The sequence below is a fragment of the Erinaceus europaeus genome, chromosome 7 (assembly GCF_950295315.1).
Source record: "Erinaceus europaeus chromosome 7, mEriEur2.1, whole genome shotgun sequence".
Classification (NCBI taxonomy): Eukaryota; Metazoa; Chordata; class Mammalia; order Eulipotyphla; family Erinaceidae; genus Erinaceus; species Erinaceus europaeus.
The window spans coordinates 17,668,313-17,739,836 of NC_080168.1; the positions used below are offsets into that span (position 1 = coordinate 17,668,313).

The 71,524-nt window shown below is 45.1% G+C and overlaps 1 protein-coding gene and 1 long non-coding RNA gene across 3 annotated transcripts; one reads left to right on the forward strand and one right to left on the reverse strand.

Annotated features, from left to right (window-relative positions):
* Window positions 1–7,042: 7,042 nt before the first annotated feature.
* On the reverse strand, window positions 7,043–14,249 carry LOC132539389 (uncharacterized). The gene is made up of 3 exons (XR_009550642.1): window positions 14,030–14,249; window positions 7,651–7,801; window positions 7,043–7,224 (listed from the first exon to the last, which is right to left on the reverse strand). It is a non-coding gene; the product is annotated as an uncharacterized LOC132539389 (long non-coding RNA).
* Window positions 14,250–18,767: 4,518 nt separating this feature from the next.
* Window positions 18,768–19,368, forward strand: TNP1 (transition protein 1). 2 transcript variants are annotated; one of them, XM_007520010.3, is made up of 2 exons: window positions 18,768–18,930; window positions 19,128–19,368. In XM_007520010.3, the coding sequence occupies exons 1-2, from the start codon at window positions 18,792–18,794 to the stop codon at window positions 19,154–19,156; spliced, it is 168 nt and encodes a 55-aa protein (XP_007520072.1). In that variant the 5' UTR covers window positions 18,768–18,791; the 3' UTR covers window positions 19,157–19,368. The 2 variants fall into 2 exon arrangements, with proteins under 2 accessions (XP_007520072.1, XP_060049921.1); XM_060193938.1 differs by having other exon boundaries at window positions 18,768–18,919.
* The last annotated feature ends 52,156 nt before the right edge of the window (window positions 19,369–71,524 follow it).

Below are 71,524 nucleotides of genomic sequence, written 5' to 3' on the forward strand. Positions count from 1 at the left end.
TCTCAGCAGCTGAGTAGCATTCCATGTTGTCTCACATTTTCAGTGCAACGTCAGGAAATGAATCCAGGGCTTTATACACTAAGTTGTCTCCATACTTCTCCCTTTACATTTCTTTATATTCTTTCTCTCCTTTGTAGATAATGCTTTATTGTGTTCTTTCTTTATTTATAGAGGAGGGAAGAGAAATGGATAAATAAAGAGAGGAAGAGAGAGTCAGAGAGGAGAGATGCCACAGCACAGCTCCAAAGTCATGGAACTCTCTCCAATGCAGCCCATGGTGATACCATGTGATGTACATAGCAAGGCATGTGCTCTACCAGGTGAGTCATCTCCTATGCTCCCATCTTATTTAAATCAAGGTGGGCATGTTCACATTGACTATATACCCAGGGCTCCAGGGCTCCAGGGCTCCAGGGCTCCAGGGCTCCAGGGCTCCAGGGCTCCAGGGCTCCAGGGCTCCAGGGCTCCAGGGCTCCAGGGCTCCAGGGTCAGGGCCCCTCTGACACCCAGACAGCCACCACACTTTCTTTTATGACTGGTCCTCAGCCTTATTTGTGAATTTAGCAGTTGACTTCATGCTTCTCCCCGCACTCTGGGGCACTTGGACTTCCTGGTTCTGGCACTGAGAGGCAGAGTGAACCCCACCTGGCACAGAACCTCCCCTTGATTTTATGTTGCTGTTGTTGTTCCTAATTTGCTGTTTTTTCCACAGCAAACTTTGCCAATTTCTGAGCCAGCCCTAGATGACAATCATCCCACCACCACCACACCCCCCCCCCCGGAATTAAAATATCCTTTTTGCTGAGTCTTCCTACCACACAGGCTGAGCCTGAGAGGAACATCTGGGAGACACATCTGGCCCACCAGTAGGTGGGATCTGCATAGGCACTAGCCCTGACTCCCACCACAATACTTGGTGTAATGTTTAGAGGGAGGGATGTCCCCAAGCCACCCAAGACCATAGTCCCCTTGGCGTATCAGCAGATGTGCCTGATCCCTCATCCACTTCTTTGCCATGTGAGGATACCCTGCCTTGCCAGTTTGCTCAAGTGGACATTCCACTAATAAAGCAGTGGCTCAGAAGATGCCCTGTACCCTCAATAAAAACAGACAATTGGCAGTGATTCCAAGTGCGAGTTATCTTGCAGTGGAATGGGGAGACACAAAGGGCCATTGTTGCAGCAGGCTGAAATAGTTTCAGGCCAATTCCCCCTTCTCTCCCCCCAACCCGCCCCCAGCAGTCACCCCTAAGTCAGCAGGACCTTGACATTCAGGCTTTTGCCACTGTGGCTTTTATAGGAGCCCTAGATAGCCACTGCTTATCGCTCTGGGTAAAGGCTCTGAGGGCTGGTTGGAAGGGAGAGACAGTGTGTGTGTGTGTGTGGGGGGGGGGGGGGGCTAGTTGGAGTGGGGAGAGAAAGAGAACTCCTACCAAGATCTGGCGTCTTCTGGAAAAGAGATGGTGGTTGGGGCCTCATGGGTGGGGGACAGGGGTCAGCAGCATGACTGGCTCCATGTCTGGCAGTGGCACCACAAGCAGACCTCCCTGGAGCCAGCCAGTCCAGTCAGGCTGATTAGACCAATTCACTTGTTATCTGTGGCCAGCAGATAAGGCCGGGGGCCCAGAGAGGTGACTATGAGATGTGCAAAGTGGAAAGGAGACCTAAGGAGCACTGTGATTGGTGGGCAGGGCAGGGAAGAGCAGAAAGAGTTCTGGTCAAAATGAGGAAGCTGATCTTTCTCTCTACCCTGGCCCCCACACAGCACACACACACACACAAAAAAACAGACTAGGCTGGTGACTCTCTGTCTCTAGGGGCTATCCCTGTCATCTAGAAGGCTCGTTCAATACAGAGGAGCTCTGGATGAATCCTAGGAGGGGCAGTGTCGGACCCTGAACACTGTTGGTGGCCTCCCAGTCAGCATAGCTGCCTCCCATCACCTGGGCATTGGAGTAAGCACAAGCAGCTTCAGTTTTGTTATTTGTTCTTTTTTATTATCATCATTTTATTTACATTTTTAGTGATTTACAAAATTAAAAAATAATGGGGCCCATGTTACAATGAGCAAGGACCTGGGTTTAAGCCCCTGCTCCCCACCTGCAGGGGAGAAACTTTGTGAGTGATGAAGCAGGGCTGCAGGTGTCTCTCTGTCTCTCTTCCTCTCTATGTCCCCCTTCCCTCTCGATTTATGGCTGTCTCAAATAAATAAATAAAGATAATATTAACAATAACAGGAGGTACAGTCCCACACTGTTCCCACTGCCAGAGTTCTGTGTCCCCATGCCCTCCACTGGAAACTGCAGTAGTTCATTCTCTGAAGGTGACAGATAGGGGTTGACTATTATTTCTATAACTGTCTGTCCATATATATCCCATTTTTTATGGTCTTGCCCATTTGTGTTTTTCTTTCTTTTTTTTTTTTTTACGAGGCACATGGTGTGCCTCTGTGGTCTTCCCCAGGTCAGTTGTATCATTCTACTTGTTAAGAGACAAAGATAGAGAAGGGAGATGAAGATACAGAGAGAGCAGAGACACCACAGTACAGCTCCATCATCCATGGAGTCCACGTTTGCCCCTGTGTTGTTCATAACCTCTACTCCAGAGCCCAGCATCCCTAGAAAAGGTTCATTGTGGAAAAGGCTGAGGCAGGACCCAGGAGGAATAAGTGAGGTGAGTCCCAAAGGGACCTAAACTTTAAAGTCAGCCTGGGGGTGGGGGGAGATGCATGAGTGAGGTGGGCATGAAGGAAATGAGTGAGGGCTGTTAAGTGTGAGTGAAGTAGGTGTGAAGGAGATTGTGAGAGAGGCGTGAGGGAGGTGAGTGTGAGGGAAGCGTGTGTGTGTGTGTGTGTGTGTGTGTGTGTGTGTGTGTGTGTGTGTGTGAAAGTGAAGTAGGTGTGTGTGTGTGTGTGTGTGTGTGTGTGTGTGTGTGTGTGTGTGTAAGTGGGACAGATATGAGGGAGGTATATGAGGGAACTAGGTTAAGTGAAGTGTGTGAAAGAGTAAGTATGAGGAAGGTGAGAGAAGTATGTGAGGGGTGAGTGAGGAAAGCGGGAGAAAATGTCTGAGGTAGGGTGACTTGTGAGAAAAATGGGTGTGAGAGAAGTAAGTGTGAGGTAGTGAGGAGTGAGGTGTGTGAAGGAAGTGGGTGTGAGAGAGCTGAGGGAGGGAAGTGTGAGAGAAAAGTAGATATGGGTGTGAGAAAAGTAGATATAAGGAAGGTGTGTGTGTGAGTGAAGTGTGTAAGGGAGACTGAGCGTGAGGCTAGTAGGTGTGAGGGAAGTGAGTGTGAGAGGTATGTATGTAAGTGAGGTGTACAAGTGACATGTAAGTGAGGTGTACAAGTGACATATGGGAGGAAGGTGAGTGTGAGGTGGTGGGTGTGAGGGGAGAGGCCTGGGGCCTCACCCAGGGGCCATCTGCAGTCCCTGGAGGCCCAGGGTCAGAACAGCCCTCTGAGACCAGTGATCCCTGGTCTCCGACTGGCCTGGCCTGGGCCATCACTCTCCCGGTAACCAGACCGGGTTGTGAAGGACACCACAGAGAGGCAGAGGAGCTTAAATGATATACAAAGGGATTCCAGGGGATTTGGTTACAAAATTGCACCAGCCATTTCCTGGAATCCACTGGGAGTGAGTTCTGAGAACTGGAGAGGGAGGAGGCTAAGAGGAACAGAGGGGGAAATGCAGGGGACTGGCTTGTGAGCATGAGAGGTGGGAGGAGGGACAGAGATCTCTTAGCTCCCAGAGCAAATTTGTGGCAGAGGGAGGTGGGAGGGGTTAGACATCCTTTCTCCCCAGCCTGCGTGAATAATAGGACCCAGAAGCAGCCCAGGCCTCAACAAACACAAAAGATTTCCAAGGTGCTGATCTGTCTCCAGCCTCTTGAACCCCAGGAGGCAGAGGGCAAAGGTCAGAGGTCACCAGAGTATCTGTTCCTGCTTTTCCTCCTCAGTCCAGGTTGCTCCAAACCTTCCCCTTGTATTGCTCCTCTCTGCAAGTCATCCTTTCCTCCTCTGTTCACTTTTTTTTCCCCTGCCTCACCCCTTCTGCTGCTTCAGTTCCCTTTTTGAAACTTCCCTCCCTCCAGCCCCTCTGACTCCACACCTCAGCCAGTTCATGGAAAATACACACCACATACATTTGTTTGTGCTCCCCACCTGTGGGGGGGGGTCGCCTCACAGGCAGTGCAGCAGGTCTGCAGGTGTCTATCTTTCTCTCCCCCTTTCTGTCTTCCCCTCCCCTCTCCATTTCTCTCTGTCCTATCCAACAATGACAGCAATAATAACAACAACAAACAACAAGGGCAAAAAAAGGCAAAAAATTTTTTTTTAAAAATAATTTAAAAAAAAGAAAACTTAACTTGGGGGGTAAGAGTATTTTGAAAACACCTGTCGTGGTAAGATGTGAAATTTGAGCCATCAGTCAATAACTACACAGTAAATCATTACCCCCTCAATACAATGATAAATGGGGGAGGGGGGAGCTGACCTCTTTCTCTCGTGTATGGGTTAGTTTAATCTGGGGCACAAGAAAGAAGATGGCTCCCTAAGACACCTAAACAAATAGGGCTTTGAAAGTGTAAAGTGTATGGTGCCCTAAATAGAGAGGACCCAGTGATCAGCTTGGGTGACCTCATTTTCTCCTTGTAGCTCTAAGCACTTATTAGCAGATGAGGAAACTGAATCCTGCATGAAGCAAGTGTCCAGGGAGTGACCAGACTAACCTTGGCTCAAGCCCCCAGCCACCTTATGGCAGCGCCTACATGTCAGGGTTTCATAAGCAGTAGAGTGATGCTGCAGTCTCTCTGTGCTTTAGGGAAAAGGAATGATTTGGAGGCTTGAGGTAAAGGGGTCCTGATAATGTGTGGTCTCAGGGACCTGAATCAGAAGCCAAAAGAAAGAAGGCCACCCTATACACAATCCTAGATTCTTGTGTATGCAAAAGAGAAATGGAACCGACAGTCTGTAGTGATTGGTCTCAAAGTTTCAGAGCAAGTTTACAAAGTCAGTGAGTGTCACGAGGGTCCAGATAGTGTTTGATGAAGTGAAAGAATCAGGGACTTGCAGAAATGCTGACAAGTTGAAGGGTATGTGTTGAATCTGAAAAGCTCTACCAGACTCAGTTCATTTGAGAGCTGGGAGTGCTAGACAAAGATTTAGAAATGATTCATAAAATCCAAACTCTCAATTTTTACATCAAAATTGCTGACTTTCCAGTGATGGCAGTTAGTACCCATGGTGTGTTTTGTTTGTTTGTTTTGATCACTCATGTGGTCCTCCAGAGCAAGTTACAGAAAATGCATGTGTGGGCTATACTTGGTGATGAGTCAGACATATGTTATGGGAGTCAAATATTTGTTGGGTATGGAGAATGTGTTGAAAGTTCATAGCAACACACACACATATATTAATCAGAAAGAGTGGGGGACTGTCAAAATAGTTCCCTTAGACAGTGCATTGCTAGTACACTTGGATAGTGCATTGCTAGTACACTTGGATAGTGCATTGCTAGTACACTTGGACAGTGCATTGCTAGTACACTTAGACAGTGCATTGCTAGTACACTTGGATAGTGCATTGCTAGTACACTTGGACAGTACATTGCTAGTACACTTGGACAGTGCATTGCTAGTACACTTGGATAGTGCATTGCTAGTACACTTGGATAGTGCATTGCTAGTACACTTGGACAGTGCATTGCTAGTACACTTAGACAGTGCATTGCTAGTACACTTGGATAGTGCATTGCTAGTACACTTGGACAGTGCATTGCTAGTACACTTGGATAGTGCATTGCTTTGCCGTGTGTAACCCAGATTTGAACCTGGCCTCCACCGCATTGAAGCAAGCTTTGGCACTGTGGTTTCACTCACTCACTCTCTCTGTCTCTCTGCCTCTCTATGTCTATCTAAAAGAGAAAGAAAGAAATAAAGAAAGAAAGAAAGAAAGAGAGAAAGAAAGAAGAAAGAAAGAAAGAGATAAAGAAGAAAGAAAGAAAGAAGAAAGGAAGGAAGAGAGAGAGAGAAAAGAAAGGGAGGAAGAGAGAGAGAAGAAAAGAAAGGGAGGGAGAGAAAAAAAGGAAAGACAGGCAAAGAAAGAATTGAGAAAGACTTCACAGAATAAGTCACAAAATGCAAAAAAGGGCAGAACTCAGGTTTATAAACTCCTGTAGTTTAGGACCAGGTGAAGTGCTTGTTGTTAGGAAGTGGAAGAACAATGGTGGCTGTCACAAGGTGACCATATTGCATCACCCAAGCACCTGACCCTGGGAACAGTCAGCTGTCTTCTTCCTGTGATTAAATTTAACTGCCCTGTCCGAACAACTTCTGGTTTAAGATTACTAGGTTCTGTGTCCCTAAAATAATTCCTTTAAAGAATGCCTAAGACTCTCACCAAGACAAGTAGAATGATAGCAGTCTGAATAAAAACATCCAGAAAGAATCAGAGAAGGGGCCAGGCAGTGGCACACCCGGTTAATTGCACACATTGCAGTGCACAAAACCCAGGTTCAAGCCCCTGGCTCGCCCCTGCAGGGGGAAAGCTTCACAAGGGGTGAAGCTGGGCTACAGGTGTCTCCCTATGACCCCCTCCCCTCTTGATTTCTCACTTTTTTAAGAATTTTTTCATTTCTTATTATGTTATTTATTTTATAGAGACAGGCTGACCAAGCGGGAAGGGGGAGATAGAGAGGGAGACAGACACATCTGCAGACCTGCTTCACCACTCATGAAACTTTTCCCCTGCAAGTGGGTCCTCTTGATTTCTCTCTCTATTCAATAAATAAATTTTTTAAGTCTGCTAAACCAAAGTGAGCTTTTTCATATCTAGGAAGTATCTCAACCTACCCCCATCCCAAAGCCTGTGCATATTTTACTAGTAGACTTCTTCAATAGAAAACAAGAAAATTATGCATTTCCTTCTGTCTTGGCTATCCCTCTTGCTGTCATCACACCTACTTCTCTTATTACAGAAAATACCAGGGCACTTTGAGTTGACCAGTATGGTCTACAGCTGGACAAAAGCACACAAACACTTGTCAGTGAAATGAGAGACACTTTATTTGAGAGCCCGGGGCAGAGATGGCATACTAAGGATGATTATGGTGGTCTTGGGCTTAAAACGAGCCAGGCTTTCCATTTCATTGGTCGTGGGGGAGAACATGGCATTGAAAATGGAAGAATCAAGGAGCATCTCCATCCATCTTGTTGACATATACTGAGGACTAAAGAGACAAGAATGAGACAGCACCAGGCTCACATACAGGAAACTCATGATGTTTCCACATGGGAACCTCCTAGTCCAGTTTCCCAGAGATCCTATCAGACATAAGGTTTCTAATGGGAGAGAGTTTGCAAACCCCACAGTGATTGGTCCAGGAGTTAGGTCTCCATCAAATGGACAAGATTAGGAGGATACTACAGCCCAGAGAAAGCAAACAATGAACTCAGAAAACCTGTTGCCTTTTGGTAGGAAAGTGGGAGTTCCTTTGAAGAAGGACAAAGGGAGAGTGGGAAGAAGAGTTGAAGACAGTCTTTGGAAGGTAAATTTGTAAAACACCTGTCCAGTTAAGATGGCAATTCCTTAGTGTGAGAATCCCCTTTTTGAAAAAGAAAATGCCAACACCCCACACACACACACACACCCATACCATGTCTTCCTTTGCTTTTGCTTCTGCTTGCATGACGTTTTTGCTTTTGACTTCTTTCGAAAGTTCTTGGGACGGTATGAGCAGACTGAGCAAATACATCTACGGGATTTCACCATCTTCTATTCTTCAGCCCTGGCCCACATCTAGGTTCCTATGGGAATGACAGCCTGTGTTTCCCCTCCTCCACCCCAAGCCCATTTGCCCAAAGCAGACTGCTCACCACTCCCTTTATGTAGGAAGACAAGTGAGCATTACATGGGCCCTCCTGGTAACAGGGCTGGTGATTGATGCTGCTTTGTCACAATGGCTGAAAGTCAACATGAAGACTTGGTTTGTGGAGCTGGAAGAGGACTGAAAAGTTTAGAGAAAACTAAGAAATGGCTTATTAGCCCTGTTAGTCATCTGGCTGCCTATCAGCTAGTCCATAGGAGCTAGTCTGATTTATATAAGCCATGGAGAAGTCTCTTGACCATTCAGATGCAATTCCAGCATCTTCAAAACCACTATCACCCAGACATTTAACATACACCCCCCGACTTATTTGTCTTGCTCTCCCGAAGGGTTTTCTATCAATGTCCTAAACTGTGAAAAATAAAATTTGTTGATGTAAAATAAACTACACATATTTTAAGTGATACAATGTGACACGCTTTGTTCTAAGTATCTAAGTATCTATCTACCCATGAATTTTTCACCACAAATCAAGGCAAACAAGTCTTCTCCTAAGAGCTTCCCTGCATTCTCTCCAAGCTCGTTTTTCTGCCTTAGTTTCCAGTCACCAGCAATGTGGAATTCAAAACACTAATCCAACTTTTTTTTTTTTTTTTGCCTCCAGGGTTATCACTGGGGCTTGGTGCTGACATTACAAATCCACTGCTCCTGGTGGCCATTTTTTTTTCTGTTTTATTTGATAGGACAGAGAGAAATTGAGAAGGGAAGAAGGAGAGAGAGACACCTGCAGACCTACTTCACCACTTATGAAGTGACCCTGTGCAGGTGAGGAGCTGGGGACTCAAGCCAGGATCCTTGAGTTTTGTACTATGTGTGCTTAACCCAGTGCACCACCACCCAGCCCCTTCCAACTTATCTTTTTTATCTACTGCTCTGCCCCACTTCCCAGAAGCTCACAGGGATACAGCTTCAACCTCAAAAAGCCCAATATCTGGGAGAAGACGACAGAAATAAATTCTGGACAGACTCATAAATGATACAAAATACACCCAGAAGTTATGTAGAAATAAATCCTATAATCTGTAGCCTTTGAATTTTGAGGATTTAGTCTAATATAAAAAGATGCTAAGATAAAATATGTCCCTGACCTTTCCATAAACACCTGTACCTTTTTCTCCTTTTTGAATGACTTTATTTGGCTAGAACAACAGAGATTGCCTAGGGAAGAAATGAAAGCCACGGCCAGAGAGTAAAGTTGGGGTTATGTTCTACACCTTGTAGACAGTGAGAACTTTTCCTACTTTGAAGAATGACATGATCCGTCTCGCTTTAGGAAATTTCACTGGATACTGTTTACATGAAAAAGACCCAGTGACATAGCCCAAAAGTAGCAAAGGTTAGCAAGGGCTCTGTCCTGGAAGGAGAGCTGTGGAGAATGTGTGAGCATTGTGTAGGAAGACTCACTGATGAGAAAGGAAAGAACACAAGAACACATCTTCCTGGCTGTTGGGTAAGTGATATTTAGAAGGAAGAGGAAGGCATTTAGAACCCATGAGATAAGTTATGGTCTCTGTGCCTCTAAGGCCTCTTCTCAAACACACTGAATAAAGGCCAGAATCTTTCCCTCCCTTCCCGAGGGTGAACTTCAAGTGGATACAACGTAATTGATACGCCACTGTACCTCCCACAGTCCCTCGTGTTTACTGCCTCCTACAGACTCAGAGAAACAGGGTGGTCTGTAGTCCTCTGTAGCTCTTTTAAATTAAGACCTAAAGTTTTAGGCTTGGAGGAGGGCAGCAGAGGTTGGAAAGAGAGAGAAGAAAGGGGTAGAGTCTAGGTTTTTTTGTTGTTTTATTTTTGGTCTTTGTTTATTTCTGTACATATCTACCAAGCTGAGTATAGTTCATTCTCTGATCTCCTTCTCTTTGTCAGAAGTCTGTAACAACCAGCTTGCTTCCTCAGACCCCCACTCCCTACATGCAGCTGTTTCACAAATGGTGAAGCAAGTCTACAGGTGTCTCTCTATCTCCCTCATCTCCTTCTTCCCTCTAAATTTCTGTCCTATCAAATAAAATAAAGTTAAAAAATTAAATAAATGAATAAAATAAATTCCATATCCTTAAACTATTTCTTAAAACTCATTTAACCAACTGAACACTTAGTAAGCTAATAGGATTCTTATTAAATCTGTATCCTTCTAGCTTTCACTAAAAGAAGAATACTGAGACCAGGAGAAATGAAATAATTTATCCAAACTTAGCAGGTTAAGAGGTTTGGATTCTAAGCCGCCAGCCCCTACCTGCAGGGGAAACCTTTACAAAGGATGAATCTGTTACAGACACGGGTCTCTCCCTCCCTCCTCCATTTCTCTCCATCTTGATTCAGTAAGAGTAAATAAATAATTTTTTAAATCCCAACTTTAAAAAAAGAGAGGTTTGGATTCAGAAAATAGGTCTATTTTAAATGAAGGATATCACCCCAGGTCCTACTGCTCAGCTCTTGTGTAGACTTGGTCACTGACCTCATATGGACTTTATGACATCCCTGTATGGGAATTAAGTCACAGTGGCTTAGTTATCTTCCCAAGTAAGTCCTCCCTACCTCCATCTCCAGGGTCAGAAGACCATCTTCTGATAAATTACCCAAAAGTACATGTTAGGGTTCTAACATCTACTGTGATTGAGTGTAATCACACTAGGACATAGTGGGGTCCTATATCCTCTCTAATTCTGCTGATATTCTGAAGAAGTATAGAAGAAAGCATAGCCAAAGAAATCATAAAGGAAAAGGAGGAGGTGGGTGGAGATTGGCATGACTTTTGAATGTGATGGTTCTTAGGGTGTGGAGCTAGGAGCACAAGGAGAAGTTGGAAGATGTGTGTGAGGACGGGAAAGAGACTATGATGGAGCCAGGGCTGACAGAGCTTCATTCTCCAACATATGACATAGTTTCAATCAAAAGCAAGCCATCTGTATGCATTCATCAAGGTCCTGTGGTAGGAAAGACATTGACCAGCAATCTGGGCTGTGAAAGGATAATTCAATATAGTTATTTGGGGCAGCAGAAATAGCATAGCAGTTATGCAAAAAGACTTATGCCTGAGTCTCTGAAGTCCCAGGTTCAATCTTCTGCACCAACATAAACCAGAGATGAGCAATGCTTTGGTTAAAAAAATTATATATGTCTACCATCAGAAATCCCTTAAGTCAGAAGACAGGTGAACTAGGCATAGGAATCTATGCAGTCACAAACAGCCTTGTGCTCAAGGGACCTCAGTATAGTTTATGCCCTGTTGTCATCATCTTAAAATCCTTAGTATTTTTTTAAAATTAGAAGTCATTTAATATTGGTCTACAAAATTACAGGATAACGGGAGCAACTCCACACCATACCTGAACAGCAACACTCAGGAAACAAATTATTTTTTTACTCTTTTATTCTTTTTTTACTCTAATATTTGTATTTACTAGCAAAAGAGAGAGTAAATGAGACATTTCAATAACATGTCCAGTTGCAACATACACAGCGAATTTAGAACATTTCAGTGATAGAATAGGTACGTGATTAATTAATATTTTATTAATAAGAGGTCAATACATTCATCTTACACTGGACACAATACTGTGACTACTTCTTGGAAGGCAGGATTTACCTGAAGCAGGCTCACAAGAAATGGCAAACAAGCTTGGCCAAGTCATTGTTAAATGGGTAATGAAATCATCAGACATAATCGAAATTGTCAAGTTGACCCTGTGTGTCTACCTAAAGACTCTGAGACTCTCCCCCTCACCCCCTAACCAGGGATTAACCTCTATGTTTTCACAACATAAAGTGCCATTATCACTAGTGTGGGATAGTAATCTACTGAGCCAATAGATAATTCTGTATGATGACACAGCCCTAATCAGAACCCTAGATATCTAGAGGACATTGCCTCCCACACGTCCTCTCAAATGAACAGGAGCCCAGCTCCACAAGCTTCTTGACCAATGAAGTCTGATCACTGACATACTACACCTGTGTCTTTAATCCTTAGTGAAAATTAAGACTGGGCTGAATGATGACTTCACTAGACAGGGCATCTCCGCTGATCCAGTATAGGATTTGTGGAGGATAATGTGTCATTAAACACTGTGCTTCAGCTCCCAGAATTCCAAAACTAGGAAGGGCAACGAATGAGTGACTTTGTTGCCTTTGCTTAAGTGGAAATAAAGCTATTTTTCCAAATAGGCAAACTCTTCCCAAGAACATGATGACAAGAACAAATAGAAAGTGAAAACTTTAAGAAAATTTGACACTGTTCGTTCCATTTTTCAAGTGCCTCAAGAGGTAAAGTGAAATTGTGGGTCTGGTCTATATCCTCCTTTTTCAACCTTGACTGATACCATTTCAAAGGGGGAAGTAGAATTCCACTAAGTCAAGTCAGAGAGAGAGCTGGACTCTTTCTTAGCTCAGTCTTGGTCAGTAGAATTTCTTTGGATATTTATGTTAAGCATAATAACCCAGAAATATTGACTGTCTCCTCTGACCAATGTATCCTACCAGCATTTATTCACAATGCTTTGAAATCAACTATGAAGGCATTGACCTTCATGTATGACAACTCCTGTCTGCCTCTCTGGTCATTTCCCTTTTTGTGGCAACTCTCTGAACATGGAGCCCTTAAACTTAAGGACACCATGGTCCTTAACTGATGGGATGATTTCAAGGAGCAAGGTCCCCTGACATATAACTCTTAGAATATGAAAGGATTGTGAAGTTGTACCCCTCTTATCCTATGGTTTAGTCAAGGTTTCCTAAACTTTGAATTAAAAAAAAATAATATGAAAAGATAAGAGAGACACTTTAGTATAAATAAAACTAGACCTTTTTCCAAAATGTAAAAGCACAGAAACAAAAGCAAAGGAGCCAAACACCATAACAAGGGCACAGAGTCAAGAAGACAAGATGACTCTGAGGATCTGGAAATCTAGGCTTGAGATCTAACTTTGCTGAGCATTTGGGACTTTGGTCAAGTTAGCTTTCATCCCAAGGCTGATTTCTTGTGAATTTGTTCAAGAATCCCTCACAACTCAAATTTCCCTCTTCCATCTGACATGAACTAGAATACATCCATTCCTAAGTACCACAGGAGGCCAAATGATTTAGTAGGTAACATTCTCATGCCAGAACATACCTTTTGTAATATCAAGAGGATGGGGCCTTTTGTTTTGTTCTTATGCTGTGACTGAGGGAACTGTATTCCTAGTGTACTCAAGAAGGGGAACAGCTTCTCACTATATGAGGATGAAAACCTATAGGGGTAGCACAGTGATTACTGTGAAAACTTTGACACCTTCTAAACTCACCACTTGGATCTTTCCTTTTATGCTACTAAACCACGTGGCCTTTTGACTAATAGCTAGAGGAATGGAAACAGCTGAAGAGCTTTTTAGAACTCCAACCAACAACAAAGGAGAGTTGGAATTGCTCCAAAACAAGAACTTTAAATGTATCCAGAAGATTCCTAAACTCATGCCTTGTCTCAAAGAAGAGTTTCTGACTCCCCCCCCCCAACCCCAGGCATTCCTCTCAGATTTCTTCTCCCTCTCTTTCCCCTCCCTCACATTCCAATTCTTTCACTGTGATCTTAGAAACACAAACACGGGCATTAAAACAAACAACAGAACAGCAAATCCACATCTCAGGAGCATCAGAAAGTTGACTTTGAGGGAAGGAGGGAGGGAGGGAAAGAGAGAGAGAGAGAGAGAGATCACAATAGCAAAGCTCCCTCCACTGCAGTGAAGTTCAGGCTTTGAACTTCATGCCTCATGGCACACATGGCAAAGGAGGCATCCTTCCAGGTGAGTTATCTTACTGGCCCATCAGATCTGTTCTTGAAGTCAAGTAGAGAAGACAGTGAGAAGTCTCGGATTTGGGGACCAGCACACTGAGTCCAGATGTGGCTCACACAGTCTGGTTGTAGCTCTTATACCAGCCTCTTGGCCTCCTAAAGGACAGGGGCAAGATTGCTCCTCAGAAACCCACCCATGACCTTTTGCTCTTGCAATGAATCCCCTGTCTTTTAGCAGCCCATGGTCCCTGTTCCTGGAAATAGGAGTTTGTAATGGAGGAAAAAAAAAAAGTGTGGAAATGGAGTCAGGAAGGAAAGGAGGGGAGGAAAAATGGGAAGAATCACAACAAATCTTCAGGCAAAAGGCAGACCAACCTCAGAACCAAGATGTTCCCTGTTTCCCAGAACTGATGGGAATTGGTAGATGGAGCTGAACTTCTTTCTCTCTGTAAAGCAGCCATTTGGCCTTGGCCTCTGGTTTCTCTTTATTCCCTGCTGGAGAAGTCAGATGAATCTCAGGCTCAACAAACTGTCCCTGCTGAGATTCTCCTAGCCTGTTCCTGAGCTCTCCCTTGCTGGCTGGACAGTGAGCACCACAGCAAAAATAAGGGAAACACATTGTACCTGTGAACTGGGGAGAAGGTCCTTGCTTCCCAGATGAGGTCACCATCCGGAGAGACTTAGGTCTCCAAGAGGGACTCAGGCTGAGTCATCTACATGTGTAATGACTGTCAGCAACTTTTGTATGATCCCTCCCTAATGAGCCCCAATTCCCTGCCTTCTAAGAAGATCCAGTCCTGGGAAGACATCCATTGAACTCCCTGGGAAAATTAATTTACATTGGAGAGGTAAAATGGGAACAAACTAGAGATCTGACTTTCAGAACAGTGACACTCAAATCCCATCCTTTCCTAAGGAAGGGGTCAGTCAGAGGATGCTGGCTGCCAAGCCACTTTGACCTTTCATTTGGCATAATAGACACTAGTCTGCTTCCAGAAGGGTAACAGTCAGCCCCAAGAGGGAAGGAGCTGAGAGATTCTTTTCTAAAAAGATTGGGAATGCACTTCTTTTTCTCCTGGAAATATCTACTTCCAGGGGAAGCTTACCTGATAGGGCATATGCTTTGCATTTGTGTGGCCTGAGTTCCACCCCTGATACCAATATGCATGCCACACAGAGATCACTATTATCTCTCCTTCTCTCCATATATGACAAAAAGAATGGAAAAAAATGACCTAATAGCAGTGAAATCACACATGTGAGAGGTTTCAGTACAGCAGAAGGATTAGGGAGGAAGGAAGGAAGGAAGGAAGGAAGGAAGGAAGGAAGGAAGGAAGGTAGAAAGGAAGGAAGGAAGAAAGGAAGGAAGAAGGAAAGGAAGGGAGGAAGGGAGGAAGGGAGGAAGGGAGGAAGGGAGGAAGGGAGGGAGGGAGGGAGGGAGGGAGGGAGGGAGGGTGGACCTAGCTCCTTTTATCAGATAAATGCTAAGACCTGGCCAAAAAAAATAAGTCAAAGTATGAAGGAAATAAGTTTGCTGCTTTTTGTATAGTCTGTAGTTTGAAGTAAATCATATAAGTTACTCTGCCTCCATTTTGGAGGAGGAGGAGGAGGAGGAGGAAGAAGAAGAGAAAACAGCAGAATGGACTGACACATGGTTCTTAAGAAAAGGCAGCCAGTTCACTGGGGCCAGGAGCAATCAACTGTGCTCTATCTCACTTACCATGGCTTCTTGTCAACATTGGGGCAGAAACAGAAAGGCAGACACTGACTGGCCACAGTACCCAATGCAGGACTACCCTGTCTTCACTCTGGAAGGTCTGATCAGAAGCCAGACCAAACATGCTTATGTGACTCTGACCTGTGAACCACCTTCCTTGAATCTGGATTATCTGCTGCTGAAGTGTCTCAGTCAGGTTCCTTCAGCCCATGCAAAGGGGACCCCCTAGGCTGCTTCTTTGATTCTGGGGTCTGCCTTCTTCCCTAGGAGCTCAGCTGTGTGAGTCTTTGCAGGAATGGGAAGGACTGGGGGAGAGTACTATGATCTAAGGGGCCAGGCAGTGGCACACCTGGTTAAGCACACACATTACAGTGTGCAAGGACCTTGGTTCCTTTTCCCACCTGCAGAGAGAAAGCTTCACAAGTGGTGAAGCAGGGCTGCAGGTATTTCTGTTTTTTTCCCTATCTTCCCCCCTCAATTCCTCTCTATCTCTATCCAATAATAAATAAAAACAAAATTTTTTAAGTTTACTGTAAAAAACAAAAAAAGGGGGGGGGAGTTGGGCGGTAGCGCAGCAGGTTAAGCACATGTGGCGCAAAGCACAAGGACCTGCATAAGGATCCCGGTTCGAGCCCCCAGCTCCCCACCTGCAGGGGAGGCGCTTCACAAGTGGTGAAGCAGGTATCTCTCTTTCTCTCCCCCTCTCTGTCTTCCCCTCCTCTCTCCACTTCTCTCTGTCCTATCCAACAATGATGACATCAATAACAACAATAATGACTACAACAATAAAACAAGGGCAACAAAAAGGAATACTAAAAAAAAAAAAAAAAAAAAGAGAGAGAGAGAAATATGATCCAGGATTAACCATCCAGAAAAAATCTTTATCTCAAGGCCATTTGCTCTACAAATGTTTTAGCCAGCATGCAAGGGAGCACTGAACACCAGAGACCGGGCAAGTTCTCTCCCTCCTCCCCAAATGCTCCCACTTGGATCCCTCTTTGCATTGTACTGCTCAGTCTCCTCACACCAGAGTGGCTGGGATGAATGCATGTTCAGGGGTATGTGAGAAATAAGGAAAACATTTGTTAACGCCAATGAGGCTACCCCCCAAATCAATCATCACAGAGCTCACCAAACTCTACCTGCTGATTCACACAGCCAGAGCTGCAGTCCAGGTATATGGGTGCCAGTGGAGAGCACGCCCAGAGCACACTGCCTCTTCCTAGGACCAGATGCACACCCTCAAGAAGGCAAGACAGGCACAAGACAGGGTTTTGCCCAATTTTTAATGAAAAATCTAGCCAAAACAGGAAAGAAAGGTACAGGCAGAAAATTAGAACTTTTAACTCATTCAACAAATATGTTTCTTAGGCTCCTACAAGCACAAGAATTTCTTTTTAAATTAAATCTTGATTTACCACTGATCTATAATACTATAAAATTTCTAATACCCAGCTTAATTCTATGTTAATAAGCCTCAGCAAGGGCCAGGTGGTGGCACAGCTGGGTAAGCACACAGGTTATAATGCACAATGACTCAGGTTCAAGCCCCCCAGTTCCCACCAATAGGGGGAAAGCTTTGTGAGCAGTGAAGCAGTGCTGCAGGTGCCTGTCTCTTTTCCTGTCTTCCCCTTCCCTATTGATTTTTGACTGCCTCTATCCAATAAATAAGTAAATATGATAAAAAATTAAATAACCAATAAGCTAAAAATAACCCTCACCACCACCAAAGTTCCAGTGCCATCACCATCACAATTTCAAATGATCCCCTCCATTCAGTCCTCAAACCCTCCCCCCTTTCCCTATAATTTCCATCATACCTAAGAGTTCATTTTTGTTCTGAACTCAATTCTTGAAGTCCTGCTTTTGTGGAGCTGGCTTGTAAGAGGAACAACTAGACTGGAATGAACAGTAGATTTTCCAAGGTAAAAAGGCCTGGGAACTTTCTCTTTCATAAGCTACCCTTTCTCTAGGTGAATAAAAGTCTCCCACAGAAGGTATGTGACCCACAGTCCCAAGTTCAACCCCTCACACCACCATAATGAGTGATCACACCATGAGCAGTGCTCTGGTCTCTTCTGTGTCTCTCATATATTATATAAAAGAAGGTATGTGACAAATAAAAACACACTTCACACCCTCTGCACTCACTGACCAAATCGAATCCATCAGTAAGCCTCCTGCCTACATCTCTAACCTGCCTACACATACATCTTTCTAGAAATCTAAGTCAGCACTCAATCTGGCTAGGCCTAAGCCATCATCAAATACTTCTCCCCTGAAGTGCCACCACCACCAACAGCCTCTCTCTTTAATTCAATCAACACCCCTAGCCACCCCCAACTTTCCAGCTGGCAGCCTTTAGTCTCATGTCTTCTTCATAGTTTCCTATGGCTTCCCGATCTCTTTGAGCCTGGCCTTTCTCTCCATTGTTATCTGTACCCAGATATTATAATCATCTTGTTAGGCTAGAATTATCTTGCATCAAGTTGGGAAGCAATTACTTACTGACTTGTGTGGCCGTCTAATGGTTTTCTCCCACCTGGCTGAAAGCTCCTTGAGCACCATCAACACCTGCCTTTATCCACAGCTATGTTCCCATACACTAAGACACCATGTGAGAACAAAGTTTTGTTGATTGTAAAGATTTATTTAATGGTGAGGGAAAGAAAGAGAAATCAGAACACAACTCTAGTAAGTGCAGTGCTGGGGATCAAACCTGGGTCTTGTGATGACTCTACCCAGTATGCCACCTCCAGGTTGAAAATTTTAGATGACTAAGTCCGTGGTTATTACCTAGGGTGGGGGGCTGTTATGTCTCCACAAGATAATATTTGGAAATATTGTGCTGGTCACAACTGTGTGGTCCCCGCTGGGGTATAAAAGAGAGAGGCCAGAGATGCTACCAAACATTTTATGATGCACAAAACTGTCTCCTCAAATCACTCAGCCCAGGGGAGGTTGGGCACCCCTGACTGAAGAGAGAATGAATATTGCCATCATATTGAGTTTTCTAGAGTCAAGTCCTCCTGGAAATACATTAGCTGCCCCCCCCCCATGCTGCAAGAGAGACTTACACACAAGCATATGCGTGAGTTCAATACCCAGGACATGTCCAACATGGCTTCTCATACTCCCCAGAGGGCCAGCACAGAGCTGGAATGTACTTGTTTAACATCACCAGTCAGGAAACCCTCATTTAATCCAGTCAAGGACAGGGAATTGAAAGCAGCCTAGAGCACTACTGAAGGTGCCACCTTATCTGACACTTGGGACGAAGGTGCAGCAAAAGCTGGTGACATCACAAGGGGGCCCCACCCACTGGCCACACCCCTTAAGAGTCACAATGGTTGAGGCCTTAAATACCTAGATCCCACAGCCCCGGGCCCTGCACAGCCCCTCATTTTGGCAGAAATCACGATGTCGACCACTCGCAAATTTAAGAGCCACGGACTGAGGAAGGGCAAGAGCCGGGCCCCTCACAAGGGAGTCAAGAGAGGCAGCAGCAAGAGAAAATACCGCAAAGGCAGCATGAAGAGCAGAAAACGGTGCGATGATGGTGAGTGAGGGGTGGGTACAAGAGCAGCCAGCCCCAGGGGGGGACACCAGGGGCCCTCCCCCTTAGCCTTGCTTCCCTGAGGGGCCTAGAATCTCAGGCTCTTAACTCTGGCATTTCCAGTGACAATTCACACGGGAGTGCTCACGGGTACATACTAGCCAGCATCCCTGAGGCCAACCTGCGCTCTCTTTCTGCAGCCAGCCGCAACTACCGCTCCCACCTATGACCCCATCAGCGGGCTCTGGCCTGGTGGACCTCACAACCACCACCGGGCAGCAGCAAGAGAACAGAAGGGGGACTGCCAAGGAGACCTGAAGTTAGATCAAAGCCAGAGATGCCTATCATGTGGGCAAAATGCCAACCATGATGAAATGAGGAATGTATCCATGTTGGCTGTTTCTCCCCAACATCTCAATAAAATGTGGAAAACTGAAAAAAGTATTGTTTCCTTTCTTTTCCTTTGGGGAAAAGGTTCGTCAGTTGGGGAAAATGACTTGGATTAAGAAGTGTCAATTGTTTGTCCTGTGGTTCCCCAGGTTATTCATAGACTCAGACTCTAGCCTGATTCCCATCCCAATTTTTGCCACCAAGGTACTGGCACTGCAGACCCTGCAGACCCACAGGCCCGCAGGACAGAAATTAAGACACCTGCAGACCCACAGGCCCGCTTCACCATGAAGCACCCCCTGCAGGTGTTGAGCAGGGGCTCAAATCCAGGCCCTTGTGCATGGTGATTTGTGCACGTAACTGGGTATGTCACCACTCAGGCCCTGTACACCATCACTCCTCAGTGCAGTTTAAATCCCCAACATGCTAAGGAAGAGATAAAGCGGGAGAGTCAAATGCATTCATATGTAGCATAGGGAGAGCTAGACACAGCCATGGACACACCAGTCATATCCCAGAGATAGAAAGGACACAAGTACTTCCAACCCATCTGGATGGGCAGCATCAGCAGGTCCTTAAAAGATTTTCTCCACAGAAACAAAGTGGTTGTTTGTGACCTTCACATCAGCTGATGTGACTGATATCATAAATGACCCCCAGTCAGGTGTGTCTGGAAGTAGGAATGACCTCAAGCTGGGTGGGACGTGGCTGATGATGGGACAGGGAGAAACTTGTCTTCAGCCATCAGCCTAATTTTACCTTGACTGTATGTCTCCAGCCAAGGACTTCACAACCTCCTCTCAGAACCCACCCACACAGAAGGGGGAAATATTTTCTTAGTGCTTCCTGTTGCCTCTGAGGCCGTACCAGGGTGGCACTGGATGGAACTGAGACTCATGTTTAAAGCAAGCCACCCACAGGAACAAGCCACCCACTTGGATTCTCAGGAAGCAACTGGGAAAGAAGAGAAGCAGGAAAGAATGAAATGTAAGGTTAGACAAGAAGTTTCCAACATAAGGGAGGTGTGTGACAAAGGCTCTGGTGGTGACATCAGGAATGGACACCCCTGAGGAGGGTCCGTGTGTCCCAGTGAGACACTGGTGAAACCCATGGAGGTGTGTGGAGACCAGGAGACTTGAGCAGTGTGCCAGAAAGGACTGTGAGCCCCTACATGCCCTCACTTGTTGGAATGAGTGAAGACTGCTTCATCCTGTCTCTTAACTCTGGAGAATGTTTCCCTTTCTTTTTGAGATGAGAGGAGAAATTAGGGTAAAGGAAATAGTTCTTTTAGCATCTGACAGTTCATACCCATCTTTGAACTGAACTTGAAGTGTCCAGTTTTCACTAGAGACATGACCCTCACTATCCACAGTTACACCCATTTTACCTCCTAAGCATTCCTTCTGCTTGGCCCTACTTTTCTTCCCCCTCCTCCTCCTCCTCCTCCTCCTCCTCCTCCTCCTCCTCCTCTCTTTCTCCTTCTCCTTCTCCTTCTCCTTCTCCTTCTCCTTCTCCTTCTCCTTCTTCTTCTTCTTCTTCTTCTTCTTCTTTTGCCTCCAGGGTTATCGCTGGGGCTCGGTGCCTGCACTATGAATCCACTGTTCCTGGAGGCCATTTTTCCCATTTTGTTGCCCTTGTTATTGTTGTCATTGCTGTTGTTGAATAGAACAGAGAGCAATGGAGAGAGGAGGGGAAGATAGAGAAGGGGTGACAAAGATAGACACCTGCAGACTGCTTGTATGGTGACGCCCCTGCAGTTGGGGAGCCAGGGGCTCGAACCAGGATCCTTATGCTGGTCTTTGCACTTCACTCCATGTGTGCTTAACCTGCTGTGCTACCGATCTGTCCCCCGGCCCTGCTTTTCTAACCAGGCTCAGAATAACCTCTAACACTCCTCTGTATCTCAGAACCCACCCACACTAAAAAATATTTTCTTAGTGTTTCCTGTTGCCTCAGAGGCTGTACCAGGCTGGTGGCACAAGATGGAGGCTGTCTACAGGACTTCAGCCCCCCACCCCAACCCTAAGTCTGGGCAGTACATCTCTCTTACCCTTGCATATCTGGTTTAGGACACATTGTGTGTGTGTGTGTGTGTGTGTGTGTGTGTGTGTGTGTGTGTGTGTGTGTGTTTGTGTGTGTGTGTGTGTGTGTGTGTGTGTGTGTGTGTGTGTGTAAACATTACTCAGCTAGTAATGATAAAGTCACCTCCTTCACCTCATGCTGGATGGAGCTTGAAGGAATCATGTTAAGTGAGATAAGCCAGAAAGAGAAGGATGAGTATGAGATGATCTCACTCATGGACAGAAGTTGAGTAGAAAGGAGAAACACAAAGCAGAACTTGGACTAGAGTTGGTGTATTGAACCAAAGCAAAGGACTCTGGGGAAGGGGAACAAAGAGAGGGGGACGTGAGGGTGTTTCAGGTCCTGGGAATGGATGATGGACCTAATTTAGGGGTGAGAGTGTTTGCAGACAACTATCTTGGTGAGATGAGGAATTGTACTGGGGGCCCAGAGGTGGCACACCTGGTTGGGCATACATGGTACTGTGCACAAGGACCTGTGCAAGGACCCAGGTTAGAGCACCACTACCCTCCTCCCACCACTTGCAGCCAGGATGCTTCACAAGCAGTGAGACAGGCCTGTAGGTATCTATTTTTCTCTTTCTCACTCCCTCTCTGTCCCCCCTCCCCTCTCAATTTCTCTTTGTCCTATCTAATAAAATAGGAAAAAGAAAAAAATAATGGCAGCCAGGAGTGGTGGATTCATGGTGTAGCACTGAGTTCCAGTGATAACTCTGGTGGCAATAAAATAAATAAATAATACCTATTTGCTGACAACTGTAAATCATTAATCTCTCATTAAAAAATAAAACGATTGTAATGACCTTGGCCACAAGCCTTTCTGGGTCATGTTGGCCATCTTGGCCAGCAGACTTGGGATGCACAGCAGCTGCTCCACTGGCCCTGGGGTGCCTCATGTGGGTGGAGAACATGCCGAGAGGCTACAGGAATTGCACAGCCCCTCCCACCGCCACCTTGGCCTTTAGCAAGTGACCCCACAAGCGCCAGGCAGACAGGAAGCACCGAGAGACACTCTCAGAGCTGAGGGATACTCTCAGAGCTCAGGACAGGCAGCTGGGTGGGTTTTATGTGCCCAGGAGGCAGTCAGACCTGGCCCGGGGGCTGGCTGTGGAGTTCACCTAAAGCTTCTGTCCCTGAAACCTCAGCCTGGCTGATTGGCTGTGCAGACTGGGTGCCCACTCTCCAAGGCCACCCTGGGGAAATAACTGAACAGGATTGGTCTGGTTCCAGACCTCTGGGGCACTGTCTCAGTCTCCCCTGCTCCCACCCGACTTGGCCTCTGAGAGTCTCTCCTTTCTCCCAGGCCAGCCACCTGAGCCTTTCATCAGCCCCAGTGCGACCTTTCATCCTCATCTGAGCCCCGCCCATCCCCACTGTCCCTGAAAGGTCACAGACAGCAGTTCTGTCCCCTAAAGGAAAAGGCCCAGCTTCCTAACCCACGGGTCTGAATTCCCTCCCAGCCAAGCTATCTGCTTTGTGGCCTTGGCCCTCCCTATCAGCTTGCTTGCTTCCCAGTCTCCGCCCACCTCCTCTCTGGCAGCTGGGGCCATCATGTCTACCCTGCTTGGTTGTCACCATGACCCAGCCCAATTCAGGAAGAGGAGTCTGAGGTATCTCCAGGTAGCCAGCAAGGGAGATGAGCACTGATTATGCTAGTAATGTGATCCCAGGAAGAGTTTTTCGCCTCCACTAACCTCATCTCTCTTATCTGTGAAATGTCAGCCATGACAGACTTGCAAGAATTTATTAATAAAAAGCTGCCATGAGCACCTTTGGAAGACTGCATGGAGACTCTTTAAAGAAATTATCTTATGATCCAGCAATTCTACTCTTACACATTTATCCAAAGGACACTCAACCACTAAGCCAAAGGGACATATGCACCCCTATATTCATAGCTGCATTATTCACAATAGCCAGAGAGTAAGAAGCAGCCTAAATGCCCATTGATAGATGACTGGCTAAAGCAGTTAAGGGATATATACTCCATGGAATACTACTCTGTAATCAAAAAGATGAATTTGGGATACTTCACAAATGGTGAAGCAGGTCTGCAAGTGTCTTTCTTTTTCTCTCCCTCTCCACCTCTCCCTCCCCTCTCAATTTCTTTCTGTCCTATCTAATTAAAAAATGCAAAATAATGTCGCTGAAAGCAGTAGATTTGTAGTGTTGGCACCAAGCCCCAGCGATAAGCCTGAAGGCAAAAAAAAAAAATTAATTAAATTAAATAAAAAGGGCCAGCAAAAGGGGGAAAGGATGAATTTGTGTCTTTTGGGACAAAAATGAATGGAACTGGAGGTGATTCTTATCAAAATAAGAGATGAAAGACAACCACTAGATGCTTTCACTCATATGTAGACTTTAGAAAACTGATAGACGTAACTTGCAAAAAACAAAACCTGTGTCTAGAAATCTGTGAGAACTAGGGGGTGGTTATCTTTGGGAAGGTGGGGACACAAAACCTTGGTGGTGGTACAGTGTTTAACTATGTCCTGCCATCTTACAGTCTTGCAACCCATTAGTTATCACAAATTAAAAAAAAAAGACTTGGAAAAAATACAATAAGAATAAAGTACTGCCAAGGATCCCCCCTGAGTTAGTAGGAACCCTGTCTCATTCTTGCTCCCTCTCGCTCTCACGCATGCTCTGTTGACTACCACTCAGCAATAGCTGTGCTTGTTTCATTCTTATTCATGGCCCTTCTTCCTGGACCCTGGGTCGGGGCATCACACCACCTGAGGCCAGGCCTGAACCTGCAGAGCGCCATCCCCAGGCAGCTTCTGCCTGCTCTGTAGAGGATGCCAGGCTTCCACTGCGACCAAGAGAGTCCCAGTCTCTCCTCCTCAACCCTTGTTAGGCCAGAGCCTAAGGTCAGGAAGCTCCTGCCTCTCCTATAAAAATGTCAGTTGGGAGTGATTTCTCTAATGAGACTGTATACGTCTCAGAGCAGGAACCAGCCATTCCTGAATGGGGGGCAGAAGGGCACACCAACAGCCTTTGTTTCTTTGGAGACAAAGCAATGAACCCGCCCACCACTTCCCAAATATACTATGTAAACCACACTGTGAGCGTGGATGTCAAGAAAGAAGACCAGGAGTGGATCAGCAGACTCGCTGACTAGCATGTTTGCTTTCTTTCCATGAGCTGAAGGCAAGCCTCTGTGTAACTAATTAGCTCCGAGGTCCTCGGGTGTAATGCACAGAAGGTGTCAAAAGGCATGAAGCCCTGGAAGTTCCCTGTGGGCTGGGGTCCACCTCAAAAGTGCCTCCCAATGGAAGCTGACGAGGCGAGTGTCTCAAATCAGATGGAAGCTGGACCTTGACTTACTGCCCAGCTGTTCCCTTCAGCAGTGTGAAGGGTCAGTACCACACAAGGGCCAGCAGGTCCTTGCATCACGCCCTTTCGTTCTATGTGGTTTTGTTATAGGGAAGAAGAAAATAGAACAATTGATCTGATCACCAGGGAGCCAAGACCCTCCATCCCCTGTCTGTGTGGAGTTGTCATGTTCTCCCCTTGGCTGTGTGGGTTTTCACATCCCAGAGGTATTGAGGTAGGTTCATGGGCATCACAATGGTCCCAGTCTGGACAAATGTGTGTGTGTGTGTGTGTGTGTGTGTGTGTGTGTGTGTGTGTGTGTGTGTGTGTTTGTCTGCAACCTGTGATGGAAGAGTGTCCTGGGAGCCAGTGGTGGCACACTTGGTTGAGCACACATGTTACCATAGGCACAGGGACCTGGGTTCAAGCCCCCTGTCCCTACCTGTAGGGAAGAACTTTCACAAGCAGAGAAACAGGTCTGCAGGTGTCTCTCTCCCTCTCTTTTTATTTTTATTCGATTTACTGATTGATTCTATGTATTTTAATGTAAGTCCAGAGCACTGCTCTGTTCTTTCTTATGCACTGTTGGGGGGTCTATCTCCCTCTCTCTCCCTGCCTCCCCTCTCAATTTCTGTCTCTATTAAGTAAATAAGATGTTTATTAAAATAAATATAAAATAAAGGAAAACAGAAAAGACCTGGAGGACAGATCAGCGGTGGGGAGCAGGAATTGCGCAGGCACACGTTGATCAGGAGATCCAGTTCATCTCCAGCACTGCATATGGAAGGGTTGGGTCGTCTCGTGCTCTTCTCTTCTGTTCTCTCTAGTGCTCCTCTTTTTCACTTTCACTTATGCTTTCTCTTAAAAAATTTCTAAGAGTGGCACAAAGCGCAGGTACCGGCATAAGGATCCCGGTTCGAACCCCGGCTCCCCACCTGCAGGGGAGTCGCTTCACAGGCGGTGAAGCAGGTCTGCAGGTGTCTGTCTTTCTCTCCTTCTCTCTGTCTTCCCCTCCTCTCTCCATTTCTCTCTGTCCTATCCAACAACGACAACAACAATAATAATAACTACAACAATAAAACAACAAGGGCAACAAAAGGGAATAAATAAATATTAAAAAAAAAAATTTCTAAGAAGGCGCAGTGGATAAAGTGTTGGACTCTCAAGCACAAGGTCCCACGTTCATTCCCCGGCAGCCCATGTGCCAGAGTCATGTCTGGGTTTTTTTTTTTTTTCTCTCCTCCTATCCCTCTCATTAATAAAGAAATAAAGGATTAAAAGAAAAAAAAAAGGAAAGAGAGAAAGGAAAGAAGGAAGAAGGGAAAAAAAAGAAGAGAGAGACCATTACCACTGCAGGAAAAATTAATGCCAAGGCAACTAGGTACAGTGGCGTCTGCCACCGAGCACAAGAAGCAGGATATGGGTATCACTACGGAGACCGAGAGCTCAGCACTCCCGCGCACACTCCAGCTGCTGCTGTGAGTCTGTGACCACTGTTGGAATACACGGTTCTTCCTCTCACACTGTTTTCTTAGCTCAAAGGATTTGCTTAGCATCTACGACATGTGTTTTACTCTCACAGGCATAGCTGGAGACCTTTTGTTTGTTGGAGCGACTCCCATTTTTCCCCACCCAGAGCTCCCTGAATTCTCACAACTCAGTTACTCCCCATCTCCTGTGCTTTCTGCTCCTTTTTTTCAGGCCAACACCTTCTCAGTCAGCCCAGTACATCCTCAGTACGTTGTGAATATCAGTTTCTTGCTGACCACACCCCTGCCCTTAATTTCAGCTGAAACCAGCCAAGAGCCCCTGCAACTTTTACATACAGGCTTATTCTGGAATAAAAACAGGCATGTAGGTTTGGGGGTGGGTGTGGGGAGCTGTTCCAGAACTGAGGAGTGGAAACCTTCATGTTCTCTGTGACGTATCAAGTCACATGACCCTTGCCATCAGAAGATGCCCTGCCACCCTGCAAAGTAGTGCCCAAAAGAAAGGACTGTGAGCGCCCTCTGGCATCACAGAAGCCCTTTGTGTCTCCCTGGAGAGAGGAGGATGGGGTCTGTGCTAGGGGGAGGAGAGGTGAACCGCAAGCTGGCAGCCTGGGCTTCATCTAAGCATCTCTGGCCTCATGCCCAGCCTGAGATGTTGGAAGGGTTGGGTTGATTGGGGCCCAGAGAGGTAGAAATAGGTGTATACAAAGAGCAAAGACTGGGAAAAAGAAAGGTGACTTTTTCTTAGTTCTTTGAGCCTTTCATTTAGTTGGTTAAAATGTGTCTTTAGGGAGTCGGGTGGTAGATCAGCGGTTAAGTGCAAGTGGCACAAAATGCAAGGACCAGCTTAAGGAACCCTGTTCGAGCCCCTGGCTTCTTCCACCTGCAGGGGTTCACTTCACAAGCGGTGAAGCAGGTGTCTTTTTTCCCCCTCTTTGTCTTCCCCTCCTCTCTCCATTGCTCTCTGTCCTATCCAACAACGACAACATCAATAACAACAACAATAACTACAACAGTAAAAAAACAAGAGCAACAAAAGGGAATAAATAAATTTTAAAAATATAACTTTTAAAAAAATGTGTCTTTGAAGCTATGTGTGGGTTCAAGCCCCAAGTCCCCACATATCTCTCTCTCTCTCCCCTGGCTATGTCCCCCTTTCCTCTCAAATTCTTTCTGTATCAAATATATACATAAATAAATAAATAAAATATGTGTTTTTTAAAAGGCTAATGTTTGGAACAGAAGAACCTGAGGGAGAAAAATATGGCAAATGACACAATTCAGGCAGCAAGTCACACCCACAAACTTTGAGGAGAGCCTATGCCATGTCTGGACTGTCCAGGCAGAAACCTCAGTCCTGGAAGTGTAGGTGCTAATCTCAACCACCCCACCCCGCCCCCTCTAAAACATGAAAAAAGCGGAAAAGTTGACCCAAAACTGAGAAGATAGTATATAGAAGATACAGGACTCGCACTGTAAAACCCCAAGTTGCATTTCTGGCACTGCATATACCTAAGCTCTGATCTCTTCCATTCTCTCTCTCTCATACAAGTAAGTCATTCTTGGGGCTGGGTGGTGGAGCACTGGTTGAGCACACATATGACAGTGTGCAAGGACCTGGGTTCAAGTCCCCGGTCCCCACCTGCAAGGGAAAAGCTTTGCAAGTGGTGAAACAGTGTTGCAGGTATCTCACTGTCTCTCTTCCTTCCTATCACCCATTTCTCTCTCAATTTCTAGCTACCTCTATCCAATAAATAAAGATTTTAAAAAATCAAATAAGTCATCCTTTTTCTACTGAAAATGCAAATGGGCAAACTTTTGAACTCAAGAGCTTTACCTCATGGCAGCAGCTGTAGAGAAATCTTTACATTTCTGCACAAGAAGGGGTCAGTAACAGTCACAGCAGCACAGAAATGAACAAGCCTCAAGCACACAAAGTCAGCAAACAAGAAGCAGCCTTCTATGACATCTAACACGCAGCCACATGTAGTCGTCCACCCGAGGGGACTGGGCAGTTAAAGCCAAGACATCAATACCACAGGAAAGTGGAGCTGTGTGAGTATGTACATACAACCACAGGGATAAATAGTTTACTGACGTGGGAAAGAGCTCCAACACATACTATGTGTGTAGCGGGGGTGGGGGAGGGGAGTAACAAGACTGCGCACAATGTGACCCCCTTTAAAGTTTTGTTTTTGAATTTTTGTATTACCTTTACTTATTTATTGGATAGAGACAGCCACAAATTGAGAGGGAAACACCTGCAACACTGCTTCACCATTCACAAAGCTTCCCTGCTGCAGGTGGGGGTTGGAGGCTTGAACACAGGTCCCTGCGCATTATAAGATGTGTGCTCAACTAGATCCTTCACCACACGGCCCAGATCCCCTTTAAAGTTGAAGAAGACAAAAGGATGGGGAGATAGCATAGTGGTTATGCAGAAAGACTAACATGTCTAAAGGCCCAAGGTTCAATCCCCAGAACACCAGAAGTAAGAATTTATCAGTGCTTAAATTAAAAAAAAAAAAAATTAAAGGACTAAGGATTCAGGAGATAGTTTACTCCATTACACCGTCTCTTTTAATATTTATTTGTTTATTCCCTTTTATTGCCCTTGTTTTTTTATTGTTGTAGTTACTATTATTGTCATTGTTGTTAGATAGGACAGAGAGAAATGGAGAGAGGAGGGAAAGACAGAGAAGGGGAGAGAAAGACAAACAGCTGCAGACCTTCTTCACCAATTGTGAAGTGACTCCCCTGCAGGTGGGGAGCTGGTAGCTTGAACTGGGATCCTTACACTGGTCCTTGGCTTTGCGCCACCTGCGCTTAACCCACTGCGCTACCACCTGACTCCTCCATTACACTTTCATGCTTGAAATCCTGGGTTCATTCCTGGTGCCATATAAAATTCAATTAACACTAATAAATTTAGAGGATAAAAGTTTTTATTTGCAAAAATACAGTATGGGTATGAAAGCAAATATTTCGGGGAGTCGGGCTGTAGCGCAGCGGGTTAAGCGCAGGTGGCGCAAAGCACAAGGACCGGCATAAGGATCCCGGTTCGAACCCTGGCTCCCCACCTGCAGGGGAGTCACTTCACAGGCGGTGAAGCAGGTCTGCAGGTGTCTGTCTTTCTCTCCCCCTCTCTGTCTTCCCCTCCTCTCTCCATTTCTCTCTGTCCTATCCAACAATGACGACGACAACAATAATAACTACAACAATAAAACAACAAGGGCAACAAAAGGGAATAAATAAATAAAATAAAATATTAAAAAAAAAGAAAGCAAATATTTCTATCTATCTATATATGTATGTATAAATATAGTATGTTTATATATACACATACAGTATACATATGCCCACACACAAAATATATAAATATAGACAAATATGCACACACATAGTTTTGCACATGGTTTTATGCTTTCAAACAACTGGTGGTGATCACTTCTGAGAAAAGTAAAATTAAGCGATGAACAGTGAAGACTTTGATTCATCTATATCATTTGGACTTTATTTCACACCACTTCTATACTTAAATTTTTAAATTTTCCTCAATCTGCAAGTAATTTCTCTCTGGGCATGAAATGTAAACATCAACAGTCCTCTAGTATAGAGAGTTTCTTTGTTCTGGGCCAATGAACAAATACCCATTTTAATGACATAAACGGAGAGTAAAGATTGGCTTCTGGTCTTGAGATGTGATTGCCAGGAAGAAAAGTTTTTGGAGGGTGGGGGTGGGGCACGTAGAGTGCCAAGGACCAGGAGAATTGAACAAGCTGGGTTTCTGAGGCTGTGTATCCTCCCTGAGAAAGGAACGAGGCTCCGGAGAAATGACAGATACTCACTTTTCTCCCTGCAGCAGAAAGTGCTGCATCTGAGCTCCTGTGCTTGCAAGTTGGAAGACAAGGGGCTTGGAGTATTTTCCCTAAGATCTTTCTTGAGTCTGGCTGTGCTCTTTCTATATCCAAGTGACCAAATGAAGCCCTGAGTCATAAGATGCCCTTGTTCTCTGCCCTAAATGGACACAAGTCTTGGGCTGAACATGGTGACTCTTGTAAATGGCATCTTTTTCCTCTGCTTCATTTTTAATAGATGGCTACTGGTATGCAATAAAGTTCTAGATTTGTGTATATTTATTTGGTATCTGACTAGCATACGGATAGCTTACTTGTTCTCAGAGATTTTCAGTTCCTTCTCTCCATTTTTAGCTATGACATCCTCTCTTATAGACTGAGTTATGTTCCTCCCAAAATTCAGTGCCAAAGCCCTAACTCCCAGAACTTCAGAATGTGGGAGTATTTGCAGATTTAGCCTTGAGAGAGGCTGTGGAGCTATCACTAGGCCATTGGGGTTAGACTTCAATCCAACCTGACTCGTTTTCTTATATGAAGAGGGAAGTTGGACATAGCGGGACACCATGTACACACAGGCACTGAGGGGCGGAGGATGGAGAGGCAATAAAGAAGAATGGCCACCTGAAGTCAAGAAGGCTCAGAAGATATCCACTTACCAGCACCTTGACCTTGGATTTCCTTCTCTTGATCTATGAGAAGTAAATTTCAATCTCCCAACTTTGGGAGGAGGGAGAAGCTTAAAGCTTAAAGCAGTGAAGCAATGTTACAGCTCTCTCTCTCTCTCCGTCTCTCTCTCTCTTTCTCCCTTCCCTCTCAATGTCTCATCTGTCAAAATAAGATTTTTAAGCTAAAAAAAAAAAAAGATTAAAAGCATGGAAAGAAAAGCTAACAGTGAAATTTAAACACTCACTGCTGATTTCTTAACTTGGTTGTGTGTGCAAAGATCCTATTTTGTGGTAAGGGAGATGGTGTAGTGGATAAAGCATTAAACTCTCAAGCATGAGGTCCAGAGTTCAATCCCTGGCAGCACATGTACCAGAGTGATGTCTGGTTCTTTCTCTCTCTCCTTCTAACTTTCTAATATAAATAAAATCTTTTAAAAATATATAAAAGATCCTATTTTTAATAAGTTCACATCTGTAGGTTCTGGACATAACACAAAGATCTCTCTCCTCTCTCTCTCTCTCTCTCTCTCTCTCTCTCTCTCTGTCTTCTTGCTCTTTTGCCTTCTGTTCTACCATTTTGAGAGCATTTGTTCAACCCAACAGGGGTATTTTCCCTATCTCCTCTCTCCTTTTGTGTTCCATTTGTGGCGCCCCTCTGAAACTATCCTATCCTTTTCTCTAGAATTCCTGTTTATTCTGGGATGCTGGGACTGCTAGCCCCTCCCCATCTCCACAAATATCTACGTGTGTCATGTGATTCCCACTGTGGTTAGTCTCCATGTGCATCTGTGTTTCTTGTTTCTTCCTAAAGCCTGAACACACTTATAAACAGTCCTTCACTTGTGGTTGCTTGTCATCTTTTTAAATTATTTGAATTGGATTCTGGGGTCCTGAAAGAATATATATACTTGCTTTATACACATAGAATATTCACATTTTCAAATAACTTTTTAAGAAAAAAAACATCTTTTAGCTTTATGCATGTGCACACATGCAGGAGTGGAGATGCGGCACGCACTGCCTTACGGATGTGACTAGTTCTCATTCTCTCCAGTTATACTACTAAATCAGTAAAAAGCTAGTAGGAACACTGGGTTGAAAAGAAAAGTGAGTCGGTATAGTGAGTCAAATAGTCTGACCAAAAGAGAGATCTTTAGGGCCTGGAGGTGGTATACCTGTTGAACAAACAAATTACCATGTGCTTGTACACAGGTACAAGCCTCCAGTCCCCATCTGAAGGGGGGAAGCTTCACTCTCCTTCCCATTGTATCCCCCCCCCCCAGTTTCTATTTCTACCTGGGGCGGGGAGATAGAGAGATCTTTGTCTTATTTCCAGGACCTATATTATTTCCAGGCACCCAGATGTGGCCTTATTTTAAAATAAGACCTTTATATACAACCAAGTTAAGAATCCAAAAGTGAGATCATCTGGATTTACACTGCTTCTTGAATCCATATATTTGTGTCCTTCTCCATGAGAAAAGGGCTGACAGAATAGCTCACTTGGATAGTACACTGTTTTGCCACATAGCAACCTGGGTTTGAGTGTGGCCCTCACTGCATTGAAGGAAACTTAGCTGTTGTGGTCTCTTTCACTCTCTCTGTATCTGATAAAAAGGAGGAGGAGGGGGGAAGGAGAGAAGAGAGAAGAGAAGAGAAGAGAAGAGAAGAGAAGAGAAGAGAAGAGAAGAGGAGGGGAGGGGAGGGGAGGGGAGGGGAGGGGAGGGGAGGGGAGGGGAGGGGAGGGGAGGGGAGGGAGGAAAGGGAAGGGAAGGGAAGGGAAGGGAAGGGAAGGGAAGGGAAGGGAAGGGAAGGGAAGGGAAGGGAAGGGAAGGGAAGGGAAGGGAAGGGAAGGGAAGGGAAGGGAAGGGAAGGGAAGGGAAGGGAAGGGAGGGGAGGGGAGGGGAAGAGAAGGGAAGGAAGAACAGGAAAGAGTGGGCCAGGCAGCAGCACACCCTGTTAAGCGCACACATTACCATGCACAGGACCCAGGTTCAAGCCCTCGATCCCCACCTTCAGGGGGAAACTTCATGAGCAGTGAAGCAGGTATCTGTCTTTCTCTCTATTTATCCCCCCTCCCCTCTCAATTTCTCTCCTGTCAAATAAAATAGAAAGGTAAAAATGGTAGCTGAGATCAGTGGACTCAGTGCTGGCACTGAGCGTCAGTGATAACCTTTGCAGCAGTTAAAAAGAAGAGAAGGAGAAGGAGAAGGAGGGAGGGAGGAAAGAAGAAAGGAAGGAAGGAAGAAGGTGGTGAAGCAGAGCTGAATAAACGAGAATGACATTTGCAAAGCATTGAACACCAAGGATTTCCAGCAGCCAACAGAAGCTAAGAGTCTGTAGAAGGAGGTAGCTCTGCCGACAGCCAGGTTTCAGATTACTAGCTCCCAGAACACTAAGAGAATAACTTTTCTGTTTTCTTAAACTACCAAGTTGATGGTAACTGGTATGGCAGCCCTAGAAATCTAATATAGTCTGTCTCCTGACTCAGCTGAATAGTGCTGTGCACAGCCTGGGCCCAGAATCTGCCATAACTTTTCTATCCAACTTGGACAGTTTAGAGATTCATGGGCCTATAGGAACAATTCTTCCCTGGGAGTCTTCCTTAGAAACACTGGCTCGGCATATTTTCTACATCAGGGAATCAGTGAGATACACTAGATTTAGCACTTCAGAAAGTACTAAACAATGACCCACAAGAACTCAAAGACAGATTGAATGGGTTTTCAGCGTCACTTATAAATGAGGCGTGTGCACGTAAGCCCACAGCCTCAAGGCACAGGCAATACTTATTTCACTTAGACTCCTTTGTACTTTCTTCCTGTCCTCATGCCTGTGTGGTCATCTTACATGCATACAACATAAGATCAACCTTTGACGAAGGAAGGAAAGAATAAAATAATTCATTGGTTACTCAAGTTTAAGCCAACGAAACAAGCAGGTTGCTCTTGGATACCTCAGAAAATCCCTTACTAATCTACCCTCCTGAGTTAGTGTAAAATACTAGACTGAGGATCATAAATCGGTGGGAAAGTCAGAATTTGAACCAAATTAAATTACCTGAGCTGAAAACTGGTTCAGACTAGCCCAGGCTCTTGCCCTCAGTCCTCAGATGCACTGTTTTCCCCAATGCACTTGGGTGTGTAAGAAGGAATTGGAAGTCTTGGTAAGTTATTGAAGCATTTTAATTTGACAAGCAGTTAAAGCAGCAGTGTGAGTCACCAAAGGCAGAGTCCAGAGTCAACCTCCAAAGACTTAGAGCCTCGTCATACCATTGGCCATCCACGTAGCCTTAGGTGAGGTGACTTCATCTCTCTCTGCGTCAGCTACCTTTTCTGTAAAATGTGGATAAGTTTAGTTTTATTGAGGCTGATTAAATAGTTCACTCGGATAGTGTGCTGTTCCGTTACAGGCTTAACCCAGGTTCAAGCCTGGCCCTCACTGCACTGAAGGGAGATTCACTGTGGCATCTCTCCTCGCTCCTCTTCTCTCCCTCTCTCTATCTCTCTCTCTCTCCCTCTCCCCCCCTCTCTCTCCCTCCCTCCCTCCCTCCCTCTCTCCCTCCCTCTCTGTCTCTATCAAAAGGAGAGAGAGAACAAAAGAGAGTGAATGAAACAAAGAGGAAAAGAAAAAGAGAGGGACCAGGAGGTGGTGCACCTGATTGAGTATCCATGTTACAATGCACAAGGACCCAGGTTTGAGCCCCCAGTCCCTACCTGCAGGGGAGAAACTTTGAGAGTGGTGAAGCAGTGCCTCAAGTGTCTCTCTCCCTATCACTCCCTCCCCTTTTGATTTCTGGCTGTTTCTATCCAATAAATAAATGAAGTAATACAAAGTAAGGGAGTTGGGCAGTAGCGCAGCTGCTTAACTGCAGGTGCCACAAAGCGCAAGGACCGGTGTAAGGATCCCGGTTCAAGCCCCCAGCTCCCCACCTGCAGGGGAGTCGCTTCACAGGCCAGGCGGTGAAACAGGTCTGCAGGTGTCTGTCTTTCTCTCCTCTCTCTGTGTTCCCCTCCTCTCCATTTCTCTCTATCCTATCCAATAATGATGACATCAATACCAACAACAATAATAACTACAACAATAAAAAAGAGGAGGAAGAGGGAAGAAAAGGAAAGAGGGGAGGAAGGAAGGAAGGAAGGAAGGAAGGAAGGAAGGAAGGAAGGAAGGAAGGAAGGAAGGAAGAAGTCATACTGGGGAATGGGTGATGACTCACCCAGTAGGTGAGTCCCATTACCATGAGCAAGGGCCAGAGTTCAAACACCTGAATGGTGGAGCAGTTACTACAGATGCCTTTCCATCTCTGTGTCTTCTTCTTTCTCTCCCTATGTTTAACTTTCTATAAAAAGAATAAAGTGGTGTTCAGCCCCAGTGATAACCCTGGTGCCAAAAAAAAAAGCAGTACTAGTTCACAAGTCTATGGAGAGGTTTAAGTGAGTTACTACCTTAAAACTGCACAGTGACTGGATTAGAGGAAGTGCCACTAAAAGGATTTTTGTTTTTGTTTACTTTTATTGTCACAAGGATTACACTCCTGGTGGCCATTTTTTCCTTTTCTTTGTTTTCTTTTTTAATTTGACTTTATTTATTATATAGAGACAGCCAGAAGTGGAGAGGAAGGGAAGACAGAGAGGGAGAGAGACAGAGAGACACCTGCAGCACTGCTTTACACTTGCAAAGCTTTCCCCCTGCAGGTGGGGGCTGGGGGCTCAAACCTGGGTCCTTGAGCATTGCAACATGTGCTTTCAACCTGGTGCAAAACCACCTGGCCCCTTCTTTTTTTATTTCTATTATTTTAAAGACTTTCTTTTTAAAAAATGTTTATTATTTATTATCAGATAAGGACAGAGAGAGAAGTTTAGAGGGAAGGGGGAGATAGAGAGGGGGAGAGACAGAGAGACACCTGCAGCCCTGCTTCACCACTTGTGAAGCTTTCCCCCTGCAGGTGGGGACCAGTGGCTTGAACCTGGGTCCTTGCACACTGTAATGAGTGCACTCAACCAGGTGTACCACCACCTGGCCCCCCTTTCTTTCCATTTTATTTGATAAAACAGAACAATTGACAGGGGAGGGGGAGAAAGAGGGAGAGAAAAAGATAGGCGCCTAGAAGCTTGTCTCAGTGCTCAGGAAGGCTGGACTTAGGTCCCTGAGCATGGTGACTAGCGTGTGTGCTCAAGAGCTGAGCCACCACCCAGTGCCCAGGAATGTTTACCATTACTGTGTCACTCACCTTCTGCATGTAGGAAAAGTTTGGCTGATGGGCAAACTCAGGACTCACAGAACTTTACCATCAACCAAAGAATGCTATGGTGTCAGGAGAAGGACTCGAGGACTCAAGCCAGGGCACTATGTCCCTTTTTCTTGTGATGATAAAGAGGTTTGGCCACACTGACTGTTTATGCTGTGTCCTTCCTTCCGCCTATAATATCCGTCCACAGAGTCAGAAGAGCTAATAACACAGAGTGAGGTATATACATGAGGAGGCAATCTTCAATGTGTGCCTTTTCGTTTTCCTGACTAAAAATTTAAAATCTTGTGGGGCCGGGGGGGGGGGGGGCGAATCTATGAGGAACACTTAAAGTGGGGGGAGCCTTTTAACAACGGAATAAAATCACTATTTTGAGTCTTATAGGCACAAAAAAAAAGTCATGGGACATACACTCAGGGGAATACTGCTCTGTACTTAAAAAAGACTATGTGTCCTTTGAAACTAAATGGATGGGACTAGCAGTGCTTATGCTGAGTGAAGTAAGCAAGAAAGTGAAGGACTATGGGGGGCTGGGTGGTAGTGCAGCGGGTTAAGCGCATGTGGTGCAAAGCACAAGGACTGGCTTAAGGATCCGGATTCAAGCCCCCAACTTCCCACATACAGGGGAGTTCCTTCACAAGCAGTAAAGCAGGTCTACAGGTGTCTTTCTCTCCCCCTCTCTTCTCCTCTTCTCTTGATTTCTCTCTGTCCTGTCCAACAACAACAGCAATAACAACAACAATGATAAACATCAAGGGCAACAAAAGGGGAAAAAAATGGCCGCCAGGAACAGTGGATTCATAGTGCAGGCACTGAGCTCCAGCAATAACCTTGGAGCCAAAAAAAAAAAAAAAGTGAAGGACTACTATTGGTATGATTTCACTCATAAATGGGATATAGGAAGTTGAAACACATGAGCTTGAAAATATATATTTGACAGTGAGAGTCAACCCAAATCTGTGACCTTGGGAGGACTATGGTGGCTACTGCTGGAAGGAGGTGGAGCATAGAACCTGAGTTGTGGGAGTGGTGCGGAATGATAGCCCTCCTATCTGCTAATCTTGTCAGTCATTATTAAATCACTAATAAAAAATGTTAATACATAATGGGGAAGCAGTAGAGACAAGAAGATAATATAATGACAGGAAAAAAAATCACAGAGAATTCTGGAATCTTTATATCAGAAGCTTTCTTTGCTTTGCATGGCCTTCAATTCTTTCTTTCCTTATCTGACCTGAGAACACTGTAATTTTATGAAAAAAAAAAAAGCCCAAGATGCATATATGCCTATAAATGGAAGATGATGTGATGACTAGAGGCTTCCTCCTGCCAAGGAAAATAGTCCAAGGCAGCTGGAAGAGAGGAGCCTGCAGAATCAGAAGCTCTCCATCTCCTCGGGAGCCAACGTTGGCCGGCACAGGGCTGGCTCCTGGGAATCACAGTTCCACAGCCATTTGGGAAAGGGCCTGCCAGGATCTCTGGGGCCATGGACCAGGGGCTGCTGGAAGTTGAGTGCTGCAATCGGTTGTGGGAAAGGCACAGTGGCCCAGAGGAATGGGCATGAACTGAAAGGTTATTTGGCCAAGGCCTGGAGTGATGGGGCAGAAGAAGCTGGGAAGTCAGGTTTTTCTGCCCTTGGAGATCTGGAAGCCATGAGGATGAGCCTGGGAGAGTGAAAATAAACCAAAGGAGAAGTAGCCAGTCCTTCTGGCTGGAAGGGGCAGGCAGGGAATCCTGAAAATGGTGAGGCCCACAGGAGCACATCAGCAGTACTGGGCTTTAAAACATAACTTACTAGTCAGTGGGAGGCTAACCCAGTAGAGATGACACATTACCATGCACAAGGACCAGGTTCAAGCCCTGGGTCATCACCTAAAAGTGCCTATGGGGAAAAGCTTCTCAAGTAGTGTTGTGGTCTCTCTCTCCCTCCCTCTCTCTCTCTCTCTCTCTCTCTCTCTCTCTCTCTCTCCCTCCCCCCTTCCTTCCTTCCTTTTTGTTTTTTTATTGCCACCATTGTTATCACTGGGGCTCAGTGCCAGCATTAAAAATCCTACCCCTTTCTGGCAGACATTTTTTTTCCAGGGTTTTTGTTTGCTTTGTCTGGATTCTTTTTTTGTTGTTGTTAAATTTTTTTATATTTATTTATTTTCCCTTTGATGTCCTTATTGTTGTAGTTATTATTGTTGTTGTTATTGATGCCATCGTTGTTAGACAAGACAGAGAGAAATGGAGAGAGGAGGGGAAGGCAGAGAGGGGGAGAGAAAGGCACCTGCAGATCTGCTTCACTGCCTATGAAGCGACTCCCCTGCAGGTGGGGAGCTGGGGGCTCGAACCAGGATCTTTAAGCCGGCCATTGTGCTTTGCACCATGTGCACTTAACCCGCTGCACCACTGTCCGACTCTATCTCTAACCAAAATGAAATTAAATAGGAAGGACAATATGCTACCCAGAGTGATAGTGTTGTCATACAGGTTCATTATGGGCTTCTGTGAGAACCCTAATGTCAGATAAAGAATTAGAAAGAAGGAATAAAGTAAGGAAGGAGTGAAAAATAGCAATAATAAATAATAATAACTGCCTGTCTCCACCACAGGGGGAAACTTCAGGAGCTGTGTAACAGTGCCACAAGTGTCTCTCTTTCTCCTTCCCTCTTTATCTCCCCCTCCTCTCTCAATTTCTCTGTTCTATCATGGAAAAGAAAAGAAAGGAAAAAAATAAAAGGAAAAAATGGCCACCAGGAGCAATGGATTCATCACTCAGGCACTGAGCCTCAACAGTAACCCCGGTGTCAATAAAAAAGGGCAAAAAAGAAACATTAAAAAATAATAACAACAGCAACACTTTGTTACTTTAAGGCACTGATTTTGTGCTTAGTTTGTGATATAACAAAAGGAAAGATAGCTAGAGCAATCATTATCTTCCCCTGAAATGCTTTTTTGCCCCTCAACCCCTACTTTCATGTCCCCTGTGGTTAATCACTGTCCTACTTCAGGCTTCACCCCCCCAGCGTTTTTTTTTGTGTGTGTACACGCACATACATGCAGGCCTTACTCTCCTACTCTGTTTAGTAGCTTTGGCTTCATACTGTCTCCCATGTGTTAGTGCTTTACCTCATGCTCTGTTTGCTCCCTTCCTAGCATCTCTCATATCTGATGTCTTCTATTCTTCAAAGCTGATTTCTCTCTTCACTAATCATCAGTTCTCTGAAGTCAGATGCCTTGAGTACCTTAAACACTATTCCATCCCCATATCAAGTAGATAATATCTGCTCCATACATACTTGTCAACAGATAAGCCATTATCTCTCTACTGCACAGAGCCACTGACAGGGGATGGGTGTTGGGAAAGGCACACATTCCCAGAAACCCCTTCTATCCAACTGATCAAGCAAATAGATGAATAACTCTGTGTGCAGTCCTGGCATGAGTCTTGATCCAAAGAACTCATAACTGGTTGGAAAATGTTGGCATTTTTCTTATAGAGAAAGACCACAGCACCAACGCTTCCTTCAGTGCTGTAGGGCCAGGTTCAAACCTGGACCACACACGTGGCAAAACCACTCAGTACACAGGTGAGCTTTATTGCCACCATTTATAGTATGTTCATTTACGTCCCAAAGCAGCTCATGAATGGATGATTGAATGTAGACTGCTCACGACATAGTCACTAATTATTTGAGAGAATGAGGGATGTGAAAGCCTAATTTTTTTATTTTTTTTTTGCCTCCATGGTTATTGCTGAGGCTCGGTGCCTGCACTATGAATCCACTGCTCCTGTGGCCATTTGTTGCCCTTGTTGTTATTACTGTTATTGCTGTTGTTGGATAGGACAGAGAGAAATCGAGAAAGGAGGGGAAGACAGAGAGGGGGAGAAAAAGATGTCTACACTTGCAGACCTGCTTCACCACTTGTGAAGCAACCCCCCCACCTGCAGGTGGGGGTCCGGTGGCTCAATCCAGGATCCTTACACCGGTCCTTGTACTTCGCCCCACATGCGCTTAACCAGCTGTGATACTGCCCAGCCTACAGAAAGCCTAATGCTTTAGTGGGTATGTAGCTGGTCATATCGGTTCTGCAACTTGTAAAAAAAAATTTATTTTTAAAAAGGCAACACTGACAAAAACCATAGGACAAGAGACGTACAATTCCCACCACCAGAGCTCCATATCCCCTCCCTTCCCCTGATAGCTTCCTATTCTTTAACCCTTTGGGAGTATGGATCCAGGGTCATTATGGGGTGCAGAAGGTGGGAGGTCTGACTTCTGTGGTTGCTTCCCTGCTGAACATGAGTGTTGGCAGGTCGATCCATACTCCCAGCCTTCTCTCTCTTTCCCAAGTTGGGAAGGGTTCTAGGGAAGCGGTTGTTTTTTTTTCCCCCCCAGAGGTCCTCAAAGCCTGGGAGAGGTCCTGTGAAAAGCAGAAAATCCAAAGAAAAGAGAGCCCAAAGGTTTAGGGGTTTTTTGTTTGTTTGCTTCTTTGTTTTGTTTCTCCTTTCACTAGCTCTCCTCAAATAGAATTTCAGTTGCACAAATGGAATTCTAGAAGCATGTCACATGTCCACTGTCTCTAGTTCCCAGAGAATGAGGGCTTGGGGAGAAGGAATTTGATGAGAAGCAGGAACTCCAGGGCGAAATTAGATCACCTGGCCTGTGGATCACCAGACCCCAAGTCATCAAATCACAGACAGGATTTCTTACTCCCTTGATGCCCAGTGCTCTGGGCCACATTGTCCCACCCCTCCCCTTCCCTGACACCTGTTGTGATCCACATAAGAGATACTCATTTATTAACCAACTCTTATTTGTGATTAATAGTGGTTTACAACACTATACATTTACAGAGCCTACCTCCACACCCCACTCACTACCACCGTTACGTAACCCCGCCTTCCCAAAGATAACCACCATAGTTCAAATAAAGTCTTACAAATAGTTTGCTTCAATTTGGGGGGAAGGGGATTGTTTATTTTGTTTTTGCAAATTCATGTGTGTCCATTCTCTAGGTTTCACACAGGAGTGAAACCATCTGGTAAGTAGCCGTTCATCTCTACTGATTTCACTAAGTATGATCACCTCTACTTCCATCCGTTTTGTCCCCAAGGACACAACAACCTTTTTTTTTTTATTACAGAGTAGTGTTCTGTGGAGTGTAGGGGAAGCAATTTTATGTCAGAGTGTGTCAGAGCCCTTGTCTAGGGTCATTCTCCCTGACCTGGCCTCTCTCACACCTCTTTCTCCTGCTGCCTTGGCTGTGTTCCTCAGTTCTTTCTGTATGAACGATCTTCCCTAATTTTTTTTTTTTTTTGCCTCCAGGGTAATGGCTGGGACTTGGTTCCAGCACTATGAATCCATGGCTCCTGCAGCCATTTTCCCCCTATTTTATTGGATAGGCAAGACAAATTAAGAGAGGAGGGGTAGACAGAGAGGTAGACAGAAAAAGAGACACCTGCTTTGCCGTTTCACTGCTCGTGAAACATCCCCCCTACAGGTGAGGAGCCGGAGGCTCAAACCCAGGTCCTTGCTTGGGTCCTGGCACTTAGTACTAAGTGCCTTCACCAGGTGCGCCATCATCCACCTCCCTTACTTTTTTTTTCACCTTACCTTACTCTGATCATCCCTGGGTTCCTGCCACTCCCCTGCATTCTGACTGCACTTCAGTGAACTGCTAAAATGGCCTGGAGTCTGCTCCTCTTTGCCTCCAGGCCGACAGAGATCCAGAGAGGCAAAAATATGGCCAGGTGGGTGATGCCTAAGTGTTTGTGGAACTGATGTTTGGGAGTGAAAAGACCCAAGGTCTCCTCCCCACCCCCACCACCACTTTGCCTCCTGTAGCCCCATGACTTTCATTCAACAATTTTTTTTTCTTTTTGCCTTCAGGGTTATCATTGGGGTTTGGTGCCTGTACTAGAATCCACTGCTCCTGAAGGCCATTGTTTTCCATTGTTGTTGTTATTGTTGTTGCTGCTATTATTGTTCCTGCTGCTGTTGTTGGATAGACAAAGAGAAACTGAGAGAGGAGGGGAAGACAGAGGGGGAGAGAAAGACAGACACCTTCAGACCTGCTTCACCATTTGTGAAGTGACCCCCCCACCTGCAGGTGGGGAGCCGGGGCTCGAACCAGGATCCTTGAGCTTGTTCTTTTGCTTTTTGTCATGTGCGTTTAACCCACTGCGCTACCACCCAGCCCCCCCAAATACTTCTTAAGCCTCAGCTTACTCATCTAATCAATGAGTAATCGTGTGCACATTATGCACAATGACACAAATGGTCACTATGCCAGCATCCTCCCATAAGGAAGATAAAACTTACAGACACAGCCTATAATTTTCTTTCTTTTCCTCTTTTTTAAAAGTATTTTATTTATTTTATTTTTGAGATAGATGCAGAGAGAGACACACACAAAAAGAGAACCACCGGAGCACTGCACAGCTCTGGCATATTGTTGTGAGGGGGATTGAGCCTGGGACTTTGGAGCCTCAGGCATGACAGTCTCTTTGCATAACAATTATGCTATCTACTCCTGACTCCTCTTTTTTTTTTTTTCCCAATTGCTGGGGCTCAGTGCCTCCACTACAAATCCACCATTCCTGGCAGCCATTTTTTTCCTTTCTATTTTATTTGATAGGGTTAGAGAGAGAAAATAAGAAAGGAGGGGGAGATAAGGAGGGAGTGAGCCAGAGAGACACCTGCAGCAGGGCTTCACTATTCATGAAGCTTCCCTCCTGCAGGTGGGGACTAGGGACTTGAAGCCCGGTTGGTCCTTGTTCATGGTAACATAATGGGGTCATCTGAGTGTGCCACCACCCAGGCCCTGACCTCTGCTGTCTCAGTGACTCTCTTGCTGTCCCAATGTACCACGGAAGAGACTTCTTGGGTTTGGGAATTCACTGGGTTTCTCAATCACCTGCCCCAGAGTGGGCAGAAGCCAGAGCCTGCGTGAACTGAGGCCTTCAAGGCTGCCTTCGCCCTGACCCCACCCTGGGGGAACATCTGCAGGGCAGCCTCTGTCTTGGAGCAGGCCATGGGAAAGTCCAAAGAAGCCACGGTGCTTGAAACCCATCCCAGAATCCCACTGGAATGCTATGCCAGAGTACACTGAGCCTGAAAAGTCTGGGGTTTTATGCTATTTTACTCAATTTTTATTTTCTGGCTGGACCTTTCAGTTGGAAACCCAGGAAGCTCAAGCTCTCCTAGGGCATGAGTTCCAAGCATGCCACACAGCTCCCTTGCGGCTGGCTGGTCACCAGAGGGCCTGAGCTCCTTGGCTCAGCACTGCAAACATGCCTCCCTCCCTTCACTCAGGACTCTGGCTAAGAGACATCCAAGTCCAAGGGCTCCAGGACAGCTCCTAAAACCCAAGCCCCTGAGCTCCAGGCATGGTCCTGGGAAGGTAAGAGACATGGAGTAGACCCTCTGTCCTGTTCATTTATTTCTGTATCCCTGGTATAAAGGAAAGACAGACCACAGGCCAGGTTCTGTTTGCTTGCAGCCCATGAGTTGAGAACTTCTTGAGCATTTGTTAAGTGTTCAAGGGAGAATGCAAGGGAACAGAATATTTCACTGTGCAAGATACTTAGATGGAACTCACATGTCCGCGTTTGTGAAGAAAGCCTGATGAATACACAGAAACGCCCAACCACAGGCTGCTGTTGTCTGTGGCTGTCTCTGCAGAATCGTGGCAAAGCTGAGGACTTAGAATTAAGCATTGCTATGTCTCTCTCTCTCCTTTTCCTCAAGAGAAGCCTTTCTAGAAATGCTTCAAGTTACCTTTATTTGCATACATTGTTTTTTCTGCTAGAATAAAAAGTAGATCTATCAGAAACAATAGAATCCTAGATAGTTTCTCTCTCTCTCTCTCTCTCTCTCTCTCTCTCTCTCTCTCTCTCCTTTTTTCTCTTCTGTCCTTTCTTTTTCTTTATTTTTTCTCTCTTTTCCTTATTTCTTTCTCCCTCTTTTCTCTTTCTCTTCCTTCTTTCATTCTTCCCTTCTTTCCTCTCTCTCTTTATTCTCTTTTTTAAAACTATCTTTAACTATTTATTGGATAGAGACAGTCAGAAGTAGAAAGAAGAGGGGGAGGTAGAGAGGGAGAGAGAGAGAGAGAGACCTGTAGCTCTGCTTCATCACTTGCAAAGCTTTTCCCCTGCAGGTGGGGACCAGGGACTTGAACCTGGGTCCTTCTTCATTATAACATGTGCACTCAACCAGGTGAGCCACCACTCAGCCCCTTTCTTTCTTTCCTTTACTTCTCTCTCCCTCTTTCTCTCTCCTATTTCTCTCTCTTCCATTCTTCTTTTGCCTTCCTTCCTCCCTCCCTTCCTTTCTTTCTATGAATACAGACAGGCAGAGAGAGAGACAGAGAGAGTCAAGGAGGCCATAATACCAAAGCTTCCTTCCATTCCGGAGGGACAGGGCTCAGACGTGGGTGACACACAATGCAAAGCAGATCACTATCCAAGTGAGCTATTTCACTGAATAGGAATGAATTTCTAATGGTTCTAGAGGGTTCAAAGGAAGGAGCCCCTGGAGAAAGATCTGGATCACTTTGCACATTGCTGAGGCCTGTCCTGCTCAGCAGGGCTTCTATGAAGGCTATGTAAAGGGCAGAGTCCCTGAGTTCAGGTGCCTGGCTCTGACGTAGCCACAGCCCCTTCCAGCCCAGCTGCCCGCAGCACGCCTCCCTGCCATGGGTGTCACGGGTGTCTGGGGGCAGCATGATGGCGATGCATTTGGAAGCCCGCCCTGAGCCAGGCCACCACACACTCCCAGATGCCGTGAGCCACACAGCTCTCATGCTGTGGTTTGTCCAGCTCCAGATGCAGCAAAAGGCATTGGTCCCTCCCTCCCCAGAAACACATACACCTCTGCCTCAGGCACAACTGGTCCATACAACCTAGCCAGGCAATAAAATCACAACTCCCTTGAGTCGACAGAGCAAAGGAATCATATTGAGACAACATGCCACAAAGGACAAATACTGGATGATCTCACTTACCAGTGGAATTTAAGAAGCAAAGATAAGGGGCCAGGCAGTGGGCACCCAACTGAGCATACACGTTACCAGATTCAAGGTCTCAAGTTCAAGGCTCTTCCTCCAGCCCCCACCTGCAGGGAGGAAACTTCACAAGTGGCGTAGTAGTGCTGCAGGTGTCTCTTTCTCCCTTTCTCTTCCCTTCCCCTATCAATTCATCTCTGCCCCATAAAATAAAACAATAATAGTAAATAATAATTTTTAAAAACAAGGCAAGGGGTCTAGGCAGTGGTGCATCTGGGTGAGTGCACACATTACTAGACTCAAGAACCTGAGTTCAAGCCCCCACTCCCCACCTGCAGGGAGGGAAGCTTCATGAATAGTGAAGCAGGTCTGCAAGTGTTTTCTTTCTTTCTCTCTTCCTTTCTTTCTCCCTGTCCCCTCTTAATTTTTAACTGTCCAAAAAAAAAGGAAAAATGGCCACTGGAAATGGCAGATTAATAGTGTAAGGCACCAAGCCACAACAGTAACCCTAGTAGCAGTAAAACGAAGGAAGAGGGAGGAGGAAAGAGAAGTGAAGAGGAGGGGGAGGAAGGGAAGGAGAAGAAGAAGAAGAAGAAGAAGGAGGAGGAGGAGGAGGAGGAGGAGGAGGAGGAAGGGGGAGGGGGAGGGGAAGGGGAGGGGAGGGGAAGGGGAAGGGGAAGAGGAAGAGGAAGAGGAAGAGGAAGAAGAAGAAATAGCAGTAGCAAAGATAGAAAGGGAAAAAGCGGGAGTCGGGCGGTAGCGCAGCGGGTTAAGCGCAGGTGGCACAAAGCACAAGGACCAGAGGAAGGATCCTGGTTTGAGCCCCTGGCTCCCCACCTGCAGGGGAGTCGCTTCACAGGTGGTGAAGCAGGTCTGCAGGTGTCTATCTTTCTCTCCCCCTCTCTGTCTTCCCCTCCTCTCTCCATTTCTCTCTGTCCTATCCAACAACAATGACAACAATAATAACTACAACAATAAAACAACAAGGACAACAAAAGGGAATAAATAAATAAATATAAAAAAATTTAAAAAAAAAAAAAAAAGAAAGGGAAAAAGCAAAGTGAAACCTGGACCAAACTTGCACCAAAGCAAAGGACTCTGGGGAAGGAGGGGAAAGGGATTGGGTGAAGAGGATGTGAGGGTTCTGGTGACTGATGATAGAACAGGACCTAAGCTGTAGGGGGTGAGAGTGTTTCACAGACACCTACCGTGGGAGATGAGAAATTACACACTTATGTCCATGGCTGTAATGTAGACCACTAGCCCTCTCCCCACCCCCAATAAGATGATTTTAAAGAATCAGAACTTCCTGCCATGTGATCTCTGGTTATCTGCTCCTTCTAGAACATCAGCCGTCACAAGTGTAAGCTCTGTCTTGGTGGGTTTTGTGTCCCCTTGCTTTATACAACGTTTGATATTGTGGGGGAGCATTTAACTGGCCAGGGTCCCCCTGCCCTTCTGGTTGCCCGCTGTGCCATGAGGAGGTGCTGTTAGCAGCCTCTGCAGCTCCCCTACAGTGGAAGCAAGTCCTCCCCAGGTGAGCCCATGCATCTCAGACTTCCGCCCAGGGTCAGCTTGTATCAGCTTCTACCCAGGTGTCCCACGGCCCTGCCGCTTTTCTCCCCTTGAATAGTGACACTCAGAGTTCAGCTTGCTTCCCTCCCCAGCCCTTCTTGTATTTTTTTTAGGTTTTTAAACACATTCATTTATTTGTTTTTACTTGATAGGACAGAGAGAATTGAGAGAGGAGAGGGAGAGGGGGAGGGGAGAGAGAGAGAAAGAGAGAGATAGAGAGAGAGAGAGACCTGCATATGTGCTTCACCATTCACCATTCACTTCCCCTCCTACAGGTGGGGAGCCGGGGTTTGAACCCAAGTCCCTGTGCATGATGACATGTGTGCTCAGCTGGCTGTGCCGCTTCCTGGCCCTCTGCCTCTCTTCTGAGAAGACTCTTCCCTTCCATCTTCACCTTGGGCAGGAGGAGGAAATAGCCATCAACTCTAACTCTCTCTCTCTCTTTAATTTAATTAGTTATTTAATATTGATTTACAAAACTACAGGATAACAGACTGTTCCCACCACCAGAGTTCTGTATCCCCATTTCCTCCATTGGAAGCTATAGCAGTTCTCTTAAGATATGGGCTAACTGGGAATCAGGCAGTAGCACAGCAGATTAAGCACAGGTGGCGCAAAGCGCAAGGACCGGCATAAGGATCCCGGTTCCAGCCACTGGCTCCCCACCTGCAGGGGAGTCGCTTCACAGGCGGTGAAGCAGGTCTGCAGGTGTCTATCTTCGTCTCCCCCCTGTCTTCCCCTCCTCTCTCTATTTCTCTCTGTCCTATCCAACAACAACAATAGTATCTACAACAATAAAACAACAAGGGCAACGAAAGGGAATAAATAAATATTTTTTAAAAGATATGGGTTGACTTTTATTTCTACAGCCATGCGTCTGTATTTGTATCTATTTGCTGGTTTTTCTTCCATGGTCCCATCTTCCCTTCCTTTCCAAGTCACACCTACACCTGTTACTGCATCCAAATGTCCCTCCCTGTCTCCTCTTCTCTCTCTGGTCCTGACGGAGTTGGAGTTCAGAGCCCTTTGGTCATCTTCCCCCATCACTTCTCCCGCACTGGGAGTATGGACCAAAGATCTTTATGAGGTGCAGAACGTCTGGCTTCTGTAATTGCTTCTCCTCTGGACATGGACATTGGCAGGTGGATCCATACCCCCAGCCTGTTTCTATCTATCCTTAGTGGGGCAGGGCTCTGGGGAAGGGAGGTTCTGGAACTCACTGGTGAGATGGTCTGCCCAGGGAAGTCAGGCAATCACCACTGTCTACCCAACACACTCCTGCCTCTGTTGGAGCCCGCACACAAGAACTTTCCAGTCTCCTTTTATATTAGTGAGAAACCCCTCTTCTCTCAACAGGTATCTCCAGCTGCTGGCAAGGGGGTTCCAATTCACTGACATTCAAAAGCCTGTTTCCTGGCAGTCACAGCCCCCTGACAGTGTCTACTGTTTACAGACTGCCTCCTACAGACACCAGGGCTTTGGTGATAGACTTCTTAGGCAAACCATTTCCTCAGAACCCAGTCCTCCAGGGACTGAACACTACCATCTTCCTAAACTTTAATTGAAAAGGAAAAACTTAAAATCACCATTTACAGTGATGACAGAGCCCTGCTGATTGCTTTTTATCTCACCAGCCCAGGATGCCATGGAGACACACAATTTGGAATTTGAATTTTGTGAACAAAAAATAAATAAATAATCAATAAATAAACCATTACATGTACCAAATGAGGGTTCTTAGTTCCCTCACCTGTGAAATAAAGGAAAGGACTAAGAAAAACAGCATTGAGAATTGGAAGGAATATATATAGGTCCTGAGACTGATGGATCCAGCTGAGAAGTGGAGATGGAAACAGAGGGGGAACCAGCAAAGGGAAGAAGCACACCTGGGCTTGTAATTGACAAACCTGGACCAGAAAAGACTCCCCCAGAGAGCATGGGCAAAGGCGGAGTCTCACACTTCTTCCCCAACAACTCTGATTCTGTAGGTTAGGGATGAGATCCAGCTCTTGTGTCAGAGCTCATTCCGTGGTTCTGAGAAGCACTCAGATGTAGGAATCAAGCCTGAAGACTCCTTCCTCTATTCTCCACATTCTGCTTCAAGAACACATCATGTCACTCTGTCTTTCCCCCTGCCCCCTCTTATTAGAGGGCTAATGACTTGTAGTACAGTTGTTGGCACGTGGGTACAATTTCTTATCTCCCCATTATAGGTGTCTGCAAAATACCCCAACTTAGGTCCTTATCCACCATCAGACACCAGGACCCCAACCCCGCCCAGACCCCGTCTTCCACTTTCCTTCCCCAGAGTCCTTTGCTTCGGTGCAATACACCAAACCAGTCTACCTTTTAACTCTGTGTCTTCCCTCTCTGTCCTTGTTTCTTAAGTTCCATCTATGTGTGAGATAGTGTAGTATTCCTCCTTCTCTTTGGGGCTTATCTCACTTCACATGGTTCCTTCAAGCTTCATCCAATATGAAGCAAAGGAGATAGCATTATCTTTCTTATCAGCTGAGTAGTACTCCGTGATGTCTCTGTACCACAACTTTCTTAGCCACTCACCTGGCATGGGACACCTACATTCCCCTCATGGGGGCATAGATCCAAAGGAAACAAAAACATTCATCTGAAGAGAACTGTGTACCCCTAAGTTCATAGCAACATGTTTGCTATGGTCCAAACTCAGCGTGTTTCTTAATGTTCTCAATTTCTGCCAGCCCCGAATTCTAAAAACAGGGTGGCAGTAGCTCATTTTCTTTAAAATAAAAGCAAGAAGGAACAGTCACTCAGTGCTGAGCTCGGCTCTGTGCCAAGGAAGTCTGGGAGGCTGGGCTGCATCTGGCCCTGGGCTGTTCTGGAAGGCTGTGCCATTTCTGTTGGCCTCACTGCCTGGTTTATTTTAGGTGCTGGGTCTGCAGGCTAGTAGGCTGCCCTTCCTTGGCTGTTCCCCAGGGGGCCAGTCACCAGGCTCCTGCTGTCTCTTGAGGCTCCAATTTCCATGGCATCCAGGCAATAGGAGTTGATTGGGGCCAGCACTGAACTTGAGGGCCTGGGGCAGCCTACTAAGGAGGAAAGGCCCCTGCTATTAAGTCTTTACAGGTGGGCTCCTTGCATTGCTACTCCCCAAGCTGTGTGATTTAAGGTTAACCACTTACCTTGTCTGTTCCTGAGTCTCCCCAGCTATGAAACAAGGAGTTGAACTAGGTAGAGGCAGCAAAAATAAGTAGAAGGAATATCGGTACCAAGTCCTGGCTTTGCACTGACTTGCTTTGTAATTGGCCTGATGACTGCTTCAGTTGCCACAACTATAAAATGAGACTGATGGCACCTCCCTCAGACAGTTGACTGACAATTGAAGGAGATGAAGTATGCCACACGCATGACTTAAACCCCACTTGAAACCCAACAGGCCCACATGCTCACCCCTTCATACCAACATGGCAGAGTGGTAGAGAGCATGAGCTTGAGTAGTTTAGGAGAGGGAGGAGTCACCATCCATGTGGGCAGGTAGGAGGGAAGGGACCATGACTTGAGTTGGGATTTTGACAAATGCCCAGCTTTTTATTAAGTGACTGAAGGAAGAAAACCCCTTTGGGTTTTAGTGTCAACCCTTCCACTGTCCAGCTTTGTGATCTTGTTGGTCTCTGCTTCTTTATCTACAAAAAAAAAAAAAAAAAATGATGGGGAGGGAGTGTGAAGTGGCATCTTTCTGATGCCTGGAACTTCAGAAGATGGATGGAATGTGGAAAGTGCTGACAGAAAGATCGTTCATGAAATCTTTATAGCTCCACAATTTCCAATATATGTTCATAGAATCTTAGAGTGCTAATATATTCATAGGGTTAAAAAAAAAACTGCCCCATGGTATAGATAACACTCTTGAAGATTTGCAATAAATAGCCAACACATCAAGGTCTTTTCTGACTTGATTTATATCTTGTACTTCCCCGATTTAGTTTATTTATAAAAAAAACAATTTTCCACATTAAATCTGTTAACCTCCCACAGAACCTCACAGGGGCTTTTCTGAAGTGAATGAAGATGGCCATGGCAAGGATATTTGAAACAACTCCAGAAGTTTTCCTCGGCCTTCCTACTGCCCTCGATTTCAGGAGACACTTGCACAGTGATGTGTAGGAATGTGATCAGCACTAACATTTAGAACCAGAGAGATTTGTGCTCTACCATGGGCCCCCCACATAAGAGCTCTGTTGCCATGGACAAGTTCTTTGGCCTTTCTTTGTTTGCATTTCCCTCTCTACAAAATTAGATCATCGTGAGGCTCAAATGAGCTAATGTACTTTGAAGAGGTTCATGTAGTGCTTGGTCCACAGTAAGCAGAAAATGGTGCTATTATCATGTCATCATCTCCGCATTCTCCACTGGTCACTAAGCCCTAGGAAATAATCTCTCTCTTCCTATCTGTCCTGGCGGGGGCTGGAGGGTCATTTGCAAAGCTCCACACAGAGGAAGTAAGTGAGGCCATCTCATTTTTCCTGAATATAAAACAAAGAAGGGGGCTCTTTCCAAAGGAGAGCGTATCCTTCTAGGCCAGTCTGGGCTGGCAGCGCAAACTCCAGCAGGTTGGCAGCTGGCCACCGGGAGGTGGAGGATCTGCTTAGTCATTTCACAACAGCAAGAGCAAGTGGCTTGAAGAAGCAGCCAAATTTACCCCCTGGGAGGCCAGCCAAGGTCCTCCTAAAAAGAGCAGGGGAGGGAGGAAAGAGAGCCCTGAGCAGGATGGATCACGGGACAGAGACAGCTAGCCTCCAGTGTCAGAGGCCCAAGCCCTGCTCAGGTGACACCATCCTAGGCTGAGGCAGGTGGGGTGATTGACCCAGGTTCACCTCAGGCTATCAAGTCCCCACCTGTAACACTATGAGTTATAAGAGATATAGGCACTTGGTCTTCATTCACAAGCTTTGGTTCAACACTTGAACCAAATTTCTTGAGTGTTGAGAGTGACAAAGGTGTCTCTTGTTCTATAAATGAGGTGTCTTCTGGACACACCACCTGGCTCCCACAGCTCATCTTTTTTTTTTAATTTCTTTATTGGGGGATTAATGGCTTACAGTCAACAGTAAAATACAGTAGTTTGTGCATGCGTAACATTTCCACATAACAAGAAGGTCATCTTTTTTAATTGCTTAGGGAACCAACCTTTGAACTAGATGACTGGCACCTCCAGGCCCAAGCTCATACTTGTGACCAGTGAGTCAATCCATTGGGTGCTTAAGAAGCTTCTATAAAAGCCCAAGGTGGGGCGCTGCGAGCACATTACCATGGGGGGGGGGGGCAGAGTATGGCAAGCAGTGAGGAAGTTCTAGAACTGTCTCTTTCTCTCTCCCTTTCTCTCTCCTCCTCCTCTCTCAATTTCTCTCTGTTATATCAAATGAAAGAAAGAAGGAAAGAGAGAAAGAAAGAAAGAAAGAAAGAAAGAAAGAAAGAAAGAAAGAAAGGGAAATGGAGGAAAATACTAGTTACCCAGAGCAGTAGGCTTGTCATGCAGGCATCAAACTTCAATGATAAACTTGGTGGCAATAAACTTAGTGAGTGAGTGGTGGTGCACCCAGTTGAGGGCACATGTTACCAAGTGCAAGGAGCCGGGTTTGAGCCCCAGTACCTTTTCTATTGGTAGAAGCTTCACGAGCAGTGAAGCAGGTCTGCAAGCGTCTCTCTTCTCTCTCTCCCTCCCCTCTCAATTTCTCTCTGCACTATCAAATACAAGTTAAAAATAAGAATGGCTGCCAGGAGCAGTGAATTTACCATGCAGGCACTGAGGCCCAGCAATAAACCTGGTGGCAAGAAAAAGATAATAATAATAATATAAAATGTCCAAGAAGACTGGGCTTGAAGAGTTTCTGGGCCATTGAGCATGTGGATGTGCTGGGGAAGTATCGTTCAAATAGCTGTAAGAGAGCCTGGCCAGTGCTGTGGATTTGGGAGGAAGAATCTGGCCACTATCAAATTTAAGATCTATAAGCTGAGAGCTATCTAACCTCAATTTCCTTCCATGTTCCATCTTGTGTCGATGCCTCCATTGGCCCAGTCCATCCATAAATCAGAAGACAAAGAGGATTGACAGGCCCAGTCCACACAAGTGCACCTTCTGGGACACAGAGCAGGTTGGAAGAGGATGGAGAATGGCCCAGAAGGGAAATGGTTCTAGTCTCATGGGAAACAAGCACCTGTTCCTGACGCTTTATTTAGAGCACACAATTATAGTTAACACACACAACTGGCATAGCCAGACTGGGGAGCACAATTGCAGGAGAAATAGGACGTTTCCAAGATGGTGTATAACATAACTAGTGAGAGTAAAGGTGCACTATGGCATGAGACAAAAGCCTCCCCGCCAGGAGCTGAAAGTATACTGTGGACTTCGTGGTTCACCTCATCAGTAGTCAAGTGAGGCAGTTGGCAGAGCTAGGCTAACAGAGCATTCCAGTTTTATTTCCCTTTCTTCCAAAGGTTGATAAAATATGGAAGAGATCCTCTTAAATGAAATTAATGTGTTTAAAATATGTATTTATTTATTTATTTGATAGAGACAGAGAGAAATTGAGAGGGATGGGGGAAATAGAGAGGGAGAGAGACAGAGTGACACCTGCAGCCCAGCTTCACCACTCATGAAGCTTTTCCCCCTGCAGGTGGAGACAGAGAGCTTGAACCTGGGTCCTTGTGCACTGTATCATGTGCACCCAATCAGGAGAGCTACTACCTGGCCCCTACTTCGTGTTTTTTAATACATATTTCCTCTGTACTGTTACTAAGAGCTAGATGCTCTAGAGAAAGACGGGGAGGGAATATGATAGGACTACAACTCTTTTGCATTTTATGTTCTAGGTGGGGAGATAAACGTCACAGATGAAACAGAATAGTTAAAAAAAAAAAAAAAAAAGCAAGAATTGAAATGCTAAAGTGTGGGACCCAGATGAATCACAAGGAGTTTGACTAAGGAAGTCTGTGGTTCTTTTATCCAAGTCTGTGGTTTCTTCAGGGTGCTCAAGGGACTCCCACCAGGGCGGGACCCCATTAAAGCCTTTGTGCACGCCATTGGAGACCAATGGAAATTGGGCAACAGAACTAAAAAGAATGTATCATACTTGGGCTTCCAATTTACTCCCTTTTGGGTGGAGTTCTTTTGGAGCTCCTTGTCTGGACTGTGTCTCTTGCAGACTTCTGTTGGGTTTCTCAGAGTTCAGGTTGAGGAGGGGGAGGTTAGAGCAGGCACCTAGTAATCCATTGCTCTTTGCGGTCTCTGCACGCATTCAAGGCAGAGGAGGAAAGCCATTGGCAAGTCTGTGCAAATCTATCCAGTGATACTGGTGGGAGGAGTAAAAGTCCCCAGCTTCTCAACAATTCAGCTCTTTCTCTTTGTTCTTTTTTATCTTATCGATCTATTTATTTATTGACTAGAGACAGAGAGAAATTGAGAGGGAAGGGGAAGATAGAGAGGGAGAGAGACACCTATAGCACCACTTCATTGCTTGTGAAACTCTACCCCTGCAGGTGGAGACCAGGGCCTTGAACCTGAGTCCTTGTGTATTGTAACATGTGCACTTAGCCAGGTATGGCACTGCCTGTCCTCCCAACTCTCTCTAAACATTTGCAATCCAACAGAAAGGTGAAGTGTTTAACTAACTCACCCTCCCTCAAGAGTTATACGTTGCGTCATCCTTTCTAATGTTCTGAGGAATCTTCATACTGTTTTTCACAGGGAGTTGGGCAAATTTACATTCCCACCAGCAGTATGGAAGGGTTCCTTTTTACCCACACCCTGCCCTATGATCTAGCAATTCCTCTCTTACTGATCAATACAAAGGGAAAAAAAAAAAGAGAGAAATGCCTATCCAAAAAGTTCTGTTTTCCCCCTTTATTGGGGGATTAATTCAATTAATTCAACAGTAAATACAATAGTTTATACATGTATAACATTTCTCAGTTCCAAAGAGTTCTTTGTACATCTATGTTCACAGCAATAAAATTTGTAAAACCCCAAACATGGAAGCAGCCTAGATACCCAGCCACAGATCAGTGGTTAAACAAAAACTTGTAGTATGTAAATACAATAAAATATGATTCGGCTATCAAAAATAATGAAATTATCTCCTATGCCTTATCTTGAATGGATAAGGAAGGGGTCAGTTTAAGTGATATCAGCCAGAAGGAGAAGGACAAATACCAGGTGATATCACTTATAAGCAGAATTTAAGAAACAAGGAAAGAAAGGCAAAAACAGTCTCACAAATCACTATTTAATTAATCTGAGGGGGGGAAATGGATTGAATGTCTCAAACTTTTTGATACCTAGACCATAGCTCTGAGTATTTGTTCCTTCAGTCTAAGCACTTAAGACTTTAAATTGGTAATCAGACTGAATTTTAACAGTGGGTTCAAATTGTTAATATATTTCCAATAATAACTTGTTCTCTGAAATATTAAATCTCCTAAAAGCTTAGACCAGGGAGAACAGAAACAACTGGTGGTGTTACTTTATAAAGATACAGCTATATATAAATAGCATAAAAGGACATAAAGGAAGAAGGTTGAGAGGGTGTTATGGACCCAGTGCATGGGTCCTCCCTGTGCTGGACGAAGACCCAAGTGGATAGTGGGAGTGGTGTGCAGACACGTGTCACAGAAAGATGAGAAACTGTGCCCATGTGACTACAGCTGTTGTGCATCATCATTTCCCTAATACATTTTTTTTCAGAAGAATATGGTTTTATCAAGTGTGTTCTGTGGAACGCAAAGGCTCAGGAAATTATAAAAATATTTTGTGGAAGAAAAAATTGTATTGGCTGAGTACCCGGTTTAGGATTAGACAAAGTTAAATCAGGTTCCCTACTTCAATGTTTCTTTAACGTGTTATATGTGTGATTAGTTTCCTACAAGTCTTATTCTAGAGCGATTTCCAAACCAATGTGAGCAAAGAATGCCTTTTTCATGAAGACCAAAGAAAAGCTCTTGGAACATAAGTACTTTCCGAAATTATTAACATGTTTGCCTTTTAAAAGAGACCCTACAAGAGAAGGAACAATATTTCCTTTCTGTTAATAAGCACCCCTTCAGTTAGGGAAATTCCTCCAACATCCACGAAAATTATCTTTCTTCCACTGGGATGAAATGTGGGTGATATTGAGGTCAGACTTCTGCTGAGGGTGTAGGTAGTAGCAAGAGCATCTGCCAGAGGGATGGAGTTTTGTAAACTCTTTTATAAAGGAAAGGATAAATAATAAGATTACAGGAAACATGAATTTCCAAGATGGTGAAGTTTGAAAGATCCTGAAGTGATGTTTTTCCTCCTAGAAAGACAGTCATATTGTTAGCGCAAAGCTAGTAGCATGTAATACATACATATATATATTCATTCAGAGGAGAGGAAGAAACTGGACAGATGGGAATTTGTTTCTTTTAGAATTATATGTGTTTTGTCAAGGCTTTGCTTGGCAAGTATATTTCAGGTCTGTGAAGAAGGTTTCCTCCACCCCAGCAAACTTAAAATGCTGGTGTTTTTTCTCAAGGTCTTAGGGCAATCATCCAGGGCAGTAAGAAATGGACAAGAACAACTGACCTTGGCTTAGAAATAGGAAGATTAACTGATCAAAGCAAACCCTCAAAGCTGGGCCTCTGGATTAACTGCATTAAGTTGAACCATATATAATTGTTCCATTTTCTTAGGTCAGAAGTGGTTGAGTGTTGACAATTTTATAATATACAGATCAGCCTATAACAGACACTTAGCAGATGGTCAGAAGATGTGTGTGTGTGTGTGTGTGTGTGTGTGTGTGTGTGTGTGTGTGTGTGTGTGTGCAGGATGGAGTGTAGCTAGGAAGTTAGTTTTCTATAGAGCAGAAATAATTGCCTGGCTGATAAAAAAAAGGTGGAATAGGAAAACTCTCTTGGGCTTGTTGCCAAGAGGTGAATAACAAGAGTTGTGTCTATTATGAAAGTTTCAGACTCAAGGAAGTAGTGGAGGAGGCTGTCGGGACAGGCATTTAGGTAGGACTGGGCATGAAGAGTCACCGGGCATAGGGCTGGCACCAGAGATCGAAGCACTGGGACCTGGGTCAACAGTGAACTAGGTCATAACACTAAGTGATTTAGACACAAAAAAGAGTGGAGTCAAGGAACCGCTATTATTTGTAGAGATTGAATATAACCCTTACGGTGGTGGCCTCTTCCTTCCACTTTGTCCTGCCTCATCTTTTGTGTACCCATTCTGTCTAAGACTTGGAGCAGTGAGTAGCAGGGAGGATGGAGAGGTGTATGGGAGTCAGAGTCAATGCAGTGGAGAGTGGCCAGCTCTGAGGGTGAACCTTCACCTGCGAGATCTCCTCAGCTTGCCCCTTTGGAGGATGGATGAAGCTACAGCATTACTGGTTTCGAATTTCCTTAAATTACTTGGCATGCTACAAGGTCACTCACGGGTGTTCGTTCATCTATATGTGATTTTCCAAGCAGTCAGTGGAAAGATGTTATTATTCCAAGTTTTTTCAGATTAGGAGATTTTTGTCTCGGAGCCGGGTGGTGGTACACCTGGTTCTCAACCAGGTACATGCTGCAGTACTCAAAGACCTGGGTTCAAGTTCCAGGTCCCCACCTATAGAGGAGAAGTTTCACAAGTGGTGAGGCAGTGCTGGAAGTGTCTCTTTTTCCTTCCTCTCTATCTCCCCCTCCCATTTCAACTTCTTCCTTTGCTATCAAATGATGGAAGGAAGGAAGGAAGAAGGAAGGAAGAAAAGAAGGAAGGAAGGAAGGAAGGTAGGAAGGAAGGAAGGAAGGGAAAGAAATGGCCACCAGGAACAGTGGATTTATTGTGTAGACCTGAGTCCCAACAATAACTGTTGAGAAAGAAAAAAAAAAAAAAACAGAAAAGAAATGAAAATAAAAATTTAAAGAATACCCAGTAAGTGTAGTATCAATTCCTTCTTTGGCCCTAGTGGGTCATTCTGCACAATTCCTCTTTGGAAAGTGTCTGATCCATAAAACCTTTGAAACAAAACCCCAAACTGGCAGCTTATTGGCCAAATGCAGCCACAGATGTGCTCTGTTTGGCCTGAGCAATGTCTTCTAAATGTTCTATTAGTTCTCAACACCTAAAACTGGACACAATCATGTAAGAATCCAGAACTGTTTATTCATCTTATTCACAGCTTTTCCTCAATACCTAATGTAGACACTCAAAACATTTCTTTAACTGAATTTTCAACTTCTCTTTTAAAATAAAGATCAGATTGGAATTACTTCCTGGAAATGATGACTAGCCTGTTCAGCAGAGTGTGTGGTCACCAGGCCTAAGCCTCAGTCCCCAACACTCTTTTCCCCATCACTCAAGCCTACCAGCTGTCTGCTCTCCAGTGTCTAAACAACTGTGTCTGCCTGAGGGGTTCCTGGGTATGTGATGGCTCAGTCACAGTAGATCAAAATCACTATTCCATCTGGAGGTTAAAGACACCGATTTAAATCTGATTCTGGCAACTGTCATCATTTGGGAAATTTTCTCTGTGAGAAAAAAAAATTAAAAACTATTTATTTAGTTAGATGGAGGCAGAAATTTAGAGGAGGGGGGAGATAAAGAAGGAGAGAGACAGAGAGACATCTGTAGCACTGTTCCACTACTTGTGAAGTTTCCCCCTGCAGGTGACCAAGGGTTTGAACCAAGGGTTTGAACCCAGATCCTTGAGTACTGTGACATGTGTCCTTTATTGGGTATACCACCACCGGGTCCCAAAGAAGGGATTTTATTCAGTGGAATACTATTCTGCAATTAAGAAAGGCGATATTGTGTCCCTCGGGACAAAATTAATGGAACTAGAGGCAATTATGCTTAGCAAAAAGAGTAAAGAGGTGAAAAATTCTGTTCCTCCTCCTCCTTAATGTGATACCAGAGATCAAACCCAGGACCTTAAGCATGTGTAATATTGCTAAGACATCTCTGGCCCCATTTTTTTAACATTATATTTTGAGAGAGAGGAGACAGAGAGGAGAGACACAGTTGTTTCTAATTCAACCAGTAGTCTCATGCTATGAGTTCAAGTCTTGGGATATGGATAATCCTGACTGTTTTCTTAGGCCAAAGCAGGTCTATAACTCATATAAATATACCAGCCACTGTAACAGACAAATCCTAAGATGTATATGATCTCACACAAGGTAGAAGTTGATTGGCCACAAAAAGTTTGACTGATATTTTTCTGGTTGGAGGTTCACACCCCCCACCCTCTATGTTGTGATTGAGGAATCCAGGCTATTCCCATCCTGTGACTCTGGTCTCAATTCCTGGTGCCAAGTTGGCCAGGCTTATTTACATCAAACCAGCAGAAGGGGACAATCCAAGGACAATTAGGTCTGCCGATTTGTATGGACCAGACTGGGGAGGCTTCAATGCTGCTCAATTTTTGTTGACTAGAAATCAGTCATGTGGAAATGCCTTAACCCCAAGGGGAGCTGGGAAGTGTAGTTAAGCTGTGTACCCAGAAAGAAGAGAACACCATTTTGGCCAACTGGAATCAATCTCTGGTACCAAGAAGAGAATTCAAATAGAGGAGAGTCCTTAAAGACTGGAGAAGAGTAGGGTGTTGTCCGTTGCCTCCTGTTTCCGAAGAGCTTGGAACAATCCTCAGCTGATGAAAAGTGCGCAAGGCCTGGACTTACTCAGACAAGAGTTTTGAGTTAAGACTCAAGACACTTTTGGTTCTAGTTTTGCCTGTGTCTTGCCCTATTTATGGGACTGAGTAAAAATAATCTGATTGCCATGCTTCTGTTTCCTCATATATAAATGGCAACCAAAATACTTCACCTAGTTACTCAACATACACATTTGTCCTGTCAGGCGTAACAATACCATGCGTATCATGAAGAAAATGAAACAATGATTATAGTAGTGAATGAACTGAAACAGCATGTGGAGAAAGTTGTTAGATGAGGGAAAAAAATTCCCTGCCCCAGGGGAACAAAGGAAGTTTTTATAGCATATGTGAATAACTTTAAGAAATAAACATATACTTATATCTAAAGGTTTTGAACACATTAATTAGAAGGGACCAAAAAAGGGGGTCATATACACCATTATGGTCATAGCTGCACTATTCACAATGGCCGAGGAATGGAAACAGCTAATTGTGTTGTCTTTTTTTTTTTTTTTTTGCACATAAAAATACATCATGACTTTTCTGACGGCCCAATAAATGCCCATTGATGAAAGATTGGATAAAACAGTAGTGATGCATGCATTCAATGGAGTGCCACCCTGCAATTTCAAAAAGCTAATGTTGTGGGGGCTGGGCGATGGCACACCTGTAGAATGCACACACCACCACATGCAGTGACCTGGAGTCCAAGGCCATGGGCCCCACCTGCAGTGGGGGAGCTTCACACATGGTGAAGCAGTGCTACTGTGGTCTCTCTTTCTCCCTCTCTACCTCTCCCTCCCCTTTCAATTTCTCTGTGTCTCTATTCAAAAGAAAAGAAAAAAGAAAACTGTGGCCTTCTGGAGTGGTGGTGCATTTGTTGTGCAGGTACCGAACTCCAGCAGTAACTATGGTGGCAATAAACAAACAAATAAACAAAATGATGGAACTGGAGGTGCTTATACTTAGTGAATAAGTAAGGTGGTTAAAGACGACTACCAGCTGGTTTTACTTGTATGCGAACTAGCCTGCAATCTGTAGGCTAGTTGTTCAGGACCACAAGTAACAAACAGCTTGGGCTTGCTGGGCTTCTGAGAAAGAGGATGCTCTTAGAAAAACAAGAGTCTTTACTCTGTGGGATCTATACTATCTCTGGAAAGACAATGTCAGAATTGAGCTGAATTCTTAGCTACCAAACTCCAGTAATTGCTTGCTGCCATGGGAAAGCCTCCACCTGTTTGCAGTTGGGTGCAGGAACATTTTCTCCATCTCATCTCCCTTTGCTGAAGAGTCTCCACTTCCCTTTACTGATCTCCCCATTCATCCAAGTGATAGTCACTGCAAGCTTGCTGTGCAGGCCCTAGGAAGCACAGCTGTATAGAAGACAGAGTGAAAGCTGTACCTGCAGAGCAAGTCTCTCTGTGGACTTGCAATGCTGGCTACAGACCTGCGTTTCCACCCATGCTGCTCATCTACTGACTATAGACAGGGCTTCCTGGGACTCCCTGTGCAGGCAGCTTTGATTCATTTGCTCAAGAGGCTCACACAATTCAGGAAACCCACTTGCTCTCTAGATCATTTATTTTAAAAGGGCATAACTCAGCAGTAGTCAGCTGGAAGAGCCGCACAAGGCCGAGTATGGGGAGGGGGCGTGGAGCTAGAAATGGGAGCAACTTCTTCACACTGCTAGTCATTGCACACCACACCACCCCTTGCTGGCTTCTCTCAGTCCTGTGCAGATAGTAGACTCTGCTTCTCTCTTCTCAACACTGCCTTTGGAGGGTCATCTCTTTCCTTCCCTCATGGCTGATTGATCCATCTGCCAATAATATCTCTCTCTCTCTCTCTCCCTCTCTCTCTCTCTCTTTCGTTCTCTCCCTCCCACCCCCCCCCCTCTTTCCCTCTTTCTCTTTTCTAACAAAGCCCTATTTTTTTCTTTTTCTGATATTCCAGATGCTTCAGGGAACATCTCTCTGATATCAGAGGAAAGGGAAGAAGACTAGATTAAGTAATTAAGCTAAACTGTCACAGCTCCAAAGTGGCAAAGCTAGGAATCTGTCATTGCCTAAACTGGTCCAAGGAAGCACAGTTGTTTTTTTTTGTTTTGTTTTTTGTTTGTTTGGTTGTTGTTGTTTTTGTTGTTTTGTTTTGTTTTTTGCCTCCAGGGTTATCACTGGGGCTTGGTGCCTGTACTACAAATCAACTGCTCTTGCTCTTGGAGGCCATTTTTCCCATTTTTGTTGGACTTGTTTTTGTTATTATTGTTATTGTTGTTGGACAGGACTGAGAGAAATCAAGAGAGGAGGGGAAGAAAGAGAGAGAGAGAGAGAGAAAGACAGACACCTGCAGACTTGTTTCACCACTTGTGAAGCTATCCCCTGCAGGTGGGAAGCCGGGGACTTGAACCGGGATTCTTATGCAGGTCCTTGATCTGGGTGCCATGTGCACGTAGTCGCTGTGCTACCTGCCCAGCCCCCAGGAAGCAGAGTTCTAGATGAAGACTCCTGAGTGAGTAATTATTCAGGAAAGTGATCTCAGGAATCAGGAGGAAGGAACAGGGAAGAAGAGAAAAACAATATAGTGATGTGTAATCACGTCAGTCACTGCTAATGGAACTACATGTTTAATTCTGTGTCCATCCATCTGAAAACTTAAGCAATCGTGCCTCAGGTTTGCCCATCGGAGGAAAGAATGAGGAGGAGGGAAAAGAAACCTATAAGTATCCCTCTCCCATTGATTAAGGGCTGTCCCTGCCCTGGAATATTAACTGCTCTGAACTTCCAGATCATATATGTGGCAGTTGCCAGTGTTTCCTGAGTGGTGTCAAGGACAGAAAGCAAGAACATGTAATAGGACCATCTGATGAGACAGTGGTAGATTGCACCTTTGAGAAGTGGGTCAAAGTCTCTGTGAATGGCTCACAGCAGCAGTGACTGAAAAAAATGCACTTAAGAGGATATTAAAAGATGCTCACAGGGCTAGACAGCATAATGGTTATGCAAACAGACTCTCATGCCTGCGGCTCTGAAGTCCCAGGTTCAGTCCCCCACACCATCATAAACCAGAGCTGAGCAGTGCTCCGGTTAAAAAAAAAAAAAAAAAAAAGATGCTGAGTAATCAATACAATTCATTTCTTTGGCCACTCCGATCGCCTCACACTCCCCCCCTTAAGGAAAATAGATCACACAGTCTTCTTCAGGGTAATGGCTAATCAAAAACTCTCCCCAAAGTCTCCGAGAGAGAAGGCTAATGAAGCCTGCCATAGTCGCTACTACTACTGTCTTCTTAAGTCCTTAAATTCATCATTCCCTCCCTCCATCACCATCCTATCTAGTGCCTCTCACCCACTTCTTTTTCTTTTTAAATATTTTTATTTATTTATTATTGGATAAAGACAGAGAAATTTAGAGGGGAGGTGGAGATAGAAAGGAAGAGAGATAGAGAGACACCAGCAGCCCAGCTTCACTACTTGTGAAGCTTTCCCCCTGAAGGTGGGGACCAGGGGCTTGAGCCTGGGTGCTTGTGGACTGTAATGTGTGCACTTAACAGGTGCACCACCACCTGGGCCCTTTCACCCACCCCTTTGTCCTGAGTTGCTTTGGTGGAACATCACAGGCTCCTCAGAGAAGGACCTATATCTCTGGTGGTCAAACTAAAGGATCTGTATCTTTAGTTGTTCAAATAGAGAGGGTAAAATTGCTCACTCACTGAGACCACTACATGAGGAAGATAACAACTGAATCGCTCCAGTTCAAAATACACTCCTCCTCGCCCTTCCATGTACAGCTGCCGCCATGATTCTTCATACCATCCAGGGTCTATTATCCCCACCAGTATCACTGTTCCTTTCTTTGTTGTCTAGTCCACTGGCCTGAGAAGCACAAAGTGAGCTGGCAGCAGCAGTGGTAGAGGATCTAAGGTATGATTTACCTTACAGGGGTATTTAGATATGCTTCAAACTTTTTGGACCCCTAAAGACATTATACTCAATGTGGGAGATGTGTGCATCTTGATGGAGCTAATCACACACCTTCTGGCAGGCGTATGTCCTAATAAGAGCACTTCCAGAAAATGGGTCCAGTCAGCATGGGTTTGTCTGTACCATCAGCAAACAGGAGAAGCTTTCTGTCCCAGAGAAAGTATTTTGCCGGATGCACTTTGTGCTCCATCTCTCATGTCATTTATGTTCTCTGTTCTCCCTGGTGCAAACCTCCTAGAAGGTTATGTATGGAGTACCTACCCATCTCAAGAGATTGGTTAGATGAATTTGGTCCAGGGCCTCCAGTTAAGGAGTCCTCCCTTTATGATCCCTGACCATGAACTCCCAGGAGCCTAGGTCAGTCTTACTAGTTGGTGCAGACTTTTCAGGCCAGCCTGGCTGCTAACACGAACATCTGTACAACTGAACGACTTCCATTTGAGTTGGGATGACCCAAGGAGACTCTGAGCAATTACTAGGAAGCATTGCTTTGCCTTTGTCCAAATTCTTTGCCTACCTATCCCCCCTACAACTCCCCAGTCCTGATTCAAAAATGAAAGAGTCAGTGTTTCCACTAAGATTTCTCACTGGGTTCCTCTCCCTTTAAAAAGCTGACTTTCTTGAGATGTCTTTAATTTTTTTGTGCTCCCTGGACATCATCTGTGTAAATCAGCCCAGAGGAGTGCAACAGGTGGAGAGAGCCATGATCCTCATGGCAGAAGCTTCCCACAGACACATATGGAAACATTCAGCACCCTGTCTCTTGGCAGACTTTCACGCACTCCCCTCCCCTGTGCCATGTTGCTTTTACCACGCACCTGCTGTGAGTTAAGTGCTATGCTTCTATGTGGATTAGTTCCCCCACTCCTAGTAAAGAGCATACATTTCAGATTATCCCCAGACCAGTACAATTGGGGAATGGTCTTGAGTAAGCCCCTGGTCTGTTTCCAGATCTATAAAATGAGTGGTGTGTTGCATGATCTCTCTGGGTTCTTCCAGTCCAAGTTTGTTGAAATTCTAAGCAGCACTGAGATCTAGTTTCTCTTTCTAGTATAAGACCCAGTAGAGCTTCTAAGCATGACTTTGGCACATGCATTCCAGGGACAGAACTCAAGACCTCAGACTTGAGAGTCTAACATTTTATCTGCTATGCTACCTCCCAGGCCACAACAAGTTTATGTTAAAAATAATCATTGGTAAACCTGGTAGAGAGCACATATTTCAATGTTCAGGGACCCAGGTTCAAGTTCCCAGTCCCTATAGGAGTAAAGCTTCACAAATGGTGAAGTAGTGCTGTAGATCTCTCTCTCCTCCTCTCTATCGCCTGTTTTCCTCACAATTTCTGTCCTTCCAAAATAAAAAATATATATTTTAGTCATTGTCAGCAATTCAGAGTCATTGGTAATCCTGTATTCTGTCGGACAACCCCAGGAGTCTCTAATAATTGGGGGTAGGAAGGAGGCCCAACCCCACCTCTGCAGCCTCCTTTTAGGACTATGTCAGCCTTGAAGTCCTTTGAACTTGAGCTTCCTATCTCTCCAAGCCCTGACCAAAGAAGTCATTCTTTTTAAGTATAAGAGGCATGCCTGAAGGGAAAAAAAAAAAAAAAAAAAAAAAGCAGTGTGAGGTGAAATGGGACACAGAAGTTTTAGTTCTCCAGGGACACAAAGCTCAGGAAAGAAAGGACCCCTGTTCTCTGTGGTGCCAAGAGCCCACACTGAGAAGTCCCAGCTGGTGGTGGACTCCCAGCATGCTCTTCCAGGGCTGGAACAGAGCCAAGATGAAGAGGTTTACAGCGAGAGGGAAGACCAAAACCCTATTTTCTACTCGTCGTGATGACGTGAGTGTAGGTGTTAGGTGTTTTCTTCTGCAAATCCTTTTGTCGTTTTTCAGGCAGTCTTTTCATCTCAAAATATACCCCGTGGAATGACTGTCAGAGCAGAGAGAGCATTTTGCAATAGGAACATTTTCTCTCTCTCATGTCACTTACCTCCTCTCTTCTTGGTGCAGTGCCTTCTTAGAGGTTATGGGGGACCCATCTCAAGAGATTGGTTTGATGAATGAGATGTTTCTAATCCTGAGTTTAAAAACAGCATTCAAAGTGCCTTAAAAAATAATAATTTGCATACTTACTGTAAGCTTGAAGAATAATGTTAAGCGAGATAAGCCAAAAAGAGAAGGATGAATACCAGATGACCTCACTCATAGGCAGAACTTAAAAACCAGAGAGGGGCTGGGTGGTGGTGTGCCCAGTTAAGCACACATAGTACAACGCACCAGGGTTCGAGCCCCCACATGCAACAGAGATTCTTCACGAGCACTGAGGCAGGCCTGCAGATATCTATCTTTCACTGTCCCTTTCTATTTTCCCCTCCCCTCTCAACTTTCAATTTCTCTTTGTCCTATCAAATAATATAAATACAAATAAAGAGGGAGAAATGGGTGCCAGGAGTGGTGGATTTGTAGTGCCAACACTGAGCCCCATTGGGACACAAACACAAAACAAACACAAACACAAAAAAGGATAGAATGCTAAAGCACAAAATAAAATAAAACACAGGCTGCGTTTGGTGTAATGCACCAAAACAAAGGACTCTGGGGAAGGGGGGAACTAAGGAAGGTGACTAAGCAGGGGGTGGGGGCCGGGCGGTAGCCCAGTGGGTTAAGTGGGTTAAGCGCACATGGCCCCTGACTCCCCACCTGCAGGGGGTCACTTCACAAGTGGTGAAGCAGGTTTGCAGGTCTGTCTTTCTCTCCCCCTCTCTGTCTTCCCCTCCTCTCTCAATTTCTCTCTGTTCGTGTGTGGTCAGAAGCTTTGCTTCCACCTCGCTGGAACAGCTTCCTCAGCCAGCTTTCCCTTGATAATTTCAAATCTTTTCAACTGTTCTTCCTGTCAGAATTATCTTCCTAGCATTCATATTTATTTTAATGAGAGACAGATATATAGAGAGAGCAGTCAGAGCACTCCTCAGCTCTGGCTTATTATGGTGCTGGGGATTGAACCTGGGACCTCAGAGTCTCAGGCATGAAAGTTGTCCGCATAAACATTATGCTGTCTTCCCAGCTCTCTTCCTAACATTAAAATCTCTCTCCTCCAGACCTCTAGTCTCCCTGTGTTGCCCACAAGTATTCAGGGGGCACCCACACTGGACCTTCTTTCCACTGGAATACACCATCCATGTCACACCCATGTATCTCATGTTGCCACACCACACACAGCTTCAGGCATGAGCTCAGGCCTCACCCCCGTCCCTCTCTCCACCCCCCATATAATGAGAGTTCAAGCTTCCTGGCTTCACCCCAACAGCCATGCAATGGAGCAAGGGAAACCTCAAGAAAGAGATGGAGCCCCACTATGCATCAACGTCTTCATCTGCAGAACTGAATCTCATTGTTACTTGCCAACTATAGAGCATATTGAATGGGTACTTTGAGACAAACTTCTAACACGCTGCCTGGCACAGAGTGGCTTATTTCTTTCTGCCCACAGTGATGGTGTCCTCTCCCAGTAGAAGTCACCGAGCCAACCTGTCTCCCTCTCACCACATCCAGCCAGTCTCTAGCCCAGAGCTTTATTCCTTGATGTATAGCTGGACTGGTGTCATCATAGTTGCTCCACTCAAAGGTACAGTTTACCCAACAACCCCTGTTGGGAATACATTGTTTTACTGGCCTGTAAGCAAAAGGAATTCTGGGCTATGTACATAACTAGCTGGCATCAGGAACATATAATAGACGCATAAGCAGAGGGCGTAAACTCCAGAGGGGTTGTGGGCATGAAAGATTACTTAAGCAAGTGTCTGGCAGAAGTTCAGCCTTTATGTTCTTTTTCTGGGTTGCCTTCTACAGTTGTTCCCATCTCATCCTTTCCTGAGGCCCACACCTGTTATAGCTGAGCGCTGATGAACAAAGTGTAAAGACTCATGGCTCCTGACTATTCCCCACCAAGGTTCTTTATATACCTAATAAACATGACACTTTTATACACCCCAACAAAAGCACCCTAGTAGATTTTTATGTTTCACTGCACCTCCCCAGGCCTGGCCCAGCACAGACCCCTGCTGAGTTAGCTTCCTCCTACTCTGCCCCTTCACTCTCTCCCATTAAACCCTCCTGAATTCTTTTATTTAAAATATTAATTTAGGGGGCCAGAAGGTAGCACAGTGGGTTAAGAGTACATGGCACCAAACACAAGAACTGTCGTAAGGATCCTGGCTCAAGTCCCGGACTCCCCACCTGCAGGGGGGTCACTTCACATGTGGTGAAGCAGGTCAGCAGGTGTCTTTCTCTCCCCCTCCTTGTCTTCCCCTCCTCTCTTGATTTCTCTCTGCCCTATCAAACAACAACAATAATAATAACAACAACAACAAGGACAACAGCAATGGCAACAAAATGGAGATAATGGCCTCCAGGAGTGGTGGATTCCTGGTACAGGCACTGAGCCCCAGTGATAACCCTAGAAGAAAAAAAAAATCATTTATTTTAATGACAGTGGGAAGACTCTGAAGGGAAGACTGGTCCTGAAATGAGTGCAGCCTAGATTGTTCCCAGCTGTGACTATGGACTGTAAGCTCAGACCAACAGGGACTCGGAGCTTACACAGGCTTCTGTGCTAAATATGTGGGCACTAGGTCAGGTGGGTGGGGTAAATAGTTGATTTTATTCATAGTTTTTTTTTCAAGATTGGGAGTCCAAATCCAACTTTCTAGCCCTTTCATCTACTTTGACACCATCAGACAATACTTTTGTCCAACTCCATGTTAGCTATCAAACTCGAGCAAAAACTATGATAGTCGTGGGCCCCGAAAAACACGCCTAAAATGCACTTCCTACCTTCTTTCCATCCTAAGACCTCTATTCTCATCTTCTCTGTTCCTACCTTTTGGTTCCTGTTCATTAATCATTTTGTTCTGCTTTATATATTACCACCTTTCAGCCACCAAGTTGCAGACACTATGATGATGCCATCCTGTTTTCCCTGGGCAGATGACCTCACCAATGTGTACTGAAACCCCACCTCTCCAGAGCCCTACCCTACTAGGAAAGACAGAAACAGGCTGGGGGTGTGGATCAACCTGCCAATGCCCATGTGCAGTGGAGAAGCAGTTACAGAAGCCAGACCTTCCACCTCCTGCTCCCCATAAAGACTTTTGATCCATATTCCCAGTCAGGGAAAAAAATGACAGGGGAAAAATGACCAGAGGGCTCTGAAATCCAACTCCATCAGGACATGGAGAGAGAAGAGGGGGAAAAAGGAGGGATATTTGGATGTTGTAATAGATACAGTTATGATTTGGAAAGGAAAAGAAGATATGACCATGGGGGGAAAATGGACAAATATATAAAAAAAAATATAGACAGATAGTTATAGAAAACCCATATCTACAACCTTTAGGGAACTGCTATAGCTCACAGTAGTGGGACTGGGAATTCAGAATTCTGATGGTAGGAACGGTGTTGAGTTGTACCCCTGTTATCCTGTAATTTTATAAATCAATATTAAATCACTAATAAAATATAAATGAGAGCGAGAGCGAAAGAGAGAGAGAGAAACCAGAGCACCTGGTTTCTCTGTCTTATTGTAGACCTGAGGATTGAACCTAGAACCTCAAGGGCCCAGGCATGCAAATGTATTGTACAATCATTGTGCTACTCCCCCAGCCCTAAGGCCTATTTATTTCTGTCTGGAAGAGTGTGGTGGTGACATACAGCTAGAAAGTGATGGAGCTCAGATCCAACCCAGGACACAAGAGAAAAGACAATGCTGACAACTACTAGAGAGGCTACCAGAAATGACTGTCTCAGGGGCTGTCCTGTTTCCATGTCCCTGAACTCAGAGAGAGAGACAGAGAGAGAGAGAGAGAGAGAGAGAGAGAGATGATTCAGGAAATGAAAACTAAGCAAGTTGGGCAGGAGCCTAAAAGAGGAGAAGCCAAAAAGAGGTCTCTAGTTCTTAAAGGTTCAACCACTCCCTTTGGTCAAGAACCAGGCATAAGTGACCCAGGTCTGCAGGATCAGCCTGACACCAGGGACATGCCAGCTGGATTGCAGGCAGCAGCAGTTTGTCCCTGGTTGAAGCCAAGCCACTGGAAGTTGTGGAGTCAGCAGATATGGGGCAGGGGAAGGGTGCAAAATTGAAGCTAGCTGTCCACCATGTCAGATGTGACCAGAGCTTCCAGAAGAGCTGCAGCCCTGGTTCTCAAAATGTGGCCCCAGGAACACAGTCAGCATGATCCCCGCCAGAAAGCTCACTAAGCAGATTCCTGGGCTCCCACTATAGCACCATAGGCTCTGGGTCATGTCCTTAAAATCTACATTTTCACCAGCTCCTCTGGTGACTGGCTTCATAAGGACTTACAAAAAGGCTTGACCTAGAGGCTTAGATCAGTTTTCCCAGAGACAGAACCTCTGGTTCATTACAAAAGTCTAAGAAAACAGGGGAGCAGGATAGGAAGGGAAGGGCCAAGAAGGGATGTGAGCTTAAAGGGGTCACTTGTAAGGTGAAGGACAGCATTAGATTTTCAGTAGATAGACATTGATGGATTATGATACACATCTTGGACAGGCAAATAATTCACTTGAATAATGAGCTGCTTTGCCCTGTGTGTGACCCAGGTTCAAGTCCAGACCCACTACATTAAGGAAGCTTTGGTATTCTTTCTCTCCCTCCCTCTTTCTCTCCATCTATGTCTCTCTCTCTTCTCAGCCTCTGTCTCTGTCTAACATATCTCTATGTATATGAAAAGCACATATTACGACACAATGTCACTTCAATAAGATGCATAAGATTGAATAGAATAAGTCAAGCTGGTCAAATCAGTGACTTGTTAGCATGAAGAATGATGGAAGTGTGTGTGTGTGTGTGTGTGTGTGTGTGTGTGTGTGTGAAGTTAAAGATGTACATGATGTGTACATGGGCTGATATGATCTAGAAATACTCTCCACTTCACATAAAGGAACATAAGAATACAAGGACACTGAAGATGGTACCCTGGAGGGATTCTGGAACTAAGTCCTTGAGCAATCATGTGCCCACTCATTCATCAGGAGGATTTCTAATGGCTTGGTGCTGATTGCTGGCATAACAAGAGCCTGCCTTTGGAAGTCTTCCTTGAGTAAACTTTTCATGGGATGTCAGAGCATCTATGAGGACAGAAAGTGGGGCCTCTTGTCAACTGCCAGAACAGATATATGGCCAGGTCTGTTTGGCCTTGTATGTTTACTTGATAGATAGAAGGATGCATCTGGTCTGAGATTTCTTCCCCATGGGTGTCCGACTTCCATTCCTCAAACCAGACACTGCTCTGTCTACACTGAAAGCCCACCCATACCAGCCATGGCCACCACCAGTCAATAGCAAAAGAAAGATGGAGGGAGCCGGATAGTAGCACAGCGGGTTAAGCGCATGTGGCACAAAGCACAAGGATGGGCATAAGGATCCTGGTTCAAGCCCCCAGATCCCCACCTGCATGGGGAGTCACTTCACAGGCGGTGAAGCAGGTCTGCAGGTGTCTATCTTTCTCTTCCCCTCTGTCTCCCCCTCTTCACTTCATTTCTCTCTGTCCTATCCAACAACGATGACATCAGTAACAACAACAATAGTAACTACAACAACAATAAAAAGGGCAACAAAAATGAAATAAATAAGTAAATATCTAAAAAAGAAAGAAAGATCGAGTCTTGCCGAAAGGCAGAGACTTTGATGACCACACGGAGGCAGTGGAAGCGGGAATGGTTCTGTGAAAACTGGACGCCATGCAATGGAGGTGGCTTAGCAGGTAGAGTGCATGCTTTGAGACCATGGTGTGATCTCCAGCATCAAAGGTGGTCTAGGGCTCTGTCCTCCGTATCTGTCTATATCAATTATCTGTCATCAATCTATACCTGTGCCTTTGTCTCATAAAATTATTTTTTCATCTTGGTGCTATAAACATTTTAATGTATTTTATTAGTGATTTGATAATGGTTTATAACATCAAAAGACTGCAGGGGTATAGTTCCACAGTGCACCCCCCACCACAGTTCTGTGCATCCCCCCCACACAGTTTTCACAAAGTCTTTGAGACTGTTTGGTTTTGTTTATTTTTTACAAGTTTATGTGTTTCAGCTCTTTACATTGCCATATGAATGAAGCCATCCATTAGTCATCTTTTGGAGAAATGCAGGTTATTTGGTAACAGATGTAAGTATAGCAGTAAAAGTCCTTCGACACAACTGAAGGATAAAAACTCCTTGAGTGTAAACTCTTTCCCTCACCCCCACTTTTTTTTTTAAGGAAGAGTCAGAGGATGGGAAGTAGCACCATCATTATTAGAAAGACCCGAGGGAGTCAGGTGGGTTAAGCGCACTGGGTCACCTCTCCAGATTCAAA

Excerpts from the sequence above, each read along its gene's own strand:
- TNP1 (XM_060193938.1), top strand. The coding sequence starts at position 18,792 with ATGTCGACCACTCGCAAATTTAAGAGCCACGGACTGAGGAAGGGCAAG. Across the intron at positions 18,920-19,127 it reads AGCATGAAGAGCAGAAAACG|CCAGCCGCAACTACCGCTCC; the intron begins GTGCGATGATGG and ends CTCTTTCTGCAG.